The sequence below is a fragment of the Molothrus aeneus genome, chromosome 3 (genome assembly GCF_037042795.1).
Source record: "Molothrus aeneus isolate 106 chromosome 3, BPBGC_Maene_1.0, whole genome shotgun sequence".
NCBI lineage: Eukaryota > Metazoa > Chordata > Aves > Passeriformes > Icteridae > Molothrus > Molothrus aeneus.
The window spans coordinates 82,025,244-82,097,332 of record NC_089648.1 but is presented as its reverse complement, the minus strand read 5'-3'; the positions used below and the strand labels follow the sequence as shown (position 1 = coordinate 82,097,332).

The following is a 72,089-nucleotide window of genomic DNA, read 5'->3' as shown; positions in this document are numbered from 1 at the left end:
TTGTTAGAAACAAGTAGTTGTGTTACAATATGTGATTACAGTCTTAAAGGCAAAACTTATGTAAAAACCATCCTGTAAATGAGATAGCTGCATTCACAAGGCTCTTGTCTGTAGAACATAAAGCTCTGCAAAAGCCCATATAAGTGCTTCTAACCACCTTTTATGTATGACCAACTTACTGCTGTTGAATAATAGCTGTGGCAGTGTTTGAAATAAAGAGCTCTGCTCTATAAACAGGTACACCACTGATACTTAAAAGTAATTTTAAATATTAATTCAATGGTGGGGAAAAATATATTCAAACTGTAAAAACACTCTCTCAAATGAAAAACTTGGGATGTGAACAGAAAACAACGAACCAAAAAAAGCAAACTAATGAGCTCAACAGGAGCAGCATGGAACCAGGTGCTTGGGAATATGCTGAGTCCTGAGAAGCTGTTATGCAGACCAGAGTAGGCAGCATACATGGTTACAAACATGGAGGGCAGGGAAGGAGAGTTATTCAATAATTACTCGCACAGTGTGAGCAGAAAACTGCTCAATTGTTCTGGAAAAGTGGTCCTATCAGAGAAAGTGAAATCTTTGGGGTTTGGTTTCCTTTTAGTGCTTGTGAATGATTTTGTAAGTGCAAGTACTTTCTATATCTCTTCTTGAAGTGTGTAATATATATATTCACTGTATATATAATTCACTGCCCTATTCCTGAGATTATAATATCAATTATGCCTTTTGGAGAAAATTATAAACATTCTCTCAGATGATGCAATTCCATTCTCCAAGAGGCCAAATCACTGGTGGCCGCTGAATATTTTCTCATTTCATTCCTCTGCACTCACTCTTCCCATGACAGGTGTCTGTTCATTAATTGTATACCTGCTGTTTTCTGTATTTTTCTCTGAGCATCCTTGAATGCTTGAGGTTTTTTTCATATCTGGTCTAGTGCCTCTGGAAATCAAATTTTGTGTTCTCTTAATCAATTTAATCAAAACTTCTTATTTACAACCAATATTTTGGAATACTTAAATCTCTCAAAGACAGATGGAGATAGGAGTTTTAGCCCTATTTGGAATAATCTGGTAGCTTACTATATTGACAATACAAACTGTCTGTTATTTCAAATTTTTACAGTGACATGACATTATCAGGTGTACTTAAATGATTAATTATTCATGCTTATTGCATTCTCTTTATTCCATTACATGAACAAATTGGATATTTGTTATATAAGCCATGTTGTTTGTTTTTTTTTAAAGGGAATAACAATTTATGATGTTAGATGATCAGAGCTGTGTTTATCTTTCTATTGACTGGAAAGTTAAAAAAAAAAAACATTTTGCAATGACATTGGGGAAGTTAATTTTAACTATTTTTGCATATTTTGTAGTATATTAGTTGAGTATTAGTCCTGTTTCAACAGAAACATGACCAACGACTTATGTTGATAGAGATAACAATCTATAAATCACTTATGATTTAAAGTAAGGAATTTAAGGTTCTCGGGATGTTCTCAGGTTATACTTAGCTGTAAAAAATGGAGATTACTTTATTCTTACTGAAAGTGTTAAGTGAAAAGAAGGGAAAGCTACATGAACTTTTATTTGAAAAAACTAGTTTTATGTGTCTTTGAAATTTGTATTAGGAGCATTCCTACATGTGTTTTTGTATCAATATTCCCAGGAATTGCTATCTTAAATACTGAAGTTTGTTCAGTGTGGGTGGCAGGCACTATCAGTAGTTGAGCCACACAGTACATCTGTGGGAATTTCCATCCCAAAATAATCAGTTTGAAATATGCAGCTGTTGATTCTCCGCCCCTCCATCATGCCATCTTGTTTGCAAAGTGAAAGGCAATTGCCACTTCTTGGTGAAAACTTGCAGGAACATGTGATGGAGGAGAAGTGTGGAGATTTTTAATGAAATCTCGTGTATGAGCATCATTGGCAGTGATGTCCAGAGCTGGTTCATATTCTGATCAGTAATCCTTAGTGTGGCATAAGTCTGACTCCTGGCTACTGTTGTTCATGGGAAAAGAGGTGAATATTTCAGATATTCCTTTTAATGTTTTTTTTAACCCAAAGAAGAAAAAGATATGTAGACACTTTATCGGAAATGTTTCAAACCACTTCCAGATATGCCTTTGAAAGTCAATGGGCATTGGCAGAATTCCTTAAGAACTCAGGGCTTTAGGATTAAATAGTCAGTGGTGACATTAAAACTCAGGTATTCCCCTCTAATTGCCATTTGTTCTTATTCATACCCTATAAATCTCTATTGAAAGGGAAAAATCATCTTTTCTTCAGTAACTGACATAAGTTTTGAACAATCAAGTATATTGCAGTCTATGGAACAGGGAAAAAAGTGATCTCCAGTAGGTAATTGGCACAAGATTTTCAGTTTTAAAACTTTATTCAATGTGATCTCGGAAGTTCTTTTTGAAAAAGAACATTTGAATTAGTATACTCTATTGCAGCCAGTAACTATACCTTATTAAATGTTTCCTGACAGTTCTCTACCTCTGTCCTAAAAATGCATTAGTTCAGCAGTTCATAATAGAGCCAAACCTAAATAGGTGTCAACATTCTATATAGATACATAAAGATTGAATGTTGTTCATCTTTGCCATGTGGTAGTTAAATTTTTGTTGAAGCTCTTTGGGGTTTTGAATATTGCAGGTTTCTTTACTTTTTTGAGGAAGGTGGTACTGAAGGCTACAATGCAACAAAATGAGCCCATATATTTGATTGTCTTAGTATAGGGAATTACTTGCAAGTAATCCTGTAATGATCAAAATAAAACCAACAAAAATTTTTCATACTCATAGTGTTTCACATCTAAATGGTATTCATTATATATTTTACTACACATTTTATGTGTTTCAGTTGGCAAATTAAAAAAAGACATCTGAAATGCAGCATTTTTTTGTATGTGCAGCTTTGCTTTTGTTCCTTTTTTATGGGAAATGCAGCCTCTCAACATGTGCATGATTATAGATTTGCATAGTGTAAAATTACTGTAATTTTATCTGTTCAGGAAGTCAGAAAGGGATTTAATAAGTAGTAAAAACTAAACTAGGAAGTAATATAAAGGCAGAGTGTATATATTTTGCACTTTTAAATAACCTTTTATAACAAGAATCTATTATCGTACAGTATACTGTAATTCACTTTGTAGTGATACTCTTGCTATTGTCACAGTATTGTCTTTAAATCTGGATGTGAATGGTTTGTATATGTACACACTTCAAAAGTGATTTCTACAATGGAATATGTGCTCCCTGTCACTGTTATTAGCATCCAACTGGAGAAATATTCACCAATTATTTTTTTTATAAATTATGAATGTACAGTGTAAATTAGCAAATCAAATATTGTAGCAATGAGAGATGCACTTTAAAAATGTAAAAGTGTCTATCTCCAAGAGTGTTATTTTGTATAGATGTTTTTGAATAAATAATTTATTGCTCATTAGTGGGGGGTTTTGTCATTTATGAAATAAATATAATGTATTTGAAAGCAGCTATTTGAGATTTATATTTTATCATCAATGATTTTAGTGAATTTCTTACTTTTTAAAATTAAGCTTTTGGAATGAGAAAAGTGAATGACTTAGTCACATTTTCCTTTTCATTCACTAAATCATTGTTGGCTTGATCTAGTTGCTGTGAGGAAGCCAAGGTGTGAGCCATGATCAGCCCCCAGTCCTTTTAGCAATCAGCCAGCAAAAGGACATTGCCACAGCATCTTCCTTCAGTCACCAAGATCAATTTGGCCATGGAAATCAAGGTTTGGAGAGAGGGGAACACAGCAAGGAATAGGAAGCACTTCCATTTTCCATGGCTTAAATGCAGCCAGTTGATATTTACTGAAAGGCATAATGACCACAGTATACATTTGCTTCAGTGAGAGATTAGTGCTGAAAATCTGAACTGAAAAGTACTAAACAGCAAAATGTCTGCAGCCTTCAAAGCTGGGCATAATTCAGATTTGTAATCTAAGATTTCTTCTAGATTTGTTCCTTGTTTTGCTAACAGAGAAAAAATACGGCACATTAGGACCAAGTCACCTCTACCAAGCAGATGTTTGGAAAAAGAGACTTCAGAAAAGTTTTATAAACAGGGTTTTTTTTTTAATTTTTAATGTCTTCTAGTATATCTAGCTTGTAAGAAGAAAACACAGTAATATTCAGAAGGAAAAGGATAAATCTTGAATTTAAACCTAATAGAAAAACAGTGTGTGCTTTAATGGAGCTGGGCTTGCTGTCTTAGATAATGACCATAGCAGTGTCATCAAAAACAACCTATAAGTTGTCTTTAAGGTAACACTTTTCAGTCACCCCTCCTTTTAGTCTTTGAAACCAGAGGTATCCTAGTCTCACAAGATTGAATCAGAAGTAGGACTTAGACAACTAATATGAAAGCACAAAATGAAAAAGCAGTCACAGAAAAAGTCTTTTGTCCATAGAGAGTATAAAACTTTGGACCTCCTTAATACCCCAAATTTCCCACATACTCTCATGTGAACTCCATGTCGGCAGAGGCCAGCTGGGAGGAAGGCTGATTGGTCTGCAGAAAGGCTCGATGCTACAGTGCAATTTTAGAGTGCAGTCAGACTCTCCAGAAGATGACATTGCAGCTGTAATTTCCATTAAAATATGTACTGGCAGGTGGGGAAAGGCCGAGTAACACCAACATTTAACTGCCCATTGGTTACAGCACTGGGCCCAAGGGGAAAATATTCTTTTAGAAAGTGAGCTCCTAGAGCAGACAAATTTATAGATGCATGCCTGAACCTCTTGTCTGTGCAGAGCTACCCCTGAGAAGAGGCAGCAGAGGAGAGTGTGTATTTGCATTGTGGGTGGCAGTCTGGCATTTCAGGTCCAGCAGTCCCTGCAGAGGTCTAATTCAGTGTCCAGCCGGGAGGGACCAATGAGGCAGGAAGGACAGGGCAAGCAGCTGGGGGCTCTGTACTCCTTAAGCATCGACTTCCCTTTGCATGTGCCCAAGCCCTTGAGTGCAATATCATAGCTGCCTTTATTATCTCTGGAGGCTGCTGGGAATGGCAGCCCTTTCTGGGTTCCTGCTTGAGGTTGTGCCACTATGGAGGAAAGGAGGCAGATTTGCTGGAGAGGGAAAGTAAGCACAGCTGAAGGTGCAAGCTTTGGTAACCCAGCAGGCAGGGCAGTCATCTGGGGAGGTGTAGCCCTGAGCTCTAGTTCCAAAGAGAAATATGCAGAGATGTGAGGAAGGTCTCATTTATGTGCAGTTTAAAGTGCATTTTACTATGACATATTGGACTTTTTCGCTTCCCTCTGGTAGTAAATTGTGCTTCACAGGCAATAGATGTAATTGCATTGCACTAAATTGTACTAACTATTTCAGGTGGTTTGTTCTACTTCATGCTTGGAATGACAGAGCTGAATTACTTTCTACAGTATGCGCCTCAAAAGAGAAGAAAATTCGTGGTTATTGGGAAAATAAAGTGGGGCTTTTTCAACTGCAGAAAAAATGTTAAGACAGTGGCAAATTTTAAAGTATTAGCATTTATTCTTATGATTTTTAATATTAGCTGGGGTTAGTTGCAAACTTAGTGATTTTTGCAAAAGAAAGAAGCTGTTCTTCACAGTTCATTTTTCATTAAACTAGATTGTACTCAGTCTGAACTCCAGCCTATGAACTGGGCTAGCAGCATTGCACCTGACAGAGAAATGGGTGGGTTAATTTTTAAGTACTCAAAGAGAGGAGGTTGTTTTCCTTTTCTCTCTTCTGAGAGCTGGACTTTGTTGTTCATATGCAGCCTTGTTTAATGATTCAGGTGCAGCTTTTGTGCATTCAAAGGGGGAACTTTACTTGATGGTGTCAAAAGTAGAGCAAGAAGAGCTTAGGAGTACTTGTTCTGTATCTCTGCCATCTGGGAAACTCCCATTGCATGAAATACTTATTGCCTACCCAGCACAGAGGATTTTAAAGCATGTAAATCCCTCCTTGTTCTATACAAAATTGTGATGGAATTCAAGAGAATAGTTAAATGACAATTAAAAGATGCATGAAATACTTATTGCCTACCCAGCAAAGAGGATTTTAAAGCATGTAAATCCCTCCTTGTTCTATACAAAATTGTGATGGAATTCAAGAGAATAGTTAAATGACAATTAAAAGAGACCCACAACAGAAGAACTAGGGTAGGGACAAAAAATATTAAGAAAAATAGAGAGGGAGAAGGAGAGGGAGGCAGGGAGCGATGGAGGTAGAAAGGCTGTGCAAATGGAGGGTGGGAGCATGGGAAAGGGCTGGAAAGTGAAAATAGAATGTGAGATCTGAAAGAGGGGGATACATGATGATACTGAGGGATGTAAAGGTTGGAGAGATAAGTGTTGGGAGGGTGTTCTTGCCTGGAAAATTGGCCAATACCTGTACCTTTGGATGAGAATTAGAGGGGTGCTCTCTCTCAGACATTAATACTGAGCATTTGGAGGTGTGTTACTGGGGTGAGGGAGCAGGAAGTAGGATGGAAACTCTGAATAGAGCTGGGTCAAAAGGTGTTGTCAGGTAAGACATTTCCTGGTGATGCAGGTAAGTTGATACAAGTTTTTTACAAGCATAAAATTATTCAAAAGTAATAGAAAAAGATCAAAGCTGGAAAGAAGGATCTTAAAAGGGTATGGTATCATATTTTAATTTCTTGCCCAGAATATTTAAATCTTATCAATTTTCAGAGTTGTTTTGTTGTAATTTGTCCTCTTATCCAACTCAATTAGACATTAGGTGTATTCACTTTAAGGAAAGAATGAGGCAGTTATATCTGAAAGTTTTGACCGATGTGGGAAACACAGAAAGATGAGACTTCAGGAGATAAATGAGATCAAGTAGAGCTGGAAAGAAAAGAGGAGAAAGTTACTGAAGGTTTCAACAAAAACTAGTGAGGAAAAGCAAAGTAGAGCAGTCTGGTATGGATGCAGACAGCTAAGCTGCCTGAACCTATTGGCTTACACACATGGGTCAGGTTAACACTGACTCATAAAGCAGGTTTAAATGGCAGACCACAACTTCATTTTTGCAAAAGTATTGTATCTAAACATGCAAAGCCTCTTGAATAACAGTCCTTTGTCATTTCATTCTTACCTATTCAATTCTCTGAGCATTTTATTCTTGAGAATTACTGTAGTTGATCAATACAAAGTATTCTGAAATATAAAAAATTAGTATTAGACATAGGATGTTACTAATAACATTTTTCATTGAGGACCTTTCACATTTCTGTAAGAGAGCCCATGCAACTACGAGACCTTGTTCCCGTGCCCCTTCAGCCTTCCAGCATTTTCTTAAACAGCACCTGGCCTCCAGATCTCAGATTCAAAGTCTTCAGTACCCAAAATTGAGCCAACCGGTCAGTTCACTGCATAGGATTAGCCACAAAGTGTTGGAGTCTTTCGGGAAGAGATAAGTTCTCTGTTTTCTGCAACTTCTCCTTCTTGAATACCCACATTTAACCTATATATCCCAGGCATTCTCAGGGCTAAAGGAGCACATGTATACCTGTGTAAGGTTGTACATACCGGAATATCTACAGCTTCATGCACATCTCCTCCTTGTCTCTCAGAGAAACATTCCTGCATCTGCTGTCCTGCAGCCAAAATGAGGCATCTGTTAAACCATTACCCAGACCTGGCGCATGTACTATTTTTAAAAGAATGTTATGGCACAAGCAGTGGAGTGCAAAAGTCATCACAAACTATGGTCCCTGCGGGGCTTTAGCCATCTGCTTGCTAATTATGTATACCACAGCCTGGCTGTTGCACAGAAAACAAACATTGCTGCTGGCAGGTTTGTTCTGCCATATAATTACTGCAACTGGCACAGGCAGAATTCCAGGAAAGTTATGTCTTTTTCTGCCCATTACTGTTACCATTTTTGTGTGTTCCCCCTTTAAAAGATCCACCTGTTCTTTCTGCCACCTTGTGCCTTGTTCTAACCTGCTTGCATCTGCCTTTCCCAGCCTGTGCTAATCTCTCTCTTCAAGAGTCAGAGCACATCACATTACCTAAAACATGCTTGCTATGGGGCAGCAACTTTGTTCATATTAAGCTAGTGTTGATACAGCAGTGGTGTATTTAGCATCTTTGTGCATATTGAGCTAATGTTGATATGTCAGTGGTGTATTTAGCAACTTTTCTACAACCTTTCATAAAAGTCATCTATGTAATAAGGCAGATATGTTCCCTGCCTGGGGAAATGAAGCTGTTCTTTGTGTCAGATTAGATCTCAAGAGGTGATAGTTAATTCAGAGCAGCCAACTTCTTTGTGGTCAAGTCTCCATGAAATACCAGATTTGCACTCATCAGCACTTTTCTCCCCACTGCTTTTCCCTGTCTGGGAATAGCTCTCCCTTCTGCCCAAGTAGTTGTTAACAGGGGACAGTCTACTGCATTCATCTGTTACAGACAGGCTGGAGTCAGAACAACCTGTGGGAATGAGCACTGAGGCAATGTCACAGACTGCTAGGTCTGGTGTTGCACTAGTCATTCCCTTGCACAGCCACACAAATGTGATGACTTTTTATTAATGAAAATTCAGGTACTTGGGTGCTATCACATGCAGCAACTGAAAAAAAAAAGTGAGGATCTAAAACTGTCTGTGCCTCAGGGAGAAGAGAATATGGATATCATTCTTAGATTTATGTATATTGAAAAAAGCTACCTGTTGTCATAATATTATTTGGTTTTAAATGATATATGAAGATTATAAACATGTCTGTATGAGTTACACACTCAACTTCACACCTTACTTAATAATTTCTGTGGGGAGAGAAGTAATTTCTTATTCATGGTCCTTCAAGGGTATTACATTATATGTCATTTCCCAAAGCTTCTATTGGTCCTGTTGTCAGTGTGTTCTTATTTATGAATGGATACTCAAAACAAACTGATTGATCATGTCCTCCTGTTATAGTTCTGGGAAGTTCATTTTGCCCTTCAGAGTGGTCGTCAGGAGAGCCTGGTACTTTTCTATCACACAGTGAAGAGTCTGTCTTCCATAGTGCCCACATTCAATCACCTTGAAAAATTGATTAGAGAGCACCCTTTATAAACCAAGCTGTTTCTCTAGTGAAGACCTTTTCATCACTCCCATACAAGTAAATTAAACTAAACTATATTAGGAAATGGTTGGGACTTGGGTTATTGCTGGCCCTAAGGTAAATTTGTGAAAATTCTCTCTGATGTATTTTTGCCCCAGGCCAGTCATCAGTGTGCTGAAATGCCCCTGGGCATGGCTGAAGAATTAGCACAAGCCAGATGCTGTTTGCTACAGGCTGTGTAACTACATTCATCTGGATGTGGAGATCTCCCATAGTACGGATGGAATCTGTAGTGTTTCATGCACCTTTAATTCACTCAGCAGAGGCAGCTTTCCATTTCAGGGACTCCAGTGTTCATATACAAGCTCCACCATATGGCATTGGTACCTTGCACCAGAGAAAGGCATCCATGTCTTCCATGCATGCCTTGTGAATAAGTTCTTTAATTTGTGATGGCCTTGTTGAAATCTAGAAAAAGGAGCTGGGAATCAAAATCCTCCAAATTTTCACAGTATAATCATGGTATGGACTTAGAGCCCTTAATATTGTAACATAGTAACATAGATGTGTGTTTTGTGGCCATTAAGCAGTCCAATGTAATAAGATAGAACTCTTTTTGGGAGCACACGTTGCCAGGATACTACAGCTACAAAAGCCACTTCCGATGAAATGATATTTCACTCAAGTGTTTATTCCTCATTAACACAAATTTTATCATTTCTCAAGTGAACTGTGATCCTCTCAGGAGGCAAAAAATTCTGCTGCTAAATACCATTGATCTGAATTGTGCATAGATTTGTTCTTTTCTGTTGTTGAAGAAAGGGCTACCTTGTGCATCAGGGATCAGCTGTATGCCTGAAGAAACGAGGGGTACATTGTTAGAGAAAACTGACATAGATGGTTCTCTAAATGTGGTGCCTACAATTATATGCAAAAGCATCCTGCTGGTTTAGAGCAATGAGCTGATCTGCCAGACAAGATTACCCACCCCAGATTATCCATAATTAAATGCCACCTACCATTACATACCCTGCAATAAGCTGCTGTGCAGAAAAGAAGCCAGACTGGTGGTCATGGATGGGGGATGCTCAGGCAGACCTTGCTGCTACCTGCAGAAGAGCAGGGCTGGGAAGCTGGGCAGGAGCACAGGAAGGGCAGCAGGTAAGTGCTGCATACCAGTCTGCAGGAGGAGTAATGAGAAGATGGGGGTGGTTGCGGGGGTGGGGGATGTCGTGGTTTAGGGCAAATTTGGAGGAGAATTTCCAAATTAGGGCCCCTCCAGTAAGCAAACCCACACAGCCCCTCCCCCCAACCGGTTCGGGAAGGATTCCTCGGAGAGGAGTGGAAAGAACCTGTTTATTTAACAAGCACAGCACCCCCCAGCACACAAAATGAACAATACCGGATGACACCGCTCTGAAAAACGATAACAAATTCAGAAAGTCTCTCTTGGGGGGTGGTCACTCTGTTCTCAGTCCCTCCGGCGCTGGGGCAGCTGCTGCAGGCCACAAGGTGCAAGCTCTTGGTATTTCCCAGGTCCCAGTCCGGAGCAGGTTCGAAATGGTCAGAAAAAGGAAAGGAGAAGCAGTCCAGGAAGAAATTGGACAGTTTAGCTAAACTAGCTAATGAGCAAAAGCAAGCAGAAGCGAAGGAAGCAAGAGCGAGAGAGCAAAGCAAAAGCAAAAGCAGCAAAAGCAAAAGCTGCAGTCTCTGTGTCCCGCCAGGCTGATAAGAAAACCAAAACAAAACTTTCCCTCTTCAGAGCCGCTCTTAAAGGTACAGAACATCAGAACATAATATCCAACATTAACAGAACACCTGAATGGGGATACAAGCATCATAACGTCACCCTAGGACAGGGGGGAAGGGGAAAAAAATGCTGTAAAGGGAAAAAAATTTCTGTAAATTCTTGGGTTTGTTTTCCTTCTCACAAAGAGCTGGTGTGACAGGAGACTGGGACCCAAGGGTATTGTATGCAGGAGCCCTGAACTAAGGCAGGCCTAGGGGGTCAGGACCCTGTGGAGAAGGCTTTCTTTCTTCTCTTACTTCTTCAGAGTGCACCCTTGTCTTGTAACCACTTCCAATTTTTAATTGGTTGGGGGTTTTTTTTGCAATTTGGGAGCTATTTCTTATTTCATTGCCAGAGTTGTTTAATTCCAGTACAGCTCATCTTCTTATACCTTTTTCTGCAGAAATGAAAACTTGCTCCCTACAGATGTTTTTTTTTAAAGTGTAAATGATCAATCACTTATAATACCAAACTTTAGCATTTTCACACCCAACCAAGAACCTTCACTTCTTTAAGACTCACATTGTAAAAGCTTACCCACAGTCTGCAGATCTCAAAAGTGGGTATAATGAACTTGTAGCAGAGTTACCAATTCCAAATATTGACAGTAAGGGGGTTTTTTTGTTTGTTTTCTTTTTTTCATTTGTTTGGTTGGGGTTTTTTTCTGTTGTTATTATTTTCCTTTTGTATCTCAGGGACGCACATTATTTTGTCTTGCCGGAGTACTCACCTGAAAAGTCTGTTTAGAATCAGTGATAAATGATTCTTTTATATCTTTTTCTTTCTCCTGAGTCTCAACTTCTCCAGATTCTCTTCTCACATGTTTATTGTCTATAAAATTTATTTCCAAAGACACCATTTTATATTTGACTGTATTAAAAAAGGGTTTTTTAATTTGTCAGTCTACAATGTTATCTGTTATTAATTTTGCCTCAGTTTAGGTATGAAGACTTCAGTAAAAAATGTATTCTTTGGTTATGTCTATCTCTGTGTGTGCCTATCTCTGCGTGTGTGTGTGAGTATGTGTATATATTTTTTTATGTATGTTTACATACAAATACATACACATACTCTTCCCTGTTCCTTCACTTATTTAGTAACCTCAGAGTATTTTTCACACAGCATTGATTCTTATTAATGCTCATTTAAATGTGATAGGTTTCATGCATGCTATTAGCAACTATTTAATGCTGCATGATTATTAATTCTTATATGCCTTTTGCATCTGGAGAAATAAGAAACCTGTAGCATCTCCTGTTTGCTCAGTCTGAGAGTTTTCTAAAACATACTTTAGCTACAGAATGCTTTGTACCCATCAGGGCATTAAAAACAACAGCTCAAGATTTTTGGAAGCTTGACATGACGTCAAATAGCCAAGATGTTTTTATTACTCAGCCATAAGGCTCACTTGAACACTAAATATTCCAGAGAGTAGTGCTTTGTGGCCTCTTAATATCAGCACTCATGAAGAATGTTTCATTTAACTTCTTCAGATCATTTACTTTTCTGATTTGTGACAGACTAATGGAAATTTGGAGATTAATTTGGAAGCATACTCATTTGCCTGAGTGAATATGAATTTGGATGAAACAGTTCAAGAGTAACTCATCAGATTTAAAATGCTGTTTTCAATTAACAAAATGTGTTTATAATGTAGGATGTGTCTAGTGAACAGTCCATTTAATGAGCTGGTGGTCATCTTGAGATCATCAAACATCACTGGCTGTTTGTTTCCCTTTACTACCCTTTTTTCCCTTTTTTAATAACTCCAACTCTAAAATTATTTTTTTACTATGTTAATATCTATCATTGCCTTTATCTTTGAATTGATAAAAACAAATAATTAAAAATTAAATAATAAAGTTGGAAAGTCAATGCCATACCTGGGAAACTGCACCTACCAGGCAGGTCACTAAAGCAGAACAGCAGAAAGCATTTAAGTGTGAGGAGGAATTCAAGCACTGCTCTCCAAGTTATTGCAACATTTGTGTCTACAGAGGGGCTTCCACATCACAACCATCTGCAATGCCTCATTTTGGGCATGGTATACATCCCAAAAAAGCCCAGGCTTTTTGGTTTCAGACAGTGGAGAGAGTAGCACTCCTCAGAATGGACTGTACTGATATTGTCCTACTGCGATATCTGACCCAGCTCGTTAGAACAGTTGAGAACACACAACTACCATAAAATGCTCTTCATGATATGGCATTCACACTGATCTGCAGGGCAGATTCTCTCTCCATTATGATTCCCTGTTCCTCTTCCCTCATAGATGTCACCACCTTTTCTTGAGCATTTTGACTACACCACCTTTTTTTTTTCTTTCAAATAATGGATACAAAATGCAAACATTGTCACTGTCAGGATTTTCCCAATAAGTTGCTCCTGGGAGGCAGGAGGTCAAAGACATTTTCCAGATCCTAGTGCTATCAAAAGAACTTCTGAAGTGAGATAGCCATTTGTCATGATTCCTACCATGGAAATATTTCACTACAAAAGCAGGACAGAAACATCTGCCATCCTTTGAGTATGGTAATGAATCACTGTCACTATTTGCACTTCCCAGTTTTCTCTCTGGAATTTTAAACTCTTTTGTGGATTTGTTGCTAACCATGCTGAGAGCCTCATTCACAGCAGGCTGAATATTAAAATTCATCTGTCATAATTTTATTATGTGGCCATTGTTTTTGTTTTGCTAAATCCATTTCTGTTTTCTCCTGAATTACAAAAGATCATGTCTTGTTAGTATTTGATCAGCTTTATGACTGCATGACATATGGTGCATCTACTGACCATCCTTAAACATCCATCCAAGACATAGACTTCATAATACAAAATTGCAGCGGTCTCTGCAAGAAGGCCATGCATTGGAAGAAGGCATAAAGTTCACCATTAAGCTTGCAATTAAAATGATCTGTCTGAAAGAGTCTGAGTTTGGTCTGAAACAAGTGCTCTGTGAAGATGAAAGATTAATTTTCTGTCTCATTTTAGAAGGAAATGTTTTTGTGATTCAAGCCACTGAATTTCAGACCTTCTATAGACCTTAAAAATTGTTCATCTGTTCCACATCCTTTCACATAAATCATAATTTGCTCATTAGTTAAGGCAGAGTTTTCAAACAGTGATATACAGGATTCGCATGAATTCAGATACAAGAAATTGAGTGGGCTCTTCTCTGCAGTTAAATTTAACTTACATAGTTTTGTTCTGCAAGTTGGGTTACTCTAAAACAGAGCATCTCAGAGATTCTTCCTGTAATTAAGAGTTTTTAATGCTTGCTTGCATGAGATAAAACATCACTTGGGGTTTGAATCAACATTTTAACAAGACAATCTCATGTTCTGTAGATGTTACATGCCACCTGCTTCTGAGAAAAATTATTTACCTGAGAACATGAGTTCAGCATCATACACTAAAATTAGTATGTAATGACTAAATCTAACTCTGATCCAGCATGTCCAGATCCCTTTGTAGAGCCTTTCTACTCTCCAGCATATCAACACTCCCACCCAAATTGGTTTGATCAGCAAACTGGCTGAGGGTGCCTTCAATGTCCTTGTCCTAATAATTGATAAAGGACTGGCCTCAGTATTGAGCCCTGGGGAACCCCACTAGTGACTGGCCATCAACTGGATGTGACTGGATGTGGCAGCATCCCCCACCACCCTCTGAGCCTAGCCAGCCAGCTAGTCCTAAGAGCCATTTAGAATTATATTTTTTATTTGACAAGAACAACAAGAACAAAAAACCAAAAACCAAACAAAGAAAAAACCCAAACAAAAGAAAACAAACAAACAAAAAAAAAAAGAAAGAAAAACACAAAGCACAAAAACCCCTCACAAACAATAGTGAATGCTAGGAGAAGCCTTAAAAAAAAGGATAAGAAAAATTCCAGCCATACTTAATTTGTGATTCAGGAGTCCCTATTGTAAATCTTGTACCTCATAGGCCTTTATATATTTTTATTCCATAAAAGTTTGAAAACATTTAAATGAAACTTATATGAATTTTTTTCCCAGACACAAGCTGTTTCATGGTATAGCTTTGTGTTGTGTAAATAACAGTACTTTTTTTGTTTGTTTTCAACCTGTGTGAGCCTTGGTTCTCTGCTGGAATAGGCAGTGAATGATTGTTCCCATTCACCTTCTTCATCCCATTTCTGGCTTCAGACACCTCTACAAGGTCTTCTCTATCTAAAGAGAGTAATAGCAAAAACAAACCTTTCTAATAAAATCAAATTGATTCCAGGAAAAAACTTAAGTACTTAAAGTAAGTAGAAGTAATGGCATCATTGAAACCCAGCTAAATTGATCTTCCTACTGAACTACTTTTCTTTCACCCTTTTCTTGCCTTTTTTGACTTGTGATATTTTGCTCAGCATATGAAAATGAGGCTTATTGCTGTTGCTTCTATGTTGTTCAGCTGGAACTTAAAGCTGGCAAAATTCCTTCTCTTGAAGTATTGTGCAGTTATGCACACTTTTTGCCTCTTCTCTTGCAAGAGTGTTCTTCGAACTTTAAAAGCCAGAAGAGATTAGAAACTAATTTTTCTATTATAGATTAGACATCCATATTAACAGTGTCCTTCACGCTTTGCTTGACCCCAGGATTGCCACTAAGTTCTACAAAATGGTGTAATCTGCTATCAAAAATAGCTCCTGCAGCAGCACAGATTTGTGTTGGAAGTCTCTCATTCTAATCCAATGCTTGTAAGAACTGATGATGCCTCAGAGAGCCTGGCAGGGCTGCAGGCTGCTACAGTGCAAATGTAAGTTGTTTTGAGATTATAGAATTGTGTCTGTTTCCTGTATCAAATATCATCTGCAATTGCATAATATTTTGAGTATGAGTTAATTTTTCTAAATACCATAGTAGCTTTGCAGAAATTCATATTTGTGAGTAATCTGAAATTCTATTGCTTTGGGATATTTCATTGAACAGAATTTATCTTTTTATTATCAACTCAGAGATTTATAGGTCTTTAACTTTTAAGAACATAGATACAGCATTGTTCTTCATGTGCAGATTTAAATCTTGAGAATATAGCAAATTGAACAAGTCAATTTAAAATTTAATAATATTAATAAGGTTAAGGTTCACTTCTGCTATTCTCAAGGACTTTGTTTAGCATAAAAACTGTTTCATACTGGTCTTGTACTCCATGTTGAGACCATCATTGATCTGTGCAGTTTCACTGCTGGGCATGAAGGCTGAAACCCTTTCTGCAGGAAGAATGGCTTAAGACAGACAGATAACAGAAAATCTGGAACAAAGAGGGTACATTCAGCAGGATATTCCTTGAAATTTTCTGCACTTACAATGGCAATATGTGAATCTCAGAATAAAAAAATTAAGGCTGTTCTTGAACAACTAATTTTTACCCTCTTAATTCTCTTTAATCAGATTTAAATAACAAGATTCTGAATGAGGTCCAGTAAGAATAGGAATTCAGCTGTGCCTGTCTGTGTGAGTCCAGTGTAATTAAGACTTTGCACAGGTTTTAGCTAAAACTGTGTTTGTGGCTCAGCGGGCAGTTAAATATTCATACTCAGAAAAACACAAAATAAATGTTGCTATTCCATTTTTTCATCATAGACCAATTTACTGTCTGTAAACATTTAAGGCCCACTGTTGACAAATACTTCAACTGCAACCAATGAGCAAATATTGGGAACCTCATTCAAACAAATCTTGATGTAGGTATGCTCTTTTTGAACTAAATGGGGAAGCTTTGATTTTTGACTCTGAAACAGCAAAGAAAATCAAACCTTTTTTTCACTTTAAGGAGGTCTCTCATCTTTCAGAAATTAAACCTGTAGTGCTTGTGAAGTATATGAAAGGATATAGTGCAAGCTTTTTATTCTATTAGGTGTTTAGGATGGATCTGCTTTTCTCAATACTTAACTCTGCTTCAGAAGAAGTCAATCTCCTTTATAATTTCTTATGTAAGGAAACATAATAAAACATTTACAATTTGGAACAGGATAAAGAGGTATTGCAAGTTTGACTCTTTGCCTGCAATCTTAAATCCTCCAGCCAGGGAGCATAAGCCTACTTTCCCAACAGAGGTCTGTTCCCCTTGGCTCTGTGCTTTCTTCTCAAACATGTCCACTCATCTTTGCAGTGAACAGGTTATGGATAATATTCCCAAACTGCTGTAATAACATCCTGGAGTTTGTCCTCCAGTCAGTTTACATGGTCCTAGGTTTCCTTTCACCACCATGTACCACAGCCTCCAGCTCCAGGATGCTCCCTGCTACCCACCCCCTACTCACCTTGTCCCCTCTGGAGTGATCAAACTCTGATCTTGGGCTCCACCTTGTGATCTCCTGGCGTGGCCAGCAAAGAGTGGATGAGGGAATCCTCAGTACTGATTCCAGATCTGATCTTGACCTCTCTGCCTCTATAGAACAATGGAAAAAAGCCAAATAGATTCTTTAGGTCAAACTACTGAGTTTAAAAGAAGCAATGGTGCTGAAAAGTAACTTTAAAAGTAACTAAATCAAAATAGCTAGAGAAAAAGTGCTGGAAGGAAGTTGGTGGGCAACCTGGGAGTTAGCACCTGAATTCCAAATGGTTGTTTTGGTAAAGCACAAACTTTAGCACACATAAAATTGGACACAAAGTTTCTTTTTTGTCAAACAAATTTAAAAAAAGAAAAGAAAAAATAATGAAAAATATTTTGGTTTACTGCATAACATGGCAATTATTTATATATGTGTGTGTATGTGTATATATATATATATACACACACACATATGTATTTAATATGAACTTATTTTCCTTCTCATTTTCAGGAAAATAATTCTGATGTAAGAATTGACAACACCATTTTTTGGTCCCCAGCAGGCAAAAATAAACAACTCAAGTATTAACGTCAGTTTCTGCTTTGTGGGAACATAACTGTGGCCAAAAAGATTTTGAAATTGCACTGCTAAAGCTTGAGTGAGTACCAGTGCATAAAGCTGATAGCATAAACTGGGCCCCTGGAAAGTACTTGGCTTTCATAATTCAGAACAGTTACTGCCATCGATAAAGTACAGAACTGTGGAAGATAATCTCCTCAGCAGACAGAAGGTCAGACAATAAAACTTTTGCTTGACATTTTCCAGAAGAGATTCATCATATTAACTCATGAAATATAAAAGGAAAGGGTGTTTTCACATTGAATTTCTATGGGCAATATAGTTTCTCTGAATTTTCAGACTTGATCTCTTTTTTTAATTTTGATAGGATATGGAGCTAAAAATATTTCAAATCTTTCAATTTCCTATCAATATAGGGCATGTGAAAAATGATATCTCTTGGAGAGTTTTCACTGCTCTAAGAACTGCCAGAGTACCAGTACTGAAATGGAGAATTCAGCTCTCCTCAGCAGAGTGAGCACATTCACTGCGCTGCTTTGATACCACAGTAATCTATGGATAGGAGCAGAGATTAGGGTCTGACTAATTGGTGTTAGTTTGGCCACTTCATTGTCTTATGTGCAATCACTAACTTACAATCAAATCAGTCTAGTGCACAGAGAAGTTCAAAATGAATGGAGGTAAAATGCTGATGAATTTCCAATGTATAGGCTAAGTACTGCTGATATTGTGAGAATGTATTATGTTATAAAATAAAGTTATGTGTATCATTGTGCTAGAAGCGTCTCAAAATGTAAAAGAATGTAAAATAAAATGTAAAAGAAAAGTGATAAGTAAGGAAGGGAAAAAGAGAAAGTGAATTACTTTGAACTTCAAAAAATTAGTCAGAACATGGTTGGAAATCTAATTTTAAAGTAAAATTTGCTATATACAGAAAATTATTTATAGTCTGGCTTGTAATTAGAAGATGAAGGTATATGTATTTTCAACCGTTATCTCTTCTTTCTTGTAGATGAAAGTTTTCATTATTTTGGGATTTTCTGCAGCTATAGCCTTCACAGCTGTTTTCTTTTCTTTCCTTCAAATAGGGAAAGACACCATCTTTGGTAAGTAACAGTGAAAATACACATTTCTTATGTTTCTTATGTTTACTGTTAAGCTGAAAATACACAGACACTGCAGACAGTTTAGTACCAGCAGTATAGCTCAACCGCTTTTGTGTGCAAAATACACTATCTGGTTTTTCTGAGAATTATTCCATGGAGGTGTTCTTTTAAATTGTAGTTTCATAATCTCAGTAAGTAAAACTTTGTATGTGATTTTACTTTCTTAGTGGCATTCATGTGTCAGATGATGCATTGCCAAGCAGGATTGCTGGCTTTCTTTCCCCATCTGCCAATCATCCTGGGCTAGAGGCAGTTGACATAGGATGTCCCACCTGGCACCCTCCTGCTGCCCCACAAAGGTGCTTCTTTCCTGTGGATCTGTTGGCTGCTGGCACCCAGAGGATTTTAGAGCATCTCAGATTGCCTTATTCATTCTGTTCAAAAAATTTAATCTAGTAATTTTTACCAACATTTGCATCTGCTCAATTTAAATCAGCTAAATCTAATAATATAGAAGAGTAGCAGATACCAGACTAAATTTTAAAAGAAGTCTGCAGAAACTGATTTTACATGAACTTAGGGCAGAGATAGTAAAGAAACAGGATTTCAAACCACAACCTCATATTATATAGCTGTATGCTTGATTCATAAAGTTTGGTGATATGATTCCCTAGGAAACTGTTCACCTGAATTTAGTGTAGAATCACAAATAAAATAAAATTATATGCAAAAAATTAAATTAATTAATTAAATTTAATTAATTAAATTTAATTAATATTGTTTCTTATGAGAAATCTTTTTTTTACTATCACTGCAAAACAGGAGATCCAGTTTTCTTTCCATACTGGATTCTTTACTTTGAGTTACCATACAAATTTTTTGGAAAGATGTGTTCTAAAATCACCACATTATGTTATATGTTAGTTAATACAAAATGGATCCAAGAATAATAGAATGGTTTAGGTTGAAAGGGACCTTACAAATCATCTAGATCCACACCCTCTGCCATGGGTAGGGATGCCATTCACTAGCCCAGGTTGCTCAGGGCCTCATCCAATCTGGCCTTCAACACTTCCAGAAATGATGCATCAACAACTTCTCTGGGCAACCAGTTCCAGTGCCTCACCACACTCACAGTAAAGGATTTCTTCCTAACATCTAATCTAAACTTGCTCTCTGTCAGTTTAAAACCATTGGCTATCATCCTGTCATATAAGTCCCTTTCCCTCCTTTTTATATTCTTCCCTAAGACACAGGAAAGCACCAATATATAAAATATACATGGACTATAAATAAATAGAACAGATGAAATGTGATTATTTTTATAGTAAGTGTTCTTGGTCTGATGAAACAGTACAAGATAATGTTTATTACTCAAGAACCATGTATTTGAAGACATGGTATTGGTACCAAATTCATACTTCTTAGAAGAAAAGGAAGAGAGACAATGGAATTTAATTACAGGAAGTGGATACTCTCTTTTACATCAGAGCATGAATCAATATCACAGGATGAGCAATACTTCAAGCATGTTATATTTCTCAGAGCTAAGCCCCCTAAAAGTAATTCAAAATATTCTATATTAAATTCTGAAAGAACTACCTTTGTATGTCCTGTAAAAATCAAACTTCTTTTTAACATAGACTCAAAAAGGTTTTCAGAAGTAGTCGAAATCCAAATGATAATACCAAATGAATCATCTGAATATTTTATTATGCATAGGTGAAAAAGAAAAATAACTACTGCTATACTTAGATACTGAAAACTTTAGTAGAGTATAATTTAGCCTAGGAGAGATTACTCCTCATCACACATTTCTCTTCCTTGAGCTGAATGCCCTATTCAAAAAATAGATGATAGGAACAGCACAGACTGTACTACAAATAAAACATGCTACCCTAGTTTAAATTGTACATAAATGATGAACGATTGTACATAAATGATTGTTATTATTTTTTATTATTTTTTTTCTAAGAAAAAAATTGGCCATCCCACAAAATTCAGATAGAAATAAAGCAGTTGAACTTTAAACATGACTGGTTCTTTTATTATAAAGCAACATGTACACAAAAGAGGGATAAGCTAAGCCTCATAATAGCATTATACAAAATAGCACAGATGAAGTATTATTATATTTACATATATCTTCCCATTAAACACAGGTGAAGAAATGAGAATAGAGTTTTCATGAACTGGCCCTATCCCAGGTCTTAATTTTGCTTAAATATGGACTTGAATTCTTTACATGGCTCAGACCAGCTAATATTACCTGTGAGGGAGGGTCAGGTTTGTCCTGTCAATCCAAGGACAGTCTGATGAAAAATAAATATGAACCTAAGGAACACAGCTGCATACAGAGAACACAGCATGTTTCAGCTGGACCTATTATGTTTGGTCCTATATGACATGTTCATAACTGGATTTATACTTCAAGCAAGGAAATCTAAATCCCCATGTCTTATAAATTATGGAAGAATTTATTTACCACACCTACCTTACCTTTTAGAAAGCTCAGAAGCCACAACATGAATTTCAGGAATAAAATATGGAATTGGATTTAAAGGGCAAGAATTGTATCTTAATGTTAGAAACTTGTATATTTTCTAATTGTAAATATTTTAATAAATATGCTATTTATTAACATATTTATCTTTCTTTCTTTTTTTCTTTTTGTTTTTTCCCGTTGAGAACAAATTGAAGATAACTGCATCACTAAGGCTATCCAGAAGGGTTCTAGTCTGGTGGATTATGCTGCACATTATGAAATTAAAAGGTAAAAAAAAGAGGTGAATAATGTACTCAGGAAAAAGCTTTCATAACAAAACAATTTGATGTCAATCTTTCTGCTTCCTTGAGAACCCATATAATCAAAAAATCACTGCCCCCATTACCTTTGAGGGATCTTATCTAGAGGAAGGTGACCCTGCCCGTGGCAGGGGGGTTGGAACTAGGAGATCTCTAAGGTTCCTTCCAACCCAAACCATTCTATGATTATGTCACTGATAATCTGATCCAATAGCACCTTGTGCATTATCACCGTGTAAGTTGCTCTTTTAAAATGTGGGACAAAAGAAATAACACAAATATAAATATGGATGTTTTTCTGAACTAAATACCTCAAAAATCATACTTTTGTGGACCTATTTTTGAACACTGATTATATTTTTTCCAGTGCAGTGAGACTGGAGCAACTCCTATGGCATTAGGACCCAAACACTGTTGCCTTAAATTGGACTTTCAAAGTGAATTGCATATTTCCCCTTTCATCTACAACAGATGTAAAAAAAGATAAGGGAAAGGAAATGAAACATTTGTCTTGGACTGTGGATGGGCAACAAATTAGGGGAAAGCTCTTTGTGCTTGAGTTACAGTATGAGAATGAGCTCTTTCAACCATTTTCTGACTAGATTTCTGTGCAACACAAAATTAATTTCTCTCCAAAATTCAGAACACATCATCTAAGTTTTACAGGGTAGAATCCCCACACTTTTTAGTAGACTTTCCCTTAAGACTTATCTCTGTGATTTGAAAATGAGTCTTGATTTGCAGAGCTCTGTGAATGTTAACTGTTTATATGGACAGAACATGTCAAGAACTCTTGCCCCTCTACATGTAGAGACTGAGGTCACTCACAGGTTTTAGTGATAGTATTTTGGTGGCAATCCTAAGGCATTTAAAATTTAAAAACATTAGTCTCAAGCTTTCAGTGGCTCAATTGCCTCATGTAATAGATGGAGATACTGATATTTATGTCTCACAAGATATTGTAGCAATTATTTGGTCAATATCTTAAACGTGATAAGTGCTAAGAGATGCTAAAGATAAATGCTTAACAATGATTATTTGAATTAGGAATTGAAATTTTATTAGGAATAAAACTGAGACCACTTACCCCAGACACCTTTTTAGCTATTAAGCTACCTTTGAAATACTGTGTATGTGGATATATATACTTTAAAGAGAATTGGTGCTCAGAAGTAGATTGAGGATGGTCTTCGGTATTAAATGTTACATGAAAGCAAAACCTACTCACAGCAGTGAGTTTGGAGACCTCTTCTGTGACTATCCTGCACAAGGTCTTCAACTTGGTGCTGCAGGCTCTGCTCACCCTAAAAGTTTCTTTCTCATCCTAAAGACTTCCCACAAGATGAACTCTGGTTGTGTGTCCAACAGAACCACAGTTTCTCTTTTAGAATTTTCCTTGCAGAACAAGGTCACAAAACAGCCTTCCTCTTTGCTTTCCCAGTGTTCTCTTCAATCAAAATACCTTAATACCTTAAATACCTTAAACTTACAACATATCCAGGACAGACAGCTTTATTGTTATGAAAATGTTCTAAAAATGTATACATTGCAAAACCTTCTGTATTTATCTCTATTATAGAAAGATCCAAGGAAGTGGAATAGCAACCCCTACCTTACTGCTGGCTTTCTCAAAATTTCCTGAACAAGAGAGTCAAGAGATTTCCCAAGCAGCTGAACGAATGGAAATGTCAATTCAGGTGCTGAAACAAAAAGTTTGCCAGAGGCACAAGCGTTCATTGCATCCAACTGGTAAATACAGTGTATTGATATTGGCAAACCACCCTATTGATTTGTTGAATGCTGTCTTTTAGATTAAGGTTCAGTTAAGTTCACTTTTATTTTATTTTTCACTTTCTTTTGTTCTTGAAAACACCTCAGATAGGTTTACATTTTTCTTTGCTGGAGTGTGGGTGGTGTTATAGTTGAGGAGAGCAGTGTTGCACTATTGGCACCCTGTGAACTCGTGACTGTGTATTTGTATTGCCTATAAATCAGCCTGCATATCCTCAGTGTTGAAAGCTTCATGTTTGCAGTGAAATGTCTATCTTCCCCAGCAGTTTGGGTTTAGTGCTTGATCTTCTATCACACTATGGCACTGGCATTTTCAAACACACTTCCTTTCAACATATGCATATCCCTCTTTAAATAATATATGTTCTTATTTCCAAAGCTAATTTTATAATGCACTGCTGTTGCACATTTATTTCCACTTTAACTGGGGTTTTTCATATCAGATGGGGAAATAAAGAGAAAGTTCAATGTTGTCAAAGTGAAATACTTGTTGTTAATTAGATATGAATTTCAAGATGTCTGTCTGGTGTCTGGAAGGATCAAAATATCAGAACCATTGACTTTTTCCCCATATAATTTAATTCTGTCACTTACACAAAGTGTTCTATCTTAGTATTCGAACATTTTTTTCCAAGATATAGAAGCATTAGAGTGCTGTAAACAAACATAAAGCACACACCACAGTTATTATTTTATTTCCTTGAAAAAATATCTGGTTTACTAAACTAATGGGACATTTGTAGAAGTAAAAAATATATCTTTATCTATATGGATATGTCTGTGCATATATTTATATATACACACACATACACAGATGCAATTGTTTTTGTGCTGTGCGATCCAAAAGAAGTTGAATTTCTAAACTTCAGAAGTGCACAAAGCTCTTGCTAATTTTCAGAACAGAAACAATGTTAACAGAAGGTGAATAGACACTGTACAGTCTATGTGCCACAACAGAATAGTTTTACATGAATTACAGAACTAAATTGACTTTAAAGAAAACATATGAATCTCTACCTAGGCAGCCCAGATAACTGGGGAGCTGGGCTCTGAGTATAATTTTGTACCTGAACTAACATAGAAGTACAGCTCTAGTCACAAATTTGGCATGAGTTATTAGTACATAATGACAAGATTATGCAGCCAGTCTAACAACCTATTCTCCCTCTGTTCTCACTACTGCTTTGTGCAGGTTATAACTGCGCAGCAGAACATGTTTTGAGCTGGTTTGGTTCTTGAACCTTTGTTCTTTGTTTTTGTGGCTTAATATTTTGGTTTGAACAATGGACTAAAGCAGCTTATTTCAGAGTTGAATGGGCAGAACAAATAGATATTGGGACTGGGTGGCATGCATTAGCCAGTGGGGAGACAAGGGCAGGAGTTGTATGTTACCTCTACCCTCATCTTTCATCATGTGATGATTGCAGTCACTTTGAATGTCAAGGGTTCTCTATGTTCAGGAAGGATACTCATGGAATTGTAGAAAGGTTTGAGTTGGAAAGAACCTTGGAGACCCCCTAGTTCCAGCCCCCTGCCATGGGCAAGGTCACCTTCCTCTAGACCAAGTTGCTCCTATTTCATAGGTACATCCACCTACAACTGGCCACACATATTTCAATACCTGCAGAGGTGAGAATAGGTACCACCTCTCTGCAGCTTACACAATAGTTGGCTTTGTCCCTCATCATCAGATGCTCACTGGGAGACCCATCTTGGATTGTATCAGAAATATATTTATAACATGCTGTCTACTGGTATAAAGGGACTTGATTTACCTAGCTTCCAAATTCCAGCTAATAATTCTGATTCTCTTCCACTCAACACTGAATTCTGTAGTCAGCTGCAGGGTCTTTAGATTTCTGCATCTTTCCAGTCACACATTTTTCTTCTTTGGCATATACTTTTGTCCTTGAATGGCATTGAATTACACCTTTGTTGTAAACACAAGGACCAGGCAAGTAAAGGACTACAACACAGGGAAAGAAGGAAGCAGCAAGCAGGTCAACCTCAGCTCTCAGCTGTTGCTGAACCCCTTTCTTCTCATTCTCTATGCATCAGCCAATAAAACCAGCTCTTCCTCTAAGTCCCTGACACAGCCTCTTGCAGCACTTCTCACTAAGTGCTCTTTCCTAGGAAGAGGGAGAATTCTGTAAATGCAGCTGACAATAATGCCTTTTCTACTCTAGCAGCTAAATCCAATACAGTAAACTGCTTGTCTGGGCTCTTCCTTTCAGATCATTTATCAGCTGATCTGCTCACTATGATTGCTAATATTTCTGGATGCCTGCCTTATATGTTGCCACCAAAGTGTCCAAATAATTGCTTGGCTAATGAATATCGACTCATCACTGGTGCCTGCAATAACAGGTATGTATGATAAAAATTGTGTCCTGAAAAATCCTTTCTTCTCATTCTTTAAACCCAAGAAGCTGTGTTTACTTTTTCCAAGGAAATGGGTGAAGGGGGACTGGTGTTAATCAGTGGCTGTAAATGAGGCGCCAGCGAAAGTTCCTGGAGGAAGAACTCATCATTTACACTTTTGTGCACTACTTTTTGTAAACAGGCTTTCCCTCTGAAAGCTTCTAGGATTATATGAGGAACTTTATATTTAGGGAGGACTGATTTAGCACATGCCTTCTTCTACATAAAAAGAAAACTTAATTCTAACTCAGCATTTATTTTTGATTGAATTGGATAAAATTATATAAAGCAGGAAAACAATACTACTCCCCAAGGAGAAATATTTTTGTATTTTCCCACAATTCTAACAGTTAGAAAGGACAAATCAAAAAGTTCTAGGTGTCATTCCTAATTTTACATATCTGTTTTTATATGTTTAGTGGCTATTTCTTATAACTAGTATCTACTTGTTGCCGAATCTATTTGGCAATTGCTTCCTGCAAAACCCCACATAATAGATGTGCTCATCTTTTCAGAACCCTCCAATGCAATGAGTGTAAAACTGAGAATGAGGGCCCTTTTAAGTACAAGGGTAAACAATATTTCTACTCAGCAGCCTCTGGATACATAGACCTAAGGTCACTAACTGAAAGTTGGACTGTAAGTCTACAGGTGAAGTGCTACAGAGATGAAAATGGAAGGCCTTCATCATTGTACGGGTTAAGGTACTCTGCAATGTGTTGAATAAAGAGCAGTACAATTCTGCAGTTTTATTATTCAGTGAGTCTGGTTTTATGAGATGAATCTGTTTTGCTACATCACAAGTCATTTGCAAGGAACATGCCTGATAGACTCTTTGCTGAAAGGACACAACGTGATATGCATCAGTGTTATAAATCTAACTATGTGGATATCCATAATTTCCCCCAGGCATGTTCAGAGTTGCTTGGAGTCTGAACTAGCAGCTAGTACAATATTTTCATTGACATCTCCATCAGGGCTTGAATACATTGGCCAAGATTTGTGCAGCTGAACACAGACACATGGATGAAGCTCTTAATTTACAGGGTGGCTGTTTAGTCTTTCTCCCTAGTGATGGAGTGAAGCACTCTGCTATAGGTAAAGGTAAAAAACCTTTTTCTCTTCAGTGACTGACAATACTAGGAGGTATACAGGCATTTCAGTCTGATATCTAAAGCTGGGTAGGGTAAATATGATTCATTGAGTCTGGTCTGTAGTCACTCTGTTCTACTGTGTATGTTTTTATGCTTGTACCACATAAACCCACCACTCATATTTGGTAGTATTTTATACTCTGTGCTCTAAATGTAAAAGGTGTAAAATGACAAAAAACCCTTCAAAAACAAAGGAGTCGAAACCAGTGAATCAGATCTTAACTCAGTCTAAAATTTTGTGAGCCCCTTGAAATACCTCTAGTTCTACTGAAATACATCAGCCTAAAAAGCCCATAACACTGTAATGTAAATAACATATTCTGTGATGTAAGCCAGCTTTGAGAACTTCAGACATTAAATGAAATACGAGTCTGTGCTTTTAATTGCTTTACAGCTTCCACTTCCAGGCAGAAAATACATCAAGACCTGTGTTGCATTTGCACTTTTGTTCACTCTGTTTGGATCTATAGCTGTACTATAGATCAGGAAACTCTCCATTTCATGAGTGAAATTTAGAAATGAAATTTTTAGTTTAGAAGGGAGCAAGGAAATGCTTTACAGATGTTCTGCTACATCAGTTTGTATGTTTGGGAAAAATCAGATCAATTGCAAAGCACTGAGTTTGCTTTGTTTTAGTGTGCTCTTCCTAGAACAAAGGTGTAGTAGAATAGTATAAACATGACCTCCTATGGACAATCTCAACATAAAATCAGGCATTCCCAGCAGAGATATTATCCCCTTTTACTAGTAAGAGATATTAACAGATTTTAGTTTCCTTTCTGCCTGAACAAGCAAAATAAAATTGCATTATTTTAAAATGAAGAAAAAGGAACAAAAGGAAAATCCAAAGAGGTTTTTTTTTCCCATTTATTAATCCCAACAAGCTAGCATTGATCTAGGTATTTTTTTAGTGTCCAGTACAATGAAAGGAATTCAAAGGTTGAAGGAACTACAGGTACTAAAGGAAGGGACTCTCACGGTGTAATTAGCTTCACCTCATCAGAGCTTTCAGAGTTATATGTCTACTGCAATGCTGCATCTTTGGCTGTTCCTGGTAGTGAGAAACAGAATGGAATGACAGGATGGCACCCAGAAACTGTCTGTCCTTCTGGCTTGATGGACAGGTTGTTCCATGACTACCTTACTTTTTGTACACCTAATATTTGGGGCATCTGGGAGGAATTTTATCTGCAGCATTTCTATTTCATTGTTAACCATTCTCTCAGAAAAGGACCTGATGCTCACTCTGGAGGTGCAGTACCAGCAGTTAGAAGTGTTAGTATGGCTCACCTAGTGGAAAGAATGAGCAATCCTGACTGAGTCCATTGACTTCCAGAAGGAATGGAGATCTTTCCTTTAGGTTAGCTACTTCACCTCAATGCAAACTCAGTGTTCAATTAGTAGCAGGCTTATTTTCCAGAAGTGTCCCATGTTTCCAGAAGTTACACGCATGATAGCTCAGCAAAACCTAAAACATCACAAACTCCAATTATTAAGTTGCCATATGGCATTGATTCAATCTACTTGAAACTAGGCAGAACATTAAAATAAGATTCAAAAGATAAAAATCTGGATAGCAAATGGCAGCTTAACACTCCAGGCTGCTTCTCACGCAGCCAAAGCAAAATCCAAATGGTACAATTCCAGTATTTCACAAGCAAATGAAAACTCCCACCTTCCATAAACAGAATATATAGTAATCAAATTTGGGTACTTTATAAAGCTGTATGGTAGCAAAATCTCATTATTTCAGCTGCCTTTTTAACTCAAGCAAGATTCCAAGACACTAACATGTTTAATGCAATAATAAAAAGGCATGTGAGAGGGGTTTTACTAACATTCCAGTGATCTGCTAAAATACAAAAGCAATCAGGAGAAAAATCACCAGTTAAGCAGTTACATTAACATTTCATTATTTTTAATTGAGTAAAATAGCACTACACTATGTGCAGTATTTTATGCAATTTCAATAAAGGCAAATCAAGTGTAACTAATTTGAATGCTTTATTAAAGCATACTTCAACCTTCAAGTGTGAATTATTGTGGATAATTAAGTGTATTACAGCACCATATAGCTTGGCAAACTGAGTCTCCTCAGTGTGCTGGAGATCAATGAAATATTAATATAATTCTTTAGCATCCTGATAGATATGTAAATGTATGTTTTAACACTATATATTTCTACCAACATTCCAGAAATATTTCTCGTTCTTTGTGGCTTACTTTACAACTTTAGTCAACTTGAATGCATTGCAAAAAATTATTTCTTCCTTTTAGTGTTAACATATATTTAACAATTATGAAATATATTGAACAGGACAAGTTGAAAAATAACCAAAAAAAATTCCTAAAATTTCTAATACTCATGACAGAGGGAAAATAAATTGGGTCAAACCCAAGACTCACTGACTATGCTAATAAATAGTATAGGTCAGAAATCATTTGCTGACCCTCAAATTAAATATGACCTGATACGTGCCACCCCCTTATGTTTACATGTTGGACTACACTTTTTTACTCCCCTTCCCCCTTCCAGGTAGGCTGGCTTTGGGGTGACAAACTGGTATGCAATGATGCCAAGATGTGCTCAGGCAGGTGACATTCAGAGAAAAGCAAGTTTTTGTGAGGAAAAAATACACTGCAGTTAGTACTGACAACTTAGCAGCATAGTTCAGTGCCTGGGCTTGTGCAGGATCCCAAAGATGGACCCAAGAAATTGGTATAGCTTCAGCCAGAGGCAGCATTGCCACTGGATTCAGCTCCCATCTCTTCAGCCCTGGCTCCTTTGGTCTTGCTAAATGATTTCTTCTCTATGACTAGTGTCCAATTTTCATTTAAGTTTTCTTCACCTTCACACTGAAGGGTTTCTTCATATTTCCCCAAATTTTTATTTTCTCTCTGTTGCTCTAACACATCTTTTTAAAGAGCATTTTTGTTGCTCTTAAACATCTTTTTAGAGATGCTAGGAAAGGCACTTGAGAGTATATCTGACACTATCAGGAACTCACCTTCACAGCAAGTATTTAACAAATGTCAAAAGGTAAACAACTTAGGTTATAAACACGAGTAAAATAGTAATAATTCATTAGCAATTTAGATTTTAATTATTTTCTTTTTGAGTAAAATAATATTGGCACACATGAAGACAAGTATTTTACGCAGTTTCAAAGATTGCTACATGAACATCTTATTATAATGGCATATTGCTCTGTGACTGATGATTTTTTAATATTATTTTATTTTTATGATCTGGTCTTATATTTGGAACATTTATATTATATAAATATAAATATAATATTATATAATATAAATATTATATATATGTATGTATGTATGTATATATGTCTATATATATTTTATTTATTCAGAGGTTCTGCTGCTGCTATTGCTTTTGGGGGATTTTTAATTTTGTTTTTCTTTTCATAGGGAACATCCTAGATGGGGGGCATCCAACACAGCTTTGGCTAGGTGGCTTCCAGCAGCCTATGAAGATGGCCTCAGCCAGCCTCGAGGATGGGATCCCAGTATCCGATACAATGGATTCCAGCTCCCCTCGGTGAGGAAGGGCACCTCCAGATCACCTCAAACACACACACTGGGCCATTATCACACCTGCACCACACACCTCCATTTGCATCAGTAAAGGAAGTATCTGTATAAAATTCTTCAAAAGTGTCTGTGGATCTTGGTTAAGAAGCCAGTGGCTTTGCTAAAGCATAAGTTCAGCCCCATGGTCAGAGATTCCCTGCCCCTGGCTGGGGTGAGCCCATAGCGCAGTGCAGGGGGCACTGACCTTCCTGAGGGGCAGCCCAGTACTCCAAAGAGCTGTAAGGGAGAGAGGCAGGACAGGAGCCAGCCAAATGCCTGGCCTGGCACGCACCAGGCAGCCAGCAGACACAGGGTGATGATTGCTCAGGTAGAGAAAAGGTGCACACTGGACCTAATTCTGACCTTCCCGTGATGAAATTGCAGATACAAGGGAGGCCTACAACGATGCATGCTGCCATGGCAAGAGGCAATGGTAACAAGTTTTTCCAGAGAAAACTTTGCCTTGAAACAAGAAATTAAATTTGTTGTGAGCACAACAAATGTTGGAAAAGGTTTTTGTTGGAATATGGATTCCAGCCTAGAGAACTTCTGGCATATCCGCCATGGGAAATACCCAACATCTGTCTTCATGGGGCTCTTAATAACCTAATACCTGCTTTCAATTTAAAATTGCACCTTGTGGTCTCCAGAATTTCCTTCCAGCTTAGATTTTCCAGTGATTTTATGATTCTTTGTTTTAATAATTCCCTTTATTCAGGGAAGAAGGGGAAAAAGGTTGGATGTTAACTAAACAGATATAAAGCACAGGGACACGCTAGCATGTGTGGAGGTGTGTGCATGTATGCCATTCCTCATAGGCTAGCAAGCCTCAACTGAACAAGTATTGCTGTCAAATCATGACTTCATTTGTTAGCTTGTCAAACTTACTGATCTTAGAAAGTATTGCAATATTTATGGATTATAGCACCTCATATACTTTAAAAATAGCAGACCTGCCATAGAGAGAAGTTTGAAAAAAGAGCATTTGCACAGAGGACTGGGAGAAAAATTCCCCAGTGCAGCGTGCAATGATTTGGGCTGGATTTAGAATTGGTGATTTGTCATCATTGCTTTGAAACCTGACTTTTAATGAACTCAAAGTCTTGTTATTTTAACCATTGTATGTTTAATAAGGATAATCAGGAGAATTTAGTGTTAATGTCACCTACAACTCATGTTATTAATTAAATAACATTGTCTCTAAGTTGCACAATTTAGCACTCAGAGATGAAAACCTGACATTTACACAGGCAAATTTCCAGTAGATAGTACAAACTGCCTTTTTCTAGATTCATTAGGCTAAATGCTTGTAAAGCAAAACTCTCTTAAAAAAAGATTATATAACTGTACCGAATCTGATAATCAACATCTGACCATCAGCAAGGTTCTCTGCTTTGTTTTGGAGCAAAATAGGTAAAACTATTGTCATAACTGCTTTTTCTTTTTTTGTACTTTTAGCTATCTGATTATATTCTTTCAAAAGTAACATGAAAATATTGTGAAAGTGATAGATAAGTGTGAGGATTATTATAAAGCAAAACAGTAATAAGAAAATTTTACTAATTTCAAGAAAATGTTTGTGGCCACCAAAGCTATTAAAATACTGATCTAAAAATTTGGATTCCTGATGAGCTGTAGGTAGCTTGCTCTTGACTATTTCAGTAAAAATCCTGATGTTCCTAAGAAGTCCCATGTTGCCTGTTGTCCTTACCAATTCTATTTAACTGAACCTGCCCTATGCATTCATTATATAGCCCTTATATTTATTACAGGCTCTGTCAGTCGATTTTATGTGCTGCCTTTCAGTTGCTTGACTTTCAAGGCAGCTGCTATTTGCCAGGGAATATTTTGCAGCATGAGGGAGGAATCTGTGAACAATGATACCCTTAACATCTCCACAACATGAGTGCTGACTTTGCCCTTATGGTTTTTCTTGGTTATTAATACAGGCTGGACACGTAGCATAGATGTCTCTATGTGCTCCTCCTCAGAGCATCTGTATCTCTGTTCATCTTGCACAGAACTGCATCAGAAATATTTTTTTGGCTTCTCGTCACCTGGGAAAAGGAAGCTGAACTTTCTGCTACCGTTTGTTTGCAACCTACCTCATGTCCCGGGCTGCATAAGCTCTTTCATTTACATATGGAGCCGCTCAAACTTTCTGAGTATCAACAGTGATTTGCGATTTTCCAGCAAATCCTTTTGTTTAAGGAGGAGAAAACAGAATAAATTGAAAGAAAACCTTTGGACTGTCGAAAACAAATGTGTGGTTTTCAAAATTGTCTGGAAAGGAACAGATCAAAGATACACTCCTCACTGTCAAACGTATAGAAAAACTCAGCTGAAACGTCCTTGAAACTGCTTGTGACACCTTGGTGTCAGCTCCTGAACAGAAATAAGAACCTGGTAGAAGCTGGATTTTATATTGTTGTTGGATTCTTTATTTTGTTTTAGTTTGGTTATAGTCAAACTATTAGAAGCACTCTACAACATAAAGTTGGGGAAGGGGAAGATAGATTTTATCACTGTCCTCTCTACTTTGTAGTGTTCTATCACTTTGTGAGAAGTAAAAACTGTTTAACGCTCAAGGTAAATTGGTTCTCTTCTCAGGTTCGTGAAGTGACAAGAAAAATTATTCATGCACCTAATGAGGCAGTTACTGAAGACAGCCTGTATTCTGATATCATCATGGTATGGGGACAGTACATAGACCATGACATTGCATTCACACCTCAGAGCACAAGTAGAACTACCTTCCTAAGCGGGATGGAGTGCCAGATGACTTGCGAAAAACAAAATCCATGTTTTCCAATAAAGGTAAGATTATAACTTAAATTCTTCAAGAGAAATTCCAGGCTCTAAACAGATGAGTAAAGTCAAGAAACATTAGAATAGACAATGATAGAAAAATAGAAAACAATACAACTATTATATGAAACAGGTAGACATTTAATTTTTTGATTTAAGGTTTATGCTGCAGAGACCTTACTGGTCTCTCCCAATGTTATTGTTCTCATGCTTTGAGGTTTTGAGTTCCATTTGGGAATATAGCAAAGTAGTCATTTACATTTTCAGTCAGATTAAATGAAAGGATCTTAACGTTAATCATTGAAAGCAAAGATACTTCTCCCAGTTAATGCAAACTTTCAAAGAGAGCTACCTTTTCAATGTATGTATAAAAATGATCTCCAGGGAGCTGCTGAAACCTACATACATCACATCTTTGCTTTGAGCAGATGGAAAACATGAGTTCAAAGCCCTTGTTAAAGGGCTAGGAGAAACATAAATAGGTATAAATTTAGGATACTCTAATTTTGATCACTTAATTTAAAAGTATAGTCCTTCTTTCACTCAAAAAATTGAGTAGCAAAGTAAAACCATGTTTTTGTTTCTCAAAGCACAGCCTGTCCAGCTCAGGCTACAGGAAAGCCCCATGCTCATCACAGCCCTTGGCAATGTTCAAGTGAGAGCAACCTAAATTGCTTTACTTTCTGTTGGAGCTTGATTATTGACCAGCTTCCCTATGTACTGCCATGTAGGGCTTCTGTCAGAATAGAAAACCGTTTTTGCCTCAGCAAGCTGTAGTTGATAAGCATTCCACAGTCTCCTTTGCTTTAAGTGCCTCATTTCTCTTTCATTAAATGTAGAGGAAAATATTTGGGTAACTGTAAAGAGAACCAAATCAGGTTGTGTTAAAAGGTGGCTTGTCTTCCATATGGTGGGAGAATTTAAAATACAGGGAAGGTTAAGTGAAATTAATAAATTACTAGAATTTGACCACAGGCAAGTAAATCTAGACCCTCTCACCCTGGAGATATGGACTTTTGAAAGTTGCAAACATATCTTGAGAGCATTCAAAAAGAAAAGAGGTTTCTTAAAGAACCCCATTCTTTCAGGTAGTGAGCAACAGAGAGCACTGAGTAACCTGAATCAGCCACAACAGCTCTAATTACTAAAAGTATGCCATAGTTCTGACAAAAATCTCTAGTTTACTGTGTTTTAAATTTCCATCTGGGACATGATTTTTTTTTTTTTCTGTTTATGTTTTTAAGTAATAGTCTTAGAAATATTCCCATTCCTAAAGTCTTACCAAGAGAGGCTAGGGTGGACATCCACTCCCCGACCAGCAGTGCTTTGTATGATGTGAAGATGGATCCATCTGAAACATACACCATAATATATGTTTATAAAAGATATATTAAACATAAAACTCCCTGTTTTAAAGTCTGTTTTCTGTAGCTATAAAACTGCAAAAGTCTTCAAAAGTCACTTGTGTTTACAATAAATTCTTTGAAATAGCATGACTAGTATTGATTTTTAAGAGCAAAACCCCCACATTTTTTATTACTACATGGATTTTTCGATTGAGAGGAGACTCATACTGTTTCCCATAACTTGAATGAAATGTGGATCACAGGGACCACAGTAGTCTAATTACTGAACCCTGACTAATTCAAGTCTCGAAATCCCATCTACTTTAAAAAGGAGACAATATAAGGGATTTTTAAAAAAGAGACAACATAAGGGATTTTTAAAAAAAACTTCAAGGCTAACATTATTCATATGGTAGAGGCATTCAGTGCAGAGGGATAAAAGGTGCACAGATTATTATGGCATAGACTTGCAAGTGGATCCTTCAGTGCTCTAAACAAGGCACAGACTTTGGATTTCTGTCTTAGAGCTGTGACGAGGTTCAGAGAGCATGTTTCAAGCATGCTCTTGAAGACAAATCATGTCCACATGTACTAAATGTATCACTGAATATTTAATGTGTAGCTAAATCTAGCACTGGATGCTCCTCCTACTCAGCAGTGTAGCCCAGGAGGAGGATGGCTCAAGGCTACCTTCGATGTAGCCACAATTGGCCATGGCAGGGGACATACAAAGAAATTCAGTCACAACCCTGAAAGTATTAGATACATTTCCAAACTTGTGACCCGTTTACATGGTTAATTTTTCAGCTCCATTTTGTTATAACCTGTTATTCACAGCTTTGATGGACAGATACAAAGATGGTTGTTCTTTTGCTTTTATATGTTCAGAAAAAGAAAGGGCTGTTGCAGTACATGCAGTAAATAGTGTGACCAGAAGAGCTAATTTTTGAACACTGAAACAAAATGCTATTGCCCACTAGAACTACTCTTCTTTCAGAATTATTAACTAAATAAATTTCCACATAGTAAATATTTGGAAAACTGCCACAGTCTGTTTTATACATTAATTTTGCGTATGAAGAAAATATGGCTGGTTTCCAATGGCAGTGAAATCAATAGCATATTATACAGCAGTGTAGACACAGAAGCTGCAGTTTGCACTCTTGCTGTTCCTACAAAAGCAGCACCCAAGGGAGAATCCACCCACAGAAAAGGACAACTGTGCCTGCAGCTGCACATCCTCTCTGGGGGTTTCAGCAGGGAGAGGAGGCTCCTGACTGCACAGGTTAGGGACTCTGCCTAGAAAATATTCAGTCAGTGCAACTCAATGAAGGATCAAAAGCTGCAATAGTGCATTGATATTAATAAGAAGTGTAGGTAAATGATTCATAGGTTCTCAGGAACCATTGTGATTTTCTGTTCTGGATATTTTTATAATAAATGCTATAGAATTTCTCTCAGAAATTCTCACATAGAGCCTGAACATTCTTTTTGCTGTATATTTACAGGGTCCTCTAATGGGAAAAAAACCCCAAACCCACTAGCTTTAGCTTACACTTCTTTTATAACAGCCTGACATGCAGTACAGGGTTGTAGAGAAAACTTGTCATTCCTCAGATTATTATTTCAGGTTAGGTCTGAGACATAAAGAAGCATTAAAAAGACTTTCATAAGAGAGCTACTGACTTTATTCAGTATTAATTAAGCTGCTGCTGCTAAGATAGACACGAGGCATACAGTTAGCATGATGCAATCCAGAAAAGCTTACAGTTTACCTGAGTAAAAAAAGGTGGAAAAGAAATAGAGTCACAGAAAATTGAGGTGATTTGAAAAAGGTGACATGTAACAGGACAGGTTACTGTCTCAGGTACAAATAGATCAGTCATCTGCACTCAACAACCAGCAGAGTTCCTGCCTTCTTCTTCTGTTTCAGAAGCAGCAGCTTGCTGTCAGATGAGATCATGGACTCTTCTTCAAGCACTAATATTTTCCTTTTTTTAAAACTTTCAGAGACCATAAGCTAGGTTTTCTTTTAAATCTACAGTAAAAAAACCATTTACAAGGTCATTTCCCACAGGATGAATTCACAATAAGCAAGATTTTTCTTTAACTGAAATAACAGTTTAGAGATTGCAGTACACTTAAACAATTATTACCTTTCATTTTCCTTCACATAGAAGAATTTCACCATAACTAGGTTTGACCATGCATATATAATAACCATTTAAATTAACATGCAGCTATACAGGAAAACTATTGTGACCAATCAAGGTTCTGTTGCAATTTTTTCCCTCTAGAATTATACACAAAAAAGAATCACATTAATTTCAGTAATTAGTTTTGAAAATAAATGTTACTCAGTACCCATTTCAGCAGAAAAGGGTCTCCTTTTTCACTCAGATTATTTTTAATGTCTCTAAATAATAATAGAAGGAACCTCTATTTTATACATTCAGCTGTTGGCTGCAAAGTACTAATCCTATGAAAAGGGAAAGGACAGCATAATGCAGCTCTGCTAGTCCCTTAATGTTCATTACTGCTGGTTTTTCTCCACTGGGACCAAAATAGATTGAATTGAAATTGCAGAGGCAGTTAACTAAAGATTATCCAGTATGAACTTTATTCAGTGTTTATATGTTTTGCTGTGAGCCTTGCTGTTTAACAGCATAAAGGCATCTCCTACATTCTTTTCTCAGTGATATCTGAATTCTTCCTGGAATATCTCCTGATGACTAGAAGCAGGACACACTCAAACACATACAGGGCTGTGGCTGTCAAGTTCAGATATTTGTATTACGAGATGAGCTGCCTGCTTACATTACCAGCTGAAGGGAAAAAGAAGCCACACTAATAGCAAAAGACACAATAACAAATGCTAAATAGAAAACACAAGACAGAGAAATTACTGATTTCTAAAATCTGTAAAAAAATTACTTGTTTTCTTCAAACATAACCTACCTTGATTTGCTAAAACCTAGGCAATGAAGAAATAATGGTAGAATTTCTTTACCAAACAAAATTAAACCATTTCGTAATGTAAATGATTTGTTGTTATCAATCTCTACTGACATGAGCTCTCAGTAGTAAGAAGATTTTACTTGGTATAACAAGTGAGGTAATGTTAATATATAAAGTTAATTAATTTCACTCCAAATTTGCTTTGTTACTGTTAACCCCAATTTAATGACTGTTCTATCTTTGCAGACTGATCTCTGCATTATTAGAAAAATGAAGAAGAAATTACATCATATATGCAGCATTCACTGTCTTCTGCCGAAGAGTTCTGAAAAATGAAAAGCAAGCAGATAGAATACAAATTAGAGTTAGCTCAGGTGTCTGTACAAAACATTTATTTTCTCTTAGTCAGATTTTTGAACCTCATTATTTGACCTCAGTGTCTCAACTGCGTGGGGTTCAAATCAATAAAGGACTGGGCAATCTTTCATTTAGCCAAGTCTATGTGCAGCCTTTGCTTTTTATAAAGATGGTCAGAATTCAATAATTGTAAGACAACTGTTGCAGCAAAATAATGCAGCAGAAGACTTGTGGGGGAGTGGTAGAAAGCAGAATGAATATTTACGTCTGTCCTTTTTAGTTAGGAAGCTGGATTAGAATTCAGCATTGAACCAAAGCTTTTACAGAGTGCTGCTGCAGACACTGAAACTCCTCATGATGTTTTGATGCATACAGGTAAACCTGCTGTTTCAGTTGTTCTTCAGTAGAACAGAATTTGACCAGCTGTTCATGTCTTCACTCTGATACATTTTATGATGAATTTTCATTGTAAAGCCAGACTGATTTAGATGTAGATGTATTACATCAATAGCTTGTGATAGAGTAAATATTTCGGGGTTTATTTGTCTCTGCTTAAAAAAGATTCATCTTTTTCCTTCAGTCTAAAGAAAAACAATCTATACATATTTAGAATATGTCACTCCAGTAGATGAGGTCTGAGCAATTAAAAACTGAGAGAGAGAAGGTAAATATTTAGACAAGACTCAATTCAGCATCCACAGCTGTTCTCCTCACCTCAGAAAATACCCTTGTTTTGTATGCAGGTAACCACCAATGATACATTATCTGCAGGGATGGATTGCCTGCCCTTCTACCGCTCATCTCCCGCATGCGGCACTGGTGATCATTCTGTTCTCTTTGGAAATATATCTGTGCTAAATACAAGACAACAGATCAATGGCTTAACTTCTTTCCTTGATGCCTCTACAGTCTATGGCAGTACCCCTGCTGTTGAAAACAAACTGAGGAATTTAACAAGCAAAGAAGGACTTCTTAGAGTGAACTTAAAGTATTATGATAACCATCGGGAATACCTGCCTTTTACAGACCAGATCCCATCCCCTTGTGCACAGGACTCAAGTGCAAGTGGAGGTGAGAGGGTGGAATGTTTTCTGGCTGGAGACAGCCGCTCCAGCGAGGTGACATCCCTGGCTGCCATGCACACGCTGTGGCTGCGGGAGCACAACCGCCTGGCCCGAGCCCTCAAACGCATCAATGGCCACTGGAGCGCGGAGACCGTCTACCAAGAGACACGCAAAATTGTTGGTGCTCTGCATCAGGTGGGCTGCTTGCTTGCTTTTCTACACACTGCAGTAAATATCTCACAACAGAGCTCACAAAGCTTCAGACATGCTTCTGTGAGGGCTTTTTGAGATCACGTTACCTTTTCTTTCCCACCTATTTTGGTGCTTCAAATATGGCATGTTTAAAGTTGGTTTTGCTTTCCACTTTCTAAATGCAATGTCCCGGTGCTTAGTCTGTCTAGGCACCTTAGTGCTCTGATTTTCATGGCAGTTGATACATATTTATGCAGGCAACTCTAATGTCTGTTTTGTCTATAAAAGAGGCTTTTTCAGACGCTTTTTTTTTTTGCCTTTTTTTTTGGTAAGGGAAATTATTTAAAAGTAATATATGTCTCTGTATTTATATAATGCACAAAATATTTACTTTCTCGCAGGTGTATCATAAATAATAAATCCTCCATGTAAAAATGCCAGTGAAGTTCTCAATGAAGTAGTAATGCAGAAACATCAGGGGCTACTGTTGACAGGAGATAGCAGGAGAAATAAGAGTGGGAAAATACAGAAGAGTCCATAAGAATGTTTATATTAGACATGTTTTCTGACTCTTACAGTGTATTTTGTTTTCAGTACCAAAGGAGACTCTTTTGAAGATAAATTGGGGAAGGATGCAATAAAACTTCACTTTTCTGATAAAAAAAATTTCTCTTTCTTCTGCCACAATTTTTAGACAGTGGAATAGAATACGAAGCATTTTCCTTTAAGAAACCACCTACATTTTCCAATGCATTGTTACTTGCACTCAAAGCCATATAGCTTCAGACAAGTAACACACTTTACTGTATTTAGTCAGGTCTTTTGAAATGTTTGGCTTTTTGTTTGCTTTAACCAAGTCAGCTCCTCTGCCATAAATATGCCATTTTCATTAAAAGAATGGCATTGACGAGTCAGAATAGTTGTTAATACTTGTTAGAAGAAAATTGCAAGTCCAAAAGTAGATCTCTGTCCATTTATACCCTTCTGGTTTGCATTCACAAACATAATGGCCTGAAAGAAACAGCTTTTTGCAAGGTACTGCACTGCATGGATCAGCACTGCTCATTATCTCTGCTGGTATCACAGACTAATGAGATTTGCCTGTGGCTCATTAGAAATGGGTTTGAGTTATCTCTAGCTGGTTTAGAAACATTCATTCAGGACAGATAATTGGAGTATCTCTATTAGTGTAGTATGTTAACTGGCACACTAATGACAGCTCTGGTTGAACTTACCTTGAGATTTCCACGATCAAGTTTTGCTTCACTTGCTAGACATTTCTAAAATTCTCTTTTTTCAGAAGGAATACTTTCAAGCATGAGTCCTGCCTGTGGGTGTGTAATTATAGAGAATTGAATAAAAAAGCCTTTTCTTCTTTCTAGAATAAAGAAGATTAAAAAAAAATCTATTTAGACCATGCTTTTCTTCCTGGATGTTTTTCTGGCACCTTAAATATGTCTAGTGACAAGTATTTGATAATAGAACCTTGACAAAGTTAGCAAACATAACAATTGTCTGTTGATATCCTGCACAAAACAAGTTTTTTTTTGGCTGCATTATACAGTTTCACTGTTAGGGAGTAGTAACTGTCCTTTCTATTTCATGGGAATGACACATGCTTAACTTTATAAAGTTAATATCCTGCAGTACACAGTGTTAAAGACACATATTCTTATTTACCTCATATTTTGTGCAAAAAAAACATTTTTTCACTGTCATTTAATATGTGAAGAAAAAATGTTCAATTATGCAATTGCTAGTCTTAACATTACTATCTCATACATACGAAGTTTGCACACACCTATGCTGCTCTTTCTGGAGACAGTTTCCTTTGATGTGCCATTTGGATTATGAAAGATGGATTATTTGGCACTAGTCAGATGGAGCAGGACTTCTGCAGATCAATCTGAATCCAATTCTCTTTGATTTATTACCAGATTTAGTACCAGAGAACCATCTCTGAATGAATGCAGTTGCTCCCACTTAATCCCAATTTTAGGTGACAATTGCTTTTAGTTTTCAGTGTACATGTAGGTGTTTATTTCACTTCCCTCTGCATCTGCTTGTGTTCTCTGAGCATCTTGCATGGTCCAAGGCATGGGTTGAAAGTGGTTGAAAGTCTCTCTTCTGAGACTTACATAAATTAACTGCTTGGATGTGAAATTAGATGATTAGATAGCTCCTCTCAGAACTTGAAATTATAAAGAATAAATAGATAAACAATATGTCTTATAAAATAGTATGTACTGAATAATGTCAGACCTCATGTTTATAAAGTGTATAGTTTAGACTATTAACAAAACTATAATAATGTGTTCATTTTTTTATTAAAAATTGAACTCTTGTAAAATCACCTTTTACCCAAAAGTTTAGGATTTCAACATCATCTTCATCATCTGTAAATCCTTTAGTATGTTCAATGAGAACTGCAGACTAACCATGTACAGCACTTTAATGAATTAAACATGGTTGCTATATTTGATAGTTCTCTATTTTTTCTGCAATCTTTTCCAAGTGCTGAAGCTTCATTTAATTGGCACTACACTATCTCAGTGAGATATTATTCCTCTGCAGTTATAGCTGGCCAATGGCAATGACAAGACACACTTTTGGCCTTACTCATCCTTATGGTGGTTCACATATTTTTATATTCACTCTTCCAACCTTGTTTTTTGTTTTCCTGTTCCAACCATTGTGCCCCACTCACACCTACTTTGGGGTATACTTGTAGAGGCTTTTGAAAGGAAAGTCTCCTGAACCCTATGAAAAGTGATAAGAATTTCTGGATCTTTTGCATCTAATTGACAATAATGTTTAGCTGTAATTCTGCCTTCTGAATGAGAAGAGTGTTGTCTTTAAAGTAACATCCTGTCTGACTTGCAGTATCCTATTGTTTAGAGGTCAGGATTCAATTACTTTTTCTGTAAACAGTGCACATGGGATTCATGATATGATGCAAAATCTATACAAAGCCTTTTCTGACTCTCAGATGCTGTTTCTATCTGGATACTTACCAAATTATTGGCAGAATTGCTAAGAAATTAGTGTTTTATTTTCTCTGGTATGACTAAATGAATAGCATTTAAATGATCTTAATTTCTCAGTTAATATATGGTTATATAGAATAAAAAGGTCATATTAAAACACCAAGCATATGGGCCTCTGTTTAAAACACAGCGCTCATTTGTCATAATTTTCCACTAAATTAAACTGTTGGAACAATAACTGTCATGAGATAGTAGAAATATTGATGTTACTGATTAAAATTGTTTTCTTCATGAGGCTTCTGCAGAGTTTGGATGTGATGCTATGAGGTGATGAATGTAGCCTAAGAGGAATTTGGATTACCACTAATCTCATAAATGTGACAGAGTTGAGAACATGCAGTAACTTGCAGGTTCAGACTTAGGATATCCACATACATTCCTTATGCTCCTGCAAACACACAAAAGTTAACATTTTTTTAACAAATAGATTCAAAGTCAGAAATGACGGAGCCATTCATTATGCTAGCTTTCTTTCCCATAGAGTCACTTGCTGTCTGATTTTGTTGACATATTTTGTAACAAGTACATTCCTTTGTTTCCACACGAGAATCTCATTTAAAGAAAGAATACTCTACTGAAAGAAAGTACTGTGCTTATTTATGAAAGCAAATAAACATTTTATGTCATTATCTGAGAAAAGGAACTGCATGCAAAAGAATTTTAACAAAAATAATTTTGATGCTTGTCAGCTGTTAACATCTTCTTTCAAATTTATATATGTGTCAGTTCTAGGAACTTGTAGTGAGCCTTTCCTTGACTTCACACAGACAAATTTGTCCATATCCAGATACTACACAAATGCTAGATGCCATTTCAGATGGGGTTCTTTGGCAGATTCCAGTAGCAGTATTGTATTCTTCTGTATTAGTAACAACTTTAGCCTGTATGGTCTAAAACTCACTTCTACTTGATGGAGCCTCATTTAACCTTTGGAGGTTTCCATCAAACAGATGCCTCTCCTAGTGGAGGGTAGGCAGGCATAAGACCCCTTTTTACCCTTAGCCTTTTAATTTTTGTGCCTTGAAATGGCAACCCCTCTTTCTCTATCAAGGAAATTAGAAATGAAGACATTGCCTCTGGAGCAAATGTAAAATCTGAGTTGCCCTTTCCTTCAGGGAGTCCAGCCTTTCTGAGCAGCTTAGCTAGGGATTTCATTTAAAATGAGCCAAAAAATTAGTCATGCCAGGATTTTTGTATCCATGACTAACCTACTCCTCCATAAGGTCTTTGATTGTAAAAACTATATCTAAAATTAGAACTGCTGTCTTGCAAAACCTTTATGAATAAAGCAAAATATCATCTTTTCAAATGACAGTGTCAGTATTAGTTTCTTGCAATAATTTCATTTGTTTCATATGCTGCATTAAAGGAGATGTAAAAGGGATTCTAACATACTGTCTTTTATATATTTTGTTCACTGAACAACCTAACCTGAAAACCTAAACCTCTACTCTCTGAGAAAAGTGATCAAATTGTGGAAAGGTTTGCTTGTTTGTGCTCTTTGCCTAAAATAAAAACACAAGTTTTTTATAAGGTCGTTTTTATGCCAGCTAGTTTTTCAATATGCGCTATATCAAGTTCAAAGTACATTTGTCCGTATATTTATTGCATATTATATTGAATCTATGAGGTATTTTATTGAGTTCATTATGCTTCATATTTATCTCATATTGCTTTATTGAGTTCAGCATAATCTTTAACCTATAATGCATTTTCATTTTATTTGGTACATTAGAATATTTTCCCCTCTTTCCTTTTGTCATGATTACTCCTATGCTTTTCCATGCCACTATAATATTATTACATTATAAAAGCATTTGACAGAAGGTGTTTATCAGTCTTTTCATTTTTGAAGTGTATTTTTTAGAAGTCTATAAATTGGTTTAAGTTTAGTATAAAATGTCTACAAGGAGATTTTGGGCACCAGTATTTTAAAGCCTCATCATTTCAAATAAAAAAAAAAAACATAAAAAGAATTTTTGTCACAAACATATGCCTGAAAATAGCATCTGTTCACATTAGAAAGCATTCTTGAAAGATATTCTAGTTCTTCTTGCTTTCATTGCCATTTTTAAGGCCATTATAACTTACATTTTTAATCTCAACGCACCTCCTGTGAGCTGGATTACCCCTGTGGTTTGTAAATGAGCAGCCCTGGTAATCTTTGCTCAGGAGGCTTTGGTCTAGCATGTATGGTAAGACCTAACAGGGCCTGACTGTTGCACTGCACTGAGCTGCACCACCAATTCTCTCTGGTCATATTTGTCCCCTTGATGCAAAAATAAGACTGATATTGTTTTCCAGGTAATACTGCTCTTACTTATGCCAAATGCTTGGGCATAGATGAACAAAGACAAAAAGCATTTAGCACCTGGGATTCATTACTATTCATCTATAGAAAAGCTGAAATATGTTTCTTTTTCTTTTCTTTCAGATTATTACTTTAAGAGATTACATTCCCAAAATCATTGGTCCAGATGCTTTTAATCTGTATATTGGCCTTTATACAGGTTATGATCCCACAATGAATCCTACAGTTTCTAACGTATTTTCAACAGCTGCTTTTCGTTTTGGTCATGCAACAATCCAACCAATAGTAAGGCGATTGAATGCACAGTATTTAGATGATCCTGAACTCCCAAATCTTCATTTGCATCAAGTTTTCTTTAGTCCCTGGAGACTCATTAAAGAAGGTATGGTCTTATTTAAACTGCTTCTGTTGTTCTTTGGTCTTTTTCTCACCAGAATACTGTAACTTTTTTCAAAGTTACTTATCCTGAATTAGGAATTGGAGCATTTATTTAATTAAATTATTTTTTAAAGTTGCTGACTGGATTCCAGAGCACTAAAAAGAACTTGAATTATTATTCTCAATTAAATAGTTGACAAAATTGGAAGAACATTACTGTCCAGATCAAGCCAGTTTGGTATATTAGCAATAGGAAGATGAGTGATGATGAAGACATTTCTGGAATTTTTTGTGTATGAATTTATTAACAGGTTACAAATTCTTTTATACCTGAAGAAGACGAAGCTCCTCCTTCATACCACTATTACTTTTTTTTTAAACTAAAGGAGATTTTTGCATGCGTCTGAATGTAATAACCTATGTGGACAAAGTTTTAAAAACATGGAAACATATATGTATTCACATTTGTTATGAAAGTTATAATGGTCTACATATATGCTATAATAGCATCATTTTTTATTTTTAAAGGAGGCTTGGATCCTTTAATAAGGGGTCTTCTAGCACACCCAGCAAAACTACAGGTACAAGATCAACTGCTGAATGAGGAGTTAACAGAAAAACTGTTTGTGCTGTCCAATAATGGATCACTTGATTTATCGTCATTGAATTTACAACGTGGCCGTGATCATGGACTCCCAGGTCTATTGATTTTTCTTGATTTTTTCTTCCAACTGGTAACTGAAGTATAACTGCTTATATTTGGGATGTGACCGTAAACTTTTAAATAGTAGCTTTAGTAATCAGAAAAGTCACTTAAGTCTCTTTTAAAATATACATTGCTAATATTCTTGACTTTGATGGAAAGTATTTGACAGTTTTGAGATTAAAACCAGATTAAAACCAGCTGGAACCAGTTCTGAGAAGTGGGGCTTTCTGCCTGAAGCAGCCACTCCCCATCAGCAGGCTGTCCCCAGCCTGTGGGATAGGTCAATTCAGGCACAACCTCACCAGCTCCACCAACCACAGAAGGTGTTGACAGATGTCTTCAGGAGTGCTATAGATGGCTTAGTTAGGTACACTCTGCATTTTGAGAAATATTACATGTTTTTCATTGTTTTTTGCATTAGATTTTTTACTCCAGTCAGCCCAGGGTAAGATTGAACTAACAGTCAAGGAGTTAATAGCCCATCAGGCCATGGATAAACCTGCTTAGAGAAAGACTGCTGGAGCTTAGTTCAGATCCTGCCATAATTTCTCTCATCAATTTAATCAGTAATAGTAGACCTTTTTTATACTTAACTGTCTATGACTATGATCAAGATTGTCAAAATCCAGTCCTTATAAATTTTTAAATTTCATATATCATGTCTAATAGACAAATCTAATCTTCCTTTAAACATCATATTTGCAGGTTATAATGAATGGCGAGAATTCTGTGGCTTGCCAAAACTGGAAACTCACACTGACCTGAACACAGTAATAACCAATCCCAATGTCACTGAAAAAATCATGGAATTCTACCATAATCCTAACAATATTGATGTTTGGCTTGGCGGTCTCATGGAAGACTTTCTTCCAGGTGCTAGAACTGGTCCCCTGTTTGCATGTATAATTGGAAAGCAAATGAAAGCACTAAGGGATGGTGACCGGTGAGTTTATTACGAGTCAAATTGTGTAGCAATGGAGATTTTACAGCCACTTAAATATGCTTCAAACAAATCATTCTCTACCCCTTGCACATTTTTGTCTTAGCTCCCTCAGTTTTGTCGGGTGAGCTTTTGATTATTCTTCTTTGGTACATAGTCTCAATTCCAGATGACATGGAATTTGTTTTTATGGTACTGAGGTGACCAGCTGTGCACTCCTGCTGAAAATGCAAGGTGCCACCAGAAGTTAATTGTGGCAGGGGCCAGTAACTCCTGCAGGGATGGATGTAGTACAGTGCAGGCTTTATTCCCCCTGAGGGCTGCACTGGACTCAGGAGCTGGAAGAACCTCAATATTTTTCGTTGGCAACTGCAGCAAAGTCAGAAGGGATAGGAAAAAGCTGTAATTCAGTCCTCATAGAGGGGATAAAAAAACACCACATACTTGGCCCTATGTGAATTGGGACTGCAGAGTGTTCCCAGAGTTACCTCATTGGACACAACACAGGATGTCAGTTCAACCAATCCTGCACAAGTGCCACCAGGATCTTGTGCCAGTACAACCCTTCATACCAGAAAAGCAGGAGGAATGCAGCTTTAGGTCACAAGGGGGCACAAGAAGCTGTTTATATCTCGCTTCTGCTCATGAAGCAATTATAAAACCAAACATTTTTTATTTCTGTCATGTACTTGTGGCAGTAATTTTGGATCTCATGAGACAACTAATTTAAAACTGCTCACACCATGCTAGCAGGGGTGTTTAAGTACTTCTGGTCCTTACAATGACCTTTAAGCTCCTCTTATAAGTCACTGTTACGGAAAATAACCATTATGGAAATAATCATCCAAGGCAGAATTTAAATCTGAACTTTAAAAAATGTTAATTAATTAGCTCACAAGAAAAAGCAATGCTAATCATAAAGGTAACATTTTATTTGCAGAAACTGTATAGACAACAATCATTCTACTCATCTGTGTTAAAAACATGGTTGAAAGTCCTCTGAATTGTACAGGCATACTTTTCCCTATCTGAGGAAGGAGTATCTTTGGAAGTATTTTCAGCCTCCATTCTATTATTCAGTACTTTACACAGTTACTTAACATTCAGTGTCTTATAATGCTACCTGCATTAAATAAACATAAGCCTAATTTATTACTTTAACTCCAAATTGAGAAAAAGAGAGCTCTAATAATGAAAGAATTCCCCAGGTTTCTGCCACAAAGTTTGCGGCAGTTAACGTAACTATGAAATGGTATTCCATCATGAATAACAAAGAAACCACCCAAGAAAATTTAGAAGTATGTAACAACATGTTATAGTTGTCACATAATAAGAATAGAAAAGTGTCTGGTCTAGGTAGAGTGTTGGATGTTACCTATAACTGCACCAGGGACACTACACACACTTGATACCCCAATTGACAGGTCTGTATGCAGGGATTTAAAAATAATTCTTCTAATGTACTCTTTAAGTTCAGAAATCAGGACTACCTGGAATTGTCATCTGACTGAACTCTGAATTCTGATAGCCCTAAATAATTTTTTCAGTAATCTCACAAAAAATAAAAGGTTTTCTTCTTTCTATCTACTAAACTCAGGCACTGTCTTAACCACACCACCTGAAATAACTTGTTTCTGATCCATCAGCCTTCTTCCACCTTTTCCTCCTCTGAATATTTTTGCAATCTCAGTATTTGAAATATTTGGGCAAAACTTCTGAAGTTTGGACATACTTTGCATAGGGATTTGGTCACCTGATGCAGAAAGAATGGAATAAACCAAAATGTTTGTTAAAGTAAACACCTATCTGTTGGGTATATTAAAAAATCATTTTTCATTTAGGCCTGTAGATAAAACTGAATTTTGTGATGAAAGTAGAATAGGTTTTAATGTACATGAAAGGGGATGTGACAGATGTAGAGCTGAGTGGAGAAATGTCTTTGATAGCTTTGGTTATAGGAAGGGGCCTTGGAATCATGAGAGAGGTTTCAGGATGCTCTGAGTAGTTTAGGAACAGTTTGCAGCTGAGGTATAGGGGGAATTTCTTTCTTTTTTCCCCTTTAGCCCCTTCATCTCTCCTGCATTTCTTGCCACAGTGCTGCTAAGGTATGGAACATTTGTTCCACCCCTGGTTCTGGTTGCCTCCTCCTTCAATGTAGGCAAAGTGGGATGGGTTTTTTAACAAATCAGGCTTCTGAATGTAACTATTGGCCTACAAATAAAGCCAGTTTTCCAAAATTTCACATACACTCACCTTATCCAGCAGGTATGCTTCTTTTGGCAGCAGGATCCAATTTGCCTTGAAAAGCCACCCTAGGGCACACGGGTAGTCCTCATCCTCCCCACAACATAAACACAACTATCAGAATTTCCACTTGTATGGTACCTTTACAGGCATAAAAATCTTCAGATCTTCACAAAAATCTTCAAAGTTCATAAAAATCTTCAAATACTGCACATGTGCCAGGTTTGCTTAGAGTCCACAGTCAATATTGCTGTTCTGTTTTATTCAGGAAAATATAAACACAAAATCACAGACTTTCTAGAAGCCTCAGCCGTGAGCCCCCTGTATTATGGATCATAAGCTCTCTGTTATACCTGAGCTCAGTTTCTACAGTGTGATCACTCCCATACTCTACTGCTGACTATGCTCAGGCATGTTACCACCAATCCTGCCTAGCATTTGGGAAAATCCTAACTGGCTTGGCCTGAGTACCACAGGGAACCAAGCAGTGTAGGAGTGCTTATCACCATTTAATTTACTAATAGAGATGTTAAATCAAGCTCCCCAGAAGTATTTTTTCCATTTATGACTCTTCTTTATATACAAATGTTTGTCTTTCCTTTTCTCCTCATTGTTTTCTTTCCTTTAACCTTTGAATGTATATGTGTATGCATACATATATATTTTATATAATGTCACCATTTAGTAGATATACTTTTGTAGCACCAACTGGCTCCTCCGTTCTGACGCCACACTCCTGACAAAAATAAACAGGTCTTGTCTGTTCCAGACAGTCGTCTTAGCTTACTTTTTGTATGATCAAAACCATAACTACTATCCTATGTTTTTCTACTATAATTAATCTGCACATCTACAGGTTTCTTAGCAAATTAAATGGTCCTAGTTAACCAGAGAAGCATTCAACAATGCCTGTTTTCCTAGCAACCATTCAGTAAGAGCAAGCAGAATTCAAAAGCTTTGGTATGGGGAAATCTATTATGGTTACTCCTCCCAGTCTTCTGTAATTTGTGCTTTAACAATTTATGAGTGAACAGCACATATTAGTGTGCATAGGAGTAAGGATCCAGTCCAATCAAGTCTGTGTCAAGTTTTTGTCTCAGGATTGTAACTTTTTTTGTGGACCAGTTTAATCAATGAAAAGCGATTCTGTTGGCTTTAACACAAGACCCGAGTTGACCAGCATATCAGACTCACACTGGCCTTTTTATGACTGGTTCTGTATGGTCATGGCGTTTACTCTTATTATTGTTATATTCACCTATTTTTACTGTAATTCTTATTTTCGGTCTTTTATATAATGTACTGTGTAAGTAAGAATAGCCAGCCCTTTGAATTTGATATTTTCAGAAAAAGTTTATATTATTTTTTCCAGATTTTGGTGGGAAAATGATGAAGTTTTCACAGAAGCTCAAAAGCAGGAACTCAAAAAACATTCACTGTCCCGCGTGATTTGTGACAACACAGGAATTTCTGAAGTGCCAGCAGATGCCTTTCAACTTGGAAAGTTTCCACAGGATTTTAAGCATTGTAACAATATACCTGGGATGAATTTAGAAGCTTGGCAAGAACTTTATCAGGAAGGTAATCTGTAGTTACCAATAATTTTGGAGGGGAAGGGAGGGGCAGAGAGAGAAGGGGAGGGGAGGGACAGTAAAGAGCAGTTGAAGTACTGACCTTGGTTCTCATAGATCTTAAATTACTGGTCTGGGTGAGATCTTTAGTATTTCTATCACTTAGAAGTGGGATTATAGAATCATAGAACATTTTGGCTTGGAAGGGATCTTTATAAGACATCTAGTTCAACTCACCTGCAATGACCAAGGACATATTCAACTATACCAAATTTCTTAGACCCCTGTGCAATCTGAATCCAAATGTTTCCAGGGAAGGGGCATTCACCTCTCAGAATAACTTGTGCCAGTGTTTAAGTACTCTTGTGTGGTAATCACATATTCTCTGAACAGAGACAGACACAATTATCTCCCAGGATTTTCCTGGGAAGCTGTGAGAAAGCTCAAAGAAAACAATTCATATCTCTACTTGCTGCACCTGTTGTTGTGCACATGTGGAATGTGTCATGGAGATTGTTTACCAAAGAGTGATTTCTTAATTGGACTCTGGTGATGGTGTTTTGATTGATTGACCAATTAGGTCAAAGCTGTATCAGACTGTCTGGCAAGGGTGATGGGTTTTTCATATGGTAGAATATAGTATAGGATAGTGTAGTGTAGTAGCAGCAATAATAAAGTGATTGATCAGCCTTCTGCAATCATGGAGTCAATGCTCATTATTCCCTGTTCAGGGGATTGTTGCTACAATGCTCTTGCAAAAAACTTGTCCCTTATATTTAATCTAAATCATCCCTCTTTTAGTTTAAAAACATTACCACTTCTCCTCTTGCAAGAGGTTCTGGTTAAAAGTTTGTGCTAATCATTCTGAAAAGACTTAGCTAAATTAGCAGACTGGAAAAAGGTCTCCCTGGAGCCCTTTTCTTCTCCAGGCTGCAACAACAACAACCCCAGCTCTCTCAACCTCTCTCTTCAAAGGAAAGGTGCTCCAGCCCTCCAGCTCCAGCCCTCTGATTATCTGTGTTGCCCTACTCTGGACTTGATCCAACAGGTCCATGTACTTCTTATGTTGTAATGCTAGATTTGTGAGGATCACAAGTCAAACCTGTGGTATCCCATATAAATTCTTTTCCATAAATGAATAATGAAAGCTTTGATCACCTTAAAACATGTGAAAATTTTCACTGAAGTTAATGTTTATAACAGTAATGATGAATACCATCCATTTGTAAGTATAAGGGGATGTTGTAGTTTGACATGGGATATCAAAATGCTTAATGTTTTAAAAGCCTGTAATACAGACTTTCTATTTGTAGATGAACTATGTGGAACACCAAAGAGTGTGGAAAATGGTGATTTTGTATACTGTTCAGAATCTGGAAAATCTACAGTGACTTATACATGTCACTATGGATTTCAGTTACAAGGAGAAGAACAATTAACCTGCACAAGCAAAGGATGGAACTTTGAGGCTCCAGTTTGTATAGGTATCTATTATTATTTATTTATTTATTTATGAGTTTTCTAAGATCTAAAGTCCACCATAGCTCATCAGATGTGAATTCACTCCTATGCTTTCTGTAGTTAGCATCCTGGGGTTATAGGTGTAATAGCACAAAAATGTGACTCTCTCCAGAATCTCTATCTCAATTTCTACCCATCCTGATTCAGCAATCAAGTTGATGATCGGAAAATGGCACTAAAAATTGCCCAATTAAGCAAAAATCAAGTCTATTAACAGCCAGTGGGAGGGAGGGGGAGGAGAAAGTGAGGAAAAAGGCAGCAAATCAGAATTATACATTGCTTCCTCCTACATTGAACATAACAGCATGACAGATAGTTGCCATTTTTCTGGCATTGTTTCAATGGATGCTCTAGATAAAAGCTGAACTATGCACCACTAGGTCATGTGTCATCCTAATAATTTTAGGATGATAATAATTTTAGTAATAGTGAAAAAAAAACATTCTGTGAAGTGAATAAGTGAAATTAAGGAAACAATCACTTTAGGTCCAACCCCTCTCCCAAATAGCTGTGAAAAGATTTGCCAGAAGTTAATTACTTCTGCAGGTACAAAAGTAGAGCAGGTGAAAAAATCAGCAAAAGGACATATTTCTGGCACATTTTCACAGGAAAACTTTTCTGTTATTTTAATAATTCTTTAATCTTCTCTTTTCTTTTTGCCTTTTACTGTTTAATAGAATAGGTTAGAAAGAGATTGTGGCAAATATTTCAAGACTTTCACTCTTCATGTTATGAAGAATGAATTCTCTCTGTTCCCATTTCAAATGTGTGCTTTTATAATGGGGTTGTGTGTACATATATATGTATATATGTATTGGGTGTATATACATATATATATTCATATTCCTCTGCTTTATAAGAACATGAGAGAAAACTAAACCTAAAAAGGCTGTATTTCAGAACATATTATGGATGCTGGTAAAATAATTTGAGTGCAAGTGCTGCTGCTCATCCACAATAAAGTCTGCTTATTGGTATTTCTGTGATAGCGGAATGGAAAGCTCTTCATTCTAATTGTATACCTGGTATGGAAAAAGTCAAATGAAATTTGCAGCTTTTTCCTTTATTCACATCCTATTTATCCACTGAATTCCTCCCACATAAATACTATATAAAGAAATAAAGCTCTTAAATGAATTATAATAAAACCTTTTCAATAGATTAATGTTCTGGCAGTGAATGGAATAAATAAGTTAAATGAGTGAATCAATCCTTGTCCTAGTTTCTTTTAATATGTTTAGTAATGTAAACAAAAGACTGTATATCTGCTATAGGAAAACAAGCTGCTGCATATATTAAAAAAGCAATGCCTTTATTAAAGGAAAAATCATCAAAACCCACTTATGCAGATGCTACTTGAGTTTTACAGTAGAAAGCACTTTGTTCCACGCATGCCTGTGCAATATGTTCCCATTCTTTTAAATATTCAGCAAATTAGGGATAAATCAAGCAATATAATGAGGAGGATAGAGCTTAGCATTTCTGCAGATGGTTTCAAAATTATATGCTGCTCTGGAAAAGACAGAGTGGCTTGCTGGCAAAAGCATAGGATTCTGAGAGCTGTTAATTCCCCCTTACTAACTTGGGCTTTGACTGAAATCATTTCTATTGATTCAGGAAGCCATTTAGTGCTAGAATATGCCACCTTCCTTTATATTAAGTGATGTCATACTCCTGATAGATGACTATTTTTTGATTTAGTAAACTACTGCTCTCTGATTAGCAGGGTAGACTGGTCAGATCTGACATGCACTATTTAGTGATGAAGAAGTGTTAGCTACTTAGCAGAGAGCATGACTATGGATCTGCAGAAGTGGAAGTGGCACATTTGAATTACAGTGCAGGCAAAGGGGGAGGTTTTCTTTCCTGGATGATGATTAAGGCAGTGAACATTGACTCAAAATTTAGTTTTGAAGGGAGTAATACTCAGAAATCTTCATCCTGACCAACAGATTCTTTTCCTGCTTCAAAGAAGTGTTATGAAAGTTATTGTTTCTTAAGAGTTCTGAAGTTTTAGATTTTTCCTCCATGTTAGTCTTTTGACCATCTTAGTTGATAACTATCTTTGGGCACAGCTACTTTTTTGTACTAAAATTTGAGAGAATCAGGCTGATCCTATTTCCAATGATGGAAAGTGGTCTCAGTGACAATGGTAAACTAAGTCAGTAAAGACAGGTCAATTTCTAATACTGATTGAAAATAACTACTTATATTGAAGTAGCAGATCAAACATTGTGATAGAGAAGGAATGGAATAAAACCAAAAAGAGAAGACACTGAAGACTTGACTACTTGTCCACATATGGGTTTGCAATGCTTCACAGGACCATTGGTCAGAGACATTAAACAAGCTGTCAGATATACAGAACCAATTGGAAAGTACCTAAAATAACACTGGACACCTACTTTTAGTCAACTAAATTCAGTCATGCAAGTAAATATTACATAGAAAGAAGAAAGTTGCAAAAATATGAAAAGATCTCTTTCTTTCACTGAGTACTTTCTCTCCTGCACTGTTGTTTCCATTTCATTGCATAACCAGAAAGTGAGAGTGAAAGATCTTGAAAGGCCGCAAGAACAATATGTGTATGCACATTTTCCAGTGGATAATTGTTTATCTGCTCAACATTCTGCCAGGATATTGTCATTTTACAGAATTTATATAGCATCTTGAAACAACCATCCTTGCAGTGATATCACAAATTGTGGTTATAAATTTTGTAACCAAAGCTAACCTGAAAATTTGACCTCTCAAAATCATGCCTAGAAGTGTACAGAACTGTGCATTATTATTTTCACTATGTCTATAGAGCACAGGATGAAAACATTTATAGAGAAAGTCAAATCTTAGGACATAAACACATGCAAGAAGAGCTCTCAAGTTTAGGGTTTGCATTTTTGAAAATTCATCCAATTTCCATTTATGGCTTTTTGAGGATTATGAAAGCAACATTTTTCTTCATAATCTCCAGCTTTAAAACAAACAAACAAAAAATCAAAACGAAGCAACAACAACCCTGTATTTTGTCCTTTAAACAGTAACAATACAGATTTTTATCATGTATCTCATTGAAAATGTACAATGCCTTTTATTTATGAATCCTTGTAAAAAGTGTTTATGAGAAATTAGTAATCCCTTTGTAATTTGTAATTGTTATTGATCAGTGTGTACTTATTTTGCAGACATCAATGAATGTGAAAATGAAATTAATCCACCATGCCATCCTTCTGCTATATGCATTAATACTAAAGGCAGCTACAGATGTCTCCACACTGATCCCTACAAGCTGGCAGAAGATGGAAGAACATGCATTGGTAATGGCTGTGAACTTACTGCCCAATAAAATGTTCTTTGTTCCACTTTACAATGCTGTATAAATTCATCAGATTACATTTTATTGAAGAGCTGTTAACATATGTGAAAAATCTCTACACAACCATGGACATAAAGATACAGATTCTATAAATGAATGTGTTGAATAAATAATTCTGATACATAAATAAGCTTTTCATTTCCATTCCTATTGCATATGAACCACTAAGTATTTCCTGACAGTGCATATGAGGAGGGAATCAAATTTGTCTCAGTTTCTCCTAGTCAGTATCTAAATTAAGCATTTAAATATTAACTAAGTTCTACTTGACACATTTCAAAACTGTCAACTCTTTCAGAGCTAGCAGAAATGACGCATTTTCTTGGGGTTTTCTACTTTTCAGCATGAATGGAAGCTGTATGGTAGAAGTTTAGGGGGGATATGAGCGCAGTTACCCCCTAAAGCTGAGCAATACCTGTTCTGGGGAAACCTCCATGAAACCTACAATTCAAACTCAAGTGGATGTGTATTTGCTTTGTCTGAGTGCCCAAGGGAAACACACAATGTTTAAACCACTCAGTTCTTGCAGATAGAGTGCTGTATGCCACACAATCATAAGCACACTGAATCTCACTGGTAGCAAATTACTTTCTTCCTGTTTCAGCAATTCCTTGGTTATGATGTGGGACTACACTATCCCTTATTATTAATTGCTCTAAGAAAACAAGATGATAATCCCAGAGGGAAAAAAAAAAACTTAGTTGCAGACAAACATCTCTTCAATTATATGAGGTATATCCAGTCAATTTTCCAGCTGTTTTTCAGGGTCACATGAGCAATCCAACCAGTGAAACCGCATTCTTAAAATTACACCTTAAGAAAGGCCACATGACTTCATCAAAGGCCCAGGAATGAAGTACAATGGGAGACTGCACTAGCCCAGAAGACACTCCAGAAGAAAATCTTCCCCAATAGGAGGTTGCCAGAATGGACCTACCTCTCTCTTGCTGTAGAAAAAGCAAATGCAAATCTTCAGGGCCTATTTTTTATGAGACTAGACTAAAAAGTTATAGTAGTAGCCATTCAGAGTTCCATCTGAATCAGAAAATAGAAAAAACACACATTTTTTTTAGGTGTTTCTTAACTTTATTATTTATTCCTTTATCCAATCAACCATGGTTACATTTTTTTATTCCTCTAAATTAAGAGACAAAAATCTGCTTTCAGATTAATTTAAAGTGGTTAATTCATTGGTGTTGAATGCAACAATGATAACATGAGGACACTGCATTGGCATATGGCTGCTGTTGTAGTGAGTATGTGCTATGGACTTCCTGTTCAGGAAGAAATAGATGGGTCTTTTTCAAACAACTGAAAGAATCTTTGTGTCCACAGACCCTGGCCCTCATGAGGAATTTTACCCACAGTTGTAAGGACAGTACAGCAGGGCACATGCAATCTAGAAGATTTTTGGAGGGTATTGACAGCTTTCTGACAGAAGTAGACCAAGGAGACAAGAAGAAAAGGTGCTCTGTGGGATCTAGTGCTTAAAAATAGCATCACAGAATGGCACCCCTGGGGTTCATCTTGCCCAATTCTTCTGTTCAAGCAAGATCACCTAAAGCCAATTGTCCAGGACCATGTCTAGACAGCATTCAACTCTCTCCGTGTGGAGACTCCACAACCTCTCTGAGCAAACAGTACCAGTGCTCACTTAGTCTCCCAGTGGCAGTTTCCTGATCACACCCACTGTATACCAGTTTGTGCCCATTGCCTCTTGTCCTGTCACTGGGCACCACTGGAAAGAGCACAGCTCTATCCTCTTTGCACCTTTCCTTCAGATATTTATACAAATTGAAAAGCTCCCCCCTGAATCTTCTCATTGCAAGGCTAAGCTGTCCCAGAGCTCTCAGCCTCTTCTCATAGGAGAGATAATTTAGACTCCAATTGTCTTTGTGCCCCTTTTCAGGACTCTTTCCAGTATGTTGATGTCTCTGCTGCACCCACCCAACTCTAGATGATGTTTTATCCAGAGCAGAGGGGAAGGACCACATCTCTTGATCTGCTGGCAATACTTTCCTCAACGCATCCTAGGATAACATCATCTTCCGCACCGATGTCTTTATTGGGTGTTCTGCGAAGGGTCCCAGCGACAGCTCTTCTACGGAACCAGGCTAAAACAGCCCATTATATAGGGTATAGGGGGATCAGAAATTGTCCAATAGCAGGGGTTAAGGGGAAGTGACCTATAGGCTTACAGAGAGATAAGCAGGGGTCCGAAAGGCAGAAGACAGGGGCTTGCCATGGAAATTAGCATTTCCTATCTTTAGGCCTCTGCTCTCCACGGGGCCTTTGCAATCCCTGTGCCTGCTACAACTATCATCCACCTTTGCAGGAAGGGTGCATCGCTGGCTCACCTTCAGCTTGGTGCCAACAGCCCCACAGGTCCTTTTCTGCCAAGCCATTTTCCGGCAAGTCATTTGCTGGTGTGGACTGGGGCCTGGTGTTGTTCCTCCTCAGATGCAAGTGTCTCGGTCCCTCTGCGAGCCTCTCAGGGGCCCTCGGCCAGTCCCGAGTTGGCAGACACCGGGGGGCAGCCCCGACATGGCCAACAGCAGGGAGACACTCTCTGTGTGTGCCCCGAGGGTACTGAGGGCACCTGGGCTGACAGCAGGGAGACACTCTCTGTGTGTGCCCCGAGGGTGCTGAGGGCACCTGGGCTGACAGCAGGGAGACACTCTCTGTGTGTGCCCCGAGGGTGCTGAGGGCACCTGGGCTGACAGCAGGGAGACACTCTCTGTGCCCCGAGGGTACTGAGGGCACCTGGGCTGACAGCGGGGAGACACTCTCTGTGTGTGCCCCGAGGGTGCTGAGGGCACCTGGGCTGACAGCAGGGAGACACTCTCTGTGTGTGCCCCGAGGGTACTGAGGGCACCTGGGCTGGGCGCCTGTGCAGCACAAGAGACACCAGAGACATCGGTAGAAGATAAAGGGCCGACTCTGAGCAGGTGTTAATCCAAGATTTTATTAGGATCCCAAGGAAGCTCCTGCACCTCAGGGGGCCTCCTGCTGAGAGCCCCGGGAGATGGGCCAAGGTCACATTTAAAGGGAGGTGGAAACCAAAAGTAGATAACATTTTACCAACCAATGAGTGACTCTAAGGGATGGGTACTGGGGGATAGACATATAGGACAGCGTATGGGGCAAGGCTTGGGGGACTGACCCCTGGCCTCTGGCTAATCACTCGGTGACATGGACTGAAACTTCTGGATGGAGGGATGGGATGCTGAGTGATTGACAGAGAGCCAGGGTGGGGGTTTGGGGATGATCTCATCCCGGGACAGGGATAACACAGGTAAAGGGAGGGGGGTACAGTTTGGGATAAACCATTTGGGAAAAATATGGGGATACAAAACAAAACTACTTCAAAGTATTACAAAATATAAAAATGCACTACAACAGCAGGAGTTTGTATTTTCCCTGTTGAACTTTGAGGTGCCTGTCAGCCCATTTATCCCACCTGTAGAGGCCCCTGGGCAACCTGCTGATCCTGTTTAAACAGGGAAATTTGACTAGTTGACCTCAAAAGGTCCCTTCCAACCTCAATGAATCTTTGATTCTACATTTAGGTAAAGAGAAAACAGGTTTTAGCAGTGTTTTGTATGGTTTATCTGTAAACTGTGGTTCTTAACATACTAGTGTACATCTCTCACTGTCATTTCTCACATTTTTTGAATTGAGAAAAGAGTCAATTAGCAACTTGATAGTAGATTGCTTGCAAAAATATTTGTATTAACAAGGGAAAGGAGAATGTTACAGCTAAGTGTATTCTAGTTTGTTTAATTTCCATATTAAAAATATGAAAATTTTACATAAAATAAGACATTTGTGTTTTTATTTCAGACAGTAAGTTTTTATCAAGGTCATTGAGTGGCTTCTTTTATTGGTCTATTGTTTTTGCATTTTTAAGGACATCATTCATAAGGCCTAGCTAATTTCATCTTATGATTAGAGTGAGGTTTTGAGACTTGGTGAAAAAAGGCAGCGCAACACTTTTCTAAACCAACATATTGGTGATAATAGATGAGCAGCTGAAACTGAGTAGTAATAAGAATTTGGGAATCTGCAGTATAGAGTGATTTAAAATTATGAGAGCACTTCACATTATTATGAGCATTTCAGTCTTCAAAACTAAAAAGCTCTTATAAATTTTGAAGAGCTCTAGTAATGCTAACTATTCAATACTAAAAATCTATATAACCTTCAATCCTGCTTTTATTGATGGAATTGATCAGTAGCCTCAAGGCTTTTTTTTCTAAGTTTGGATAATGTCTTTGACTCAGACGGAAACTTGTGTAGGATAACTTTATTCAGGAAGTGAATTTGTTGAATGGTCTCAAATCAAATTTGTTCGTCCCTTACCACTCTGGCCATGGTTTGTGATACTTTTAGAAGTAAAAAAAAACCAAACCAAACAAAGCCAAATAAAAACAAACGAAAACCCCCAACAAAACGCTTAAAATTCTCAATTTTCATCTATGCATACTCTAATTACATTAAAAATACTGTCACAATTTAAATATCTTCGCTCTTGATCCACAATTATTTAACCTCTGCACAAAATAATTTACTCTCAAGATTCCTCATAGTCATGCAACCCAAAATATTGGCCTCTAATTTAAATTAGCTTTAGTTCTTGTTTTGAGTTATATGACAGTGACAGATTGTAACCTTTGGATAAATGTTCTTAACTTTTTGCATGTTTTTACTGCCATGTCAAATGAACATAAATCCTGAAAATGACACTTCCTTAAACTTTGATGGAATTATAATATTGGACCAACTTTCTTTGCTGCGCTGCAGAATGTTGTAAGAAGTGACTCATCACAGCAGGTGCTTTAGTCTGCAAAGTCAGTTGGTACACTCAGCACTGCACCCTGCAGGGTTGAGAAAGCCAGCTGGTTTGAGATGGCAGAAAACAAGACTTTTGACACTTTTATCAAAACTATAGGAAAAATATGGCTCATTTGGGGAAAAATTTACAACAGGAACTTTATATTCTGTGCTACTCACATGCTTACAAAATTGATCTTTTTGTGTGCTCTATTTTGTATTTACCAGTGAATGGATATTGCTGTAAAGACTTAACTGAGAAACTGAGATAAATAGTGAAGCATATTCAGGGGTGGGTGAAGAGAATAGACTGAAGCAAAATAGTCCAGCACTTCCATTTAAATATGTACTAAACTCAAAACACAGTTTTATTCCACTAATGATGTGTAAAAGCAAAACTAAGTACTTGAATTAAAACAGAATAAGAGATAAGTTTTACCAGCATTTTTAGCAGCTATGATATTATTTTCTGACATATGCCCTTTAATTAGATTGTTTCAATGAAAAATATAAAAACTCTATTATGATTTCTGTGAGTGTTCTTGGCAATTCCACTGTGCCTTTCAGCATACATAAGGAAAGTTTTTTACATTTATAGTTAGTTAAAAACATTGACAACTAAAAAGCTAATTTACTTTAAATCTGTACAGCTTTTGGTGAAAAACGAAGAAGGAATTAACACTCTCATTTTACTATTCTTGATTCTGACTCACAGCCTGCAAATGAGGTTGGTGTACCTCTCTTCAGAAGTCTAGCAGTCACATGATTACACCCTTTGGACACTAGAATTCAAGAAAAAATGGCAATCAGACCTCCCAGCCTGGAAGGTCATTTTTATTTTGGATGGTTCTATATGGCATTGGAAGCACACACATCTGCCGAGCTGATGGCCGCCTGCCCACTCCCAAAACAGGAAACCAATTTTGCAAGGATACAGATGGCAGCTGAAGATGCATGGCATGCTCATCACTGCAGAGGCAAATTCCACCCTCCAGGAAAGTTTTGTTGCTCTATCACCGTGTGCCAGTTTGTACTTTATCATGTTTTCCTCAGAAACAAAGTGAAAAACGCAAAAGATACTGTGGCGCTTGACACAGCAGAATATATTTGTCGTAATGGGCCAGATGCTGGATCCCCAATTCCTGCACACAGTGAAGACAGCCAACCTCCAGCCAACCTGTTATCCCAGGCTTAACTCAGAGGCGAACACTTCAAGAGAAACACAACCACAAGGCTGACAGCCTTGTCCAAACCACAGGGCTGAACTCATGCTGAAAAGCCAGTGGAAAGGCAGAGGTTTGTGTACTGACCATTTCCCCAGGAGGTGTTTACTCTCTATATTCCAGGGTAAAGCCTCAGAGCTGTGATTTTAGACTCTGTGTCATTATAGAGTGATGTCCAAGCGCCTGCACAATGCTTGGAAAGGGGTAGGCAACCCATGCTGAATCAGAATTATCATGCTCTTCTCATTGTCCCTTTGGGTGTTTCACTCACCTGCTTACTTACCATACACATGACTTGCTTGCTCTTTCTCTGGCTTTATATCATAAAACTGTGGAGCGCTTATCCTTTATTTCCACTCATGGTTTCTTGAGGTTTCTATATTAATTGTAGTCAATTATTATTTTGCGGATTTGATTGCAGAACGAGATTTGACCACAAGGGAACATTATCTTTTGAAGGGGGAACATTATCTTTTGAAGGATGAACATTATCTTTTTAAGCACATAGGAAATGTTAATACTGGATTAGTGCCATGAAGGTACCAAGACAGACTTCAGCCAATGTTCAAAATGAACTGCAGTTTTCTCAGTTATTTTTTTCCAGTACTTATCTGTCATTTAGTTTGTCTGAGCACTACACATTATAAGTGCCCAGTTCCAGATCTTTGATAATTTTTGACATTACTGAAATAAGACTCTTGTATTCCTTTTCCTTTTTGAGCTCCTAAAATAAAGAATAATGATTGGTACCACTTTCTTTATAGCCAATTAACAGTAAAGGTATACAAGCACAGGCTGAGGTTAGGGCCCCACTAGATGGGCTATAAATCAAAGGTAGTGACCCATTTGGGTCATTAAAATCCCATGATCCTTTGTGTGAATGGAAAGACTTAGAACTATGGATCAAAGTTTATTCCAGAATGCTTCAGGGATTTTTTGACATTTTTCACTATGATGGCAAGTAACCAAGATGTCAGCTCGAAAGCATTTAAGTTACACTGACTTCTTTGACAAAAAAAAATATATCATCATCTGTGACTTTTTCTCTTTTACCCTTTTCCAGTCTGTGAGAAAATTTGCAGCATTTTTCTGTCTTGTATTATTAATTTTAGGAAAAATACAAAGCTCTCAACTTCTTTGGGTGATTTTGCAGCCTGAATACCTCTACCTCTACCTTACCTACCCCACAATATCCTTAGATTTTAACTCTGCCATGTCAAAACTTTTACTAGGGACTCTGATCTGCTGCAAATGGTCTCTGAATACCAAGTAGGTAGACTGTTGACCACCCCAAAAATTTGTGAGCTTTGAAAGTATAGTTGGTGGCAAGATAGTCAAGCTGTTGCTGGCTACAAAGACCATGCTGACTACATTTCTGAAAAATTGCTGATGTTTACTTGTACCTAACAAAGTCAAATGTGACTCTTCATTTTAACTTAAATATAAGAAATATGTGACAATGACAGATTTACAGAAGGAATTTAAATAATTCCTGTATGTTTTGGAATTATGTTATTCATAATTAGCTCTGACCCATTTTAACTGTTTCTGAATTAACTTTCCCATTATATTCCTGTGACATATTATTAAAATAAACTTATTGAATGATGATATTTCAGGTGGAACAAGTCCTCATACTGTAGAATTCTACCATTTTCTTCCATGGGACAGAATTTATTCCTTTGGGCTGTTCCCAAGTAAAGCAGTACTATTTTCTTTGACCTCTTTCTGAGCTGGTGATATCTGGCTTCTGTCTGGTGTGTATTACACTTTCAAAATAAAAGGAACCTGTCTGTTTAGTTGAGGCAGAGTAACTTGGGAGTATTTAAGTAAGCTATTGTGATCTTCTTGTGTTTTGTGGTATTTTTAAACTTTTTCTTGGATTATTGCAAGCTCTGGTGACAATTCTCCTTATGCTAAACATAAACCCAAATAAATATATATACCTTCAGTGGAAGAAACCTGACAACAATAGGAAGAAGGAATTTAAGTGACTCAGATGTCTCTTTTTCCACAGAAACTTTAGAAATCTTCCTGCAGCAGACATGGCTGTTGATTTCTCACAGTTGAGGGCACACTGCATAAAACCAAAATCCTAAGTAATTTGGTTGAAATAAATGAGGAAAATGATTACATGTGAAGTCACTCATGCTTGTAAAAAGTGTTCTGATGTTTTCCATGAATGGTGCAACATCTGCTCTTCTTCCATTTTTGTATTAAGTTACCAGAACCAACACTTCCATATATGTGTGTATACCCATATGGATCTAAGCTTTGAGATTTCAATGGGTAAAGTCAGACACAGCTCTTTCTGTGATTCTGCTCTATTGATTTGCTTAATAAAGACGCATTGAATTCTGGTAACATAACGTTGTATGTTATGATACACTCTACTATATGTTGTTATTCCATATGCCAGATGGAGAATGGGATTTATACCACTTGATTTTAGATTTCTAACTGTAGCTAAAGTAGGTCCCTTTGTGGGGTTCTGGGGGAAAGACCTAAAGTAGGTCCCTTTGTGGGGTTCTGGACTCTTTTGGGGTACAGCTCCTCTGATACTCTTCTGACTTCAATTTTCTACTGAGGACGAGGATGAAGTTAATGCTCCATAAGCTTACAGCACCACAAATGTAGACATATAATGCACAGATATCTACATTAAGCTTAAGGAACTTTGCCAGGGCATGAGGGGGGCTGGAGGCTGCTTGAGGGCAGTTGCTGGAGATGCTGGAGGCTGCCTGAGCTGGCAGGGCTGGGGCACTCAGGCAGGGCATATCCCACCTCCCAGCCAAGAGCAGGGCAGCCAGGGGCACCGTGGCAGCCCCAGCCCAGGCACTCGGCACATAGCTGGGGACTGGGGATGGGACAAGGCTGGACTGAGACACAAGCATGCAAGTGAGGTTCGTGTTTAACACCAGCAGAGGACTGCCATGGGCATTACCGTGCACATCTGTAGCAGAGAGCAGGAGGGAAACAAGCTTGAGGGGGCCCAGCTTGAAAGCAGGTCCCAAGCTAAAGAAATTTCAAAATGCATGCAAATGCTAGAGCCCTATATTTTTTTTTTAATGAGAAAAATGTGGGGGGTTTGCAATCTTTATGCAATCCTCTTTATCTTGTCAATCTGAGGTCTCTCTCTATTAAAATGAAGACTGCTTGATATTTAACAGCTGAGACACCTCCTGTGAAAGCTGTTTCCAGATTATGCTAATTTGTGCTGCATCTTTAATATACAGAAATTTTTGTTTAAGAGAATTTTTTATTTAATTAACTCATCACTACAAAAAAAATTGGTAGAAAAGACTAAAATTTGTTTAAAAAATTAATAATTAATAATTATATGTCTATAAGATCTATTTTTCTGCAGGCTCTAGAAACACTTAGGAGACTGCTAGCCCCATCTGAACTAGGAGTAGGACTCTTACTCACTATATTTCTTAACAGTTACAGCAATCTTTCCTTACTATAAAAGCCATGAATGAGATTTTTAATTTTTTTTTTTAGAAAAGGAAGCCACACCAACACAAATTCTTCCATTTTAATGGCAGAGCAGAATTAGATTTTCAGTACACTGGAAATTTAGGAGCAGAAACAAACAATACTTTGAAAAGTATGGCTGAGACATACTTACACTTTCACTAAGAATTTGTGATGAGGAAGCTGGATAGTTATTAAATATGTGAAGTATAATCCTTTTATGCTATCCAATTAGCCTATATATGTAAGATAATTGAATATGTGGGCATCTGACTCTTTTCCCTGTTTTTGAGACCCAAACTGCTTTCCTGGGTCCAATAATATCAGATCTACCCTCATATCCACCATGACTGAACTATATTCCTAAATTCTTGCACTTATCCCAATTCTAGCCTATTATTCATGATGATGCTATTCAGATATATATGAGAAAAAGAATAAAAAATTAGACATATATATATATAGATCGATAGATCGATAGATAGATAGATAGATAGATAGATAGATAGATAGATAGATAGATTTATATTTCAAAGAGTTTTCTGGTTTCTGAAGAAACTCCATCTTTTGCATAGCACCAAAAATCTTTAGTAGTATTGTTAAAACAGGAAGAGTATAGTGACAGTAAGGTAATGCTTACTAGAAGCCTGGATTTTCTTCTGCTTTCCTGTCCTGAATCCATTGTCTTTGTTTCACTTCTCTGCCCTCTTTCTCCTGAGTATGCTGTCTGCATCATTCCTTCAATACAGTTCAACAGACAAAAATCCCTTGCTTTAACACTGATGTATTGGAAACCTCTAGGCATTTACAGGTAACTAATTTTTTTAATAAAGATTGCTCTCCTAATTTGTCTTTTATACAAGACAAAACTACTGGAATTTTCCATGCTTATTCCAAAGTGAAACTACATTTACTATTGATAATTTCAACAGAAAATCTTGGTTCATTTTCATCAGACAATATTTATAGGAGGACGTAGAGTCCAAGGGCTTGATCAAGTACAGAAATCAAGAAGCTAAGCCTAGTCCTGAAACCTCAGTTCCTGGCTGAAGGAAAATGCATTTCTGCATGCAAGATCTGTCTTTTCTTTTGCAAATAGACCCTCATCCCATAACAGCTTACAGGTTGGAGAAAACAAGATTTCACAGGGATTTTACAGCTACATGCAACTCACCCCAGAAGACCAGGCCTGATGCTGTTAGAGTTGCACCATGGTGGACTGATATCCAGGGTTAGCAGTATAAGGAGGTCTTGATTTTGTATATAATTTTATTTCTGGTTTTATTACTATATGAGATGAATTGCTTATGTAACATTTTTAAAGCATCTTTTTTTTTTCCATAAGCTTGCTAAGCCTGGTAAGCTTTGTTGCATTGCCCTCCCTTTGCAGAAAAAAAGCTGTGATAAGTGGACTCTTTATCAAAATAAATCTTTTGGTGGTCCTGAAGGAAGTGCAGACTGCATCTCCATTAGGTGAGAGAAAAGAATCAATGTAATAATTCCTGCACTGATCTAATTTGCATGTTTGACCCATTTCTATGATCCCTGTGCATGATAGCCAACCTGCTTCAGGAGAATTGTATCGATGATGAATTAACATTTGCTTATCAGCATTCTCTGATTATATTGTGTTGAATCCCTGCCTTAAATTCACAAAGCATGGAGAAAAAGACCACTGCCAAGAACTTATTTTGTACTTAATGACTATTTTGTGACTGTAGGTGAACAGGATTTAAATTCACCTTTTTTTTCTTTTCAGTTTTCCTTTCTTTCTTTCTTTCCCCAAATTGCTGCTGAGGATTCATTTTGTTCTAAGGATCCTATCTGAACTGCTTAAATATCCATAACAAGGAAAGCTATGTTTGCCACATGGTAAACCATATAGGGGGGTTTTATTACTTGTTTTACAGTAAATTACTCTGAAAAGAAGAATGACTGCAAAGTGTTAAAACTGATCTCTTTCCTTGCCAGTGCACATGTGGGTGTTTGCCTGTGTGTACACATTCTCTTTGGCAAAATACTTGCCAATTAGTTGGAGTGAGATGAAAAACAGAGAAATTTGAAGGATTTTAGAAAAGGATTATGAAAGCATCTCCCCTGCCCCACTTAACTGATATAAAAGAGTCAGAAACTCTTTTCAAGAGCTAAGGCTGAAACCTGAACTATCCAGACAGCCACCAGCATTGACATTCAGCCCTCAGAAGTTTCACAGAAGTACTCCAGGTACTCTGTGTAATTTTCCTTTTTCTTTTGATGTTTGAAAGCTGATTTAAACAATATATTTTTTTTATTTCCAAATTTTGCTCAATAATTTCTTTAGGCTTTACCTGAAATGACCCAGAAGATATGTTTCGATTCATGCTGAATTGCTCACTTTATTGGCTGTGTGAGTAGTTCAACATGTTTTTGTTTTTTGTTTTAAACAGAACATATTTTGTTAGCATATCAGGTGTGCTGAACATATTCAATAGATAGAATTAATCTAGTTTGTGAAGAGAAGCTCAAAAACAATGCTGTGACAATTAAGACATCTCAATACACAATATTGGCCAATCCAGCCAGTAAGGTCTAATGTACCCAAAATTAAAGCATCATAAAAAATAATTCTGAAGTGAAATCCTACATCTGATCAAAGTTTATCTACAGGGAAGATATTTACTTAAATTCCTTAACAGAAGGGTGGGCATATAAACATAGAATTCTCCCGTTTCCAAATCCAGGGTAACAGTATAGAAAACAGGTACAGTTGACAGCAAAGTGTCTATATAAAGTCCTGCAGATGCACTGGGACTTTCTTACATGTTTTACCAATGATTTATTCATTAGTTTTGAGCAAATTATTGGGGTTTGGTTTAATATACCTTTGAAAATAAGTAGAATATTTTAATCACTGCCAGAGGCAACTTGTAACATGCTAATAAAAAAAAAAAATTAATCTCACCCAGGAACTTGACACCAAGTAAATTCTTCTTTCCTTCCACATGAGGTACCACAGAAAGGAGGACTACAAATAAGCCTTGGAGACTAGGGATATCAACAGAAGACTGCATGCAAATTGGGGTACAAACCTGCTTGCAGACTGTTCTCTGAGCTGAATACTAAATTAAGCAAGGAGCTAGTGAATCTGTATGAGATTGGATTTAGCTGTTTTTGGACATTGTGGGTTTTAGCACACCCATGAAAAGACAGATGACAGCTGTGCTCTGAAAAAGGTAAGGGGCGTGGACTTTGGTATGCAGAAAATGTTTTTTTAAAACCCAAGGTAAGAAAAGATGACTGGGTGCAGGAATCTATCAACAAGTTGCAGAAAGAGCCATTGTTACACACTGAATGCTGAGAAAGGTGCACAAAAATTGCAAGTGGAGCTCATAGTTCATGGCATGTATCGTACAACAGTAAATTTATTTTGAGAAAAAATAAAATCAAAATGTAAAAGACAGAGAGAAAAAGAAAGAGAAAACTCTCCTCAGTGGCCAGCAGGAAGAGAAGTGATGGAGGTTCCCAGGTAAGCAGCCCCCCAATGCTGCTCTCCAGTGCAGCAGTGTTTCCCCACAGCACTCTTACAGTAGAGACACAAGCTTTATGTTTGAACCCTTGTTGATGGCTCCTGACTTTGTGATCTCTGATGTGTTGACTGGGGCTGGTGCTGCATCCTCACTGCTACACTCAGTATTAAGCATATTATTAGTTCTCCAATTTACCCTGAAGACTCAAAAGAGGTGAAAATAGGTCAGATTGAGTGTTTCTCCTGCCTGGCCCAACTGCTTCCTTTGAGAGCCCACCACAGCCACGTTACCAACTTAGCAGGAGCAAGGCCATGAGAACAGATCATGGAGAGGAAAATTCAGTCTCAGGGCCCTGGGAGATCCTTCCAAGTGGCTCAGGTGATAAGCACCCCACCACTGCAGGGGGAAGGCAGGCTGCACATCTGCAAACAGGAGGCTCCCAGTACAAAGGGGGCTTTGTCATCCCAAGCACTGCACAACACTGCACGCACACAGCAAGTTAGCACCGAGCACCGCCATTGTCTGATGAGGCTGAAGAGAATGAAAATTCTCTTCTGAGCTGTGAGTCATAAAACAATTTTGTTATTGCAGCCATTAATCAGCCTCAGCTCTCTAAAATTAGATGCTTGGGATCCAAATCAGCAAAAAATTTTATACAAGTGCATGGAATTCAGGCTTTAGATACAAAATTTAAGTACACTTTCCCTTGTCTTTAGGACCATCATAATCTACCTACAATGTAAAAATCTTAAAATGTCTTAAAAGACAATGGAAAAATTCAGAAATAAATTCACTATTTTGGGAGCATTCAGCATCCAGACACTTTTGAACTTCTTTTAGCAAAGAGCTTGCATAGTTTCTTCTTACTTTAAACATTTTAGACTTTTAGTGTCCTTTATCATGATCATAATGATAATATCATAAGACAGAGTATGTTAAAATTTCATATGTGGGCTCTTCCAGTGCTTCCAGTGAAGTAAATAAAGAACAGTATTGGATTTGCTCTGGAAAATCCAAGATGTGCCCTTAGGTTCTTTGTGAACAAAGCCAAACAACTCTATTCTTCTCTGATGCCAGACAAATATCTAGTAAAAATAAAATGAAATAAAAATAAAACCCAACCAACCAAACACCCCCACAAACTGAGATACTCTCTCAAAGTCAGATATTTTAACTTCAATAAAGCAATAAATTATTTATTCTCAGCCACCAACATATGCACTTGAAATATATCTTCCTTGCTCTCTATTCATCCCAATTGCCACTTTTACATACTAGCCATTTGGAATCTTTAGAGATTCTGCAGTTTGGTAATCTTTGTCCAAAAAACAACATTATTAACCTATAAGAAATACTTATTAATAGTTTAAGAAATGCAGATTAAATTAATTACATTTTTACCAATGTATGGCAATATTTCATATTTTTTTGCTGGTATTTATATCCTCAATGATCTCTACACCTGACTCATGGTTAACACACATTGTCTTGATTACAGCTATCTTTTTATGCAAGTTTGAAGGTGACTTTTTAGCTTTCTCATGTGCACAGCTATATGCAAAAAGTCCATTAATTTTTTTACTTTTTTTATTTGACTGTATTTTCAGAAAACTGAGCTCCTTTTTATTGCTGTTGGTTGAGTTAATTTTAAACACAATCCCATTGCACTCTAATAAAATTTGCATAGAATTACAAAATGGGTCAATTCACCTCACTGTCCATTTACCTGGTTCACACTTTCTGAGTTTACCCATGAGGATGTGTCAAAAGCCTTGTTTTGTCTATTTTAGTTGCTTCTCCTTTCTGAGCTTCTCTCTGGATTTTCAGGCACCAGTAGAATATGTGATTTTTCACATCAAATGCTCATTTGAAAGAAGACATGAGAAAAAAAAATATATTTTAAATGTTTTTGTATTTAATAACTGTAGAAGACAGACAATCTGTAAATTCATTTTAAAAAAAATTATAGCCTTATTTGTTGAATGCAGCAATTAGAAAGTAACCAAAACCAGAGTGAATACAAAATACTTTTCCTGAGGCTTATGAATTGTTACAAACATGGAAGCATGCATGTTTGTAACAATTCATAAGCATAAATCAGGGAAAAAAACCCCATACTCTAATACCATCTAGACCAGAGATAAAGCAAGGATTTAGTTACAAAGACTGACAAAATATTTGAGCTGTGTCACTGCCAATGGACATCAAAAATGTGTTGTAACTAGTCACACTGAGACTTACCCAACTTCACTGTGCCTTCACAGTTTTCTTTCTGTTGTCAAATTCACCTTGTGTTTTCAAAGGGACTCTTGAATAGTGCCCTGTTTCTGCATTGTAAGACATAACAGCAATGTACTGTGGTACAACGGATTTACTTTAAGGTATTATAAGATAACAGGGAACTTCTAATGAGCTCCATTTATCACTGGGAAGTGAAAAATTCACCCACACTATAACAGAGAGAGAAAATATTAAACTCTTGCTACTGAAAAAAAAAAAAAAGAAAACTCAATTGGTCTTGAACTCTTGTTTCTTGCAGTAAAAAGAATCAATTACATGTTCTATAGGGTCTATAATTTAAATGTAGAACCACAAATAAATACTCAGTTTAACTCCAAAAGTGTTGCTAATTCTGCACAGCACAACATAAAGACAGTGTCACACTTCTGGATGTGTCATTGAGGAGCCATCTATGGGGTTCTTCTCTGCCAAAAGCTACATAGGATGTTGCAGATATGCCCATAGGCTTCTACAGATTTGTGAACTTGCCACAAGACTGATAAATTGACATCTACTTCACACTACCCCCAGAAGGCACCATTCAATAGCAGGGCTGACATTGCTCATTATCAGCAACATGTATCACACACACTACACATTCAGCAAATGTGCAGATGTTGTCAAATTAGGAATGACACCAGATCAGATGGTATCATCTGTAGCAGAATAAACACTGTCAAACCTGTAGGAAGCTAACAAGCAGATGCAGCTCCAGGACTGCTGCAGACAAGAGTGGTCAGTATAAAGGGTGATTTTATCTTTGTACACAGGCTCCATCTGCATTAGGAAAGAAGGCTTGTGGTTGATGTTCGTCTCACAGTCATCCATAGTTTGATCCATATCACTAAAAAATTTATCTTGTTGGGGCTTCAAGCATCATTTCCAGCACCCAGTGTGATTTGCTCCAAGATTGCTCCAAGATTGACTTCTGAGGTTAAGATATTAGGATGAAAAGCAAAAGAAAAGGAATAATTCTGAATTAGAGCTGAATTTAAAAGGTGTACAGTGACTATGGCATAGGGCCACATATTGAGCACAACAAGAAAGCACTGAAGGCCATAAGCAATGCTGTACTGATTTGTGTGGAAAAAAAGATACAAGCATATAGCTAAGCAAGCAAAGCATAGACACAAGGGGAAAAAGTCACAGACAATCTTCAAAATATCATCCCTATTTGAATTTGCTCTCTTAATAAACTGTTTTGTTGCTGTTGCTGTTGCTGCTGATTTTACGTGGCAAATATTTTCTTGTTATTATTTCAGCCTGATTTCCTCTACCTTCCTGTTGCAGATCTTTAGGATAAGAGAATATAAAATTCTGCTAGAAGCAGGAAATTAGCTTCTAAGAGTAAAACTATGCAGCAC

At 37.2% G+C, this 72,089-nt stretch overlaps 1 protein-coding gene and 1 long non-coding RNA gene across 2 annotated transcripts in view; one reads left to right on the top strand and one right to left on the bottom strand.

Moving 5' to 3' along the window:
- Positions 1-10,778, bottom strand: part of LOC136554903 (uncharacterized) — an 11,399-nt gene extending 621 nt beyond the window's left edge. Inside the window, exons 1-4 of the long non-coding RNA XR_010783393.1 lie at positions 10,474-10,778; positions 10,091-10,251; positions 7,552-7,619; positions 7,118-7,179 (exon numbers count right to left, since the gene is read on the bottom strand). This is a non-coding gene — a long non-coding RNA (uncharacterized lncRNA). The remainder of the gene's footprint in view (positions 1-7,117; positions 7,180-7,551; positions 7,620-10,090; positions 10,252-10,473) is intronic.
- A 7,959-nt stretch (positions 10,779-18,737) lies between these two features.
- TPO (thyroid peroxidase) lies at positions 18,738-61,008 on the top strand. The gene is made up of 14 exons (XM_066545864.1): positions 18,738-18,831; positions 21,520-21,604; positions 23,216-23,385; positions 25,662-25,794; positions 30,429-30,558; positions 33,201-33,407; positions 38,803-39,318; positions 44,797-45,055; positions 45,580-45,750; positions 46,463-46,700; positions 50,314-50,522; positions 51,826-51,996; positions 55,216-55,347; positions 60,955-61,008. Exons 1-14 carry the CDS (start codon positions 18,738-18,740, stop codon positions 60,963-60,965), a joined length of 2,526 nt encoding a protein of 841 aa, XP_066401961.1. The 3' UTR covers positions 60,966-61,008.
- Positions 61,009-72,089: the final 11,081 nt, after the last annotated feature.

Bases quoted from the DNA above. Each gene is read 5' to 3' on its own strand.
- TPO (XM_066545864.1), top strand. From the start codon at position 18,738: ATGAAAGTTTTCATTATTTTGGGATTTTCTGCAGCTATAGCCTTCACA. The intron at 18,832-21,519 runs GTAAGTAACAGT...TTTCCCGTTGAG, and splicing joins AGGGAAAGACACCATCTTTG to AACAAATTGAAGATAACTGC. The intron at 39,319-44,796 runs GTGGGCTGCTTG...CTTTTCTTTCAG, and splicing joins TTGTTGGTGCTCTGCATCAG to ATTATTACTTTAAGAGATTA.